At 47.2% G+C, this 71,797-nt stretch overlaps 1 protein-coding gene across 1 annotated transcript; it reads right to left on the reverse strand.

The window, feature by feature from the left end:
- Window positions 1-8,782: 8,782 nt before the first annotated feature.
- MMP17 (matrix metallopeptidase 17) lies at window positions 8,783-56,734 on the reverse strand. The gene is made up of 10 exons (XM_063416065.1): window positions 56,601-56,734; window positions 30,655-30,787; window positions 28,848-28,974; window positions 22,962-23,245; window positions 19,912-20,088; window positions 19,680-19,779; window positions 18,014-18,096; window positions 14,379-14,531; window positions 11,118-11,375; window positions 8,783-9,934 (listed from the first exon to the last, which is right to left on the reverse strand). Exons 1-10 carry the CDS (start codon window positions 56,727-56,729, stop codon window positions 9,609-9,611), a joined length of 1,770 nt encoding a protein of 589 aa, XP_063272135.1. The 5' UTR covers window positions 56,730-56,734; the 3' UTR covers window positions 8,783-9,608.
- Window positions 56,735-71,797: the final 15,063 nt, after the last annotated feature.

Here is a 71,797-nt window from a genome sequence, read left to right on the forward strand (position 1 = left end):
GATGCCACATTTTGGAACTTGGGCTGCTTTTGGAGTGCCAAATGTCTCCCACAATCTGACACCAGGAACATGGCCAGGTGAGTTTAGTTTCCCATGGAAAAGGGCCACCGTTCGTGTCCACCACCCTCATCCTGCCCTATCGGCTTTTGCCTGCAAAAATGCCGTGACATTCAAGATTTCTCCCAGATGCAAGATGCCACATTTTGGAACTCGGGCTGCTTTTGGAGTGCCAAATGTCTCCCACAATCTGACATCAGGAACATGGCCAGGTGAGTTTAGTTTCCTATGGAAAAGGGCCACCGTTCGTGTCCACCACCCTCATCCGGCCACATCGGCTTTTGCCTGCAAAAATGCCGTGACATTCAAGATTTCTCCCTCATGCAAGATGCCACATTTTGGAACTCGGGCTGCTTTTGGAGTGCCAAATATCTCCCACAATCTGACATCAGGAACATGGCCAAGTGAGTTTAGTTTCCCATGGAAAAGGGCCAATGTTCATGTCCACAACCCTCATTCCTGCCCCATCCTGCCCTATCGGCTTCGGCCAGCAAAAATGCCGTGGTATTCAAGATTTCTCCCAGATACAAGATGCCACATTTTGGAACTCGGGCTGCTTTTGGAGTGCCAAATGTCTCCCACAATCTGACATCAGGAACATGGCCAGGTGAGTTTAGTTTCCCATGGAAAAGGGCCACCGTTCGTGTCCACCACCCTCATCCGGCCACATCGTCTTCGGCCTGCAAAAATGCCGTGACATTCAAGATTTCTCCCACATGCAAGATGCCACATTTTGGAACTCGGGCTGCTTTTGGAGTGCCAAATGTCTCCCACAATCTGACACCAGGAACATGGCCAAGTGAGTTTAGTTTCCCATGGAAAAGGGCCACTGTTCATGTTCTCCAACCTCATCCTGCCCCATTCTTGCCCTATCGGCTTTTGCCTGCAAAAATGCCGTGACATTCAAGATTTCTCCCAGATGCAAGATGCCACATTTTGGAACTTGGGCTGCTTTTGGAGTGCCAAATGTCTCCCACAATCTGACACCAGGAACATGGCCAGGTGAGTTTAGTTTCCCATGGAAAAGGGCCACTGTTCGTGTCCACCACCCTCATCCGGCCACATCGGCTTCGGCCTCCAAAAATGCCGTGACATTCAAGATTTCTCCCAGATGCAAGATGCCACATTTTGGAACTCAGGCTGCTTTTAGAGTGCCAAATGTCTCCCACAATCTGACATCAGGAACATGGCCAAGTGAGTTTAGTTTCCTATGGAAAAGGGCCACAGTTCGTGTCCACCACCCTCATCCTGCCCTATCGGCTTTTGCCTGCAAAAATGCCGTGACATTCAAGATTTCTCCCAGATGCAAGATGCCACATTTTGGAACTTGGGCTGCTTTTGGAGTGCCAAATGTCTCCCACAATCTGACACCAGGAACATGGCCAGGTGAGTTTAGTTTCCCATGGAAAAGGGCCACCGTTCGTGTCCACCACCCTCATCCTGCCCTATCGGCTTTTGCCTGCAAAAATGCCGTGACATTCAAGATTTCTCCCAGATGCAAGATGCCACATTTTGGAACTCGGGCTGCTTTTGGAGTGCCAAATGTCTCCCACAATCTGACATCAGGAACATGGCCAGGTGAGTTTAGTTTCCTATGGAAAAGGGCCACCGTTCGTGTCCACCACCCTCATCCGGCCACATCGGCTTTTGCCTGCAAAAATGCCGTGACATTCAAGATTTCTCCCTCATGCAAGATGCCACATTTTGGAACTCGGGCTGCTTTTGGAGTGCCAAATATCTCCCACAATCTGACATCAGGAACATGGCCAAGTGAGTTTAGTTTCCCATGGAAAAGGGCCAATGTTCATGTCCACAACCCTCATTCCTGCCCCATCCTGCCCTATCGGCTTCGGCCAGCAAAAATGCCGTGGTATTCAAGATTTCTCCCAGATACAAGATGCCACATTTTGGAACTCGGGCTGCTTTTGGAGTGCCAAATGTCTCCCACAATCTGACATCAGGAACATGGCCAGGTGAGTTTAGTTTCCCATGGAAAAGGGCCACCGTTCGTGTCCACCACCCTCATCCGGCCACATCGTCTTCGGCCTGCAAAAATGCCGTGACATTCAAGATTTCTCCCACATGCAAGATGCCACATTTTGGAACTCGGGCTGCTTTTGGAGTGCCAAATGTCTCCCACAATCTGACACCAGGAACATGGCCAAGTGAGTTTAGTTTCCCATGGAAAAGGGCCACTGTTCATGTTCTCCAACCTCATCCTGCCCCATTCTTGCCCTATCGGCTTTTGCCTGCAAAAATGCCGTGACATTCAAGATTTCTCCCAGATGCAAGATGCCACATTTTGGAACTTGGGCTGCTTTTGGAGTGCCAAATGTCTCCCACAATCTGACACCAGGAACATGGCCAGGTGAGTTTAGTTTCCCATGGAAAAGGGCCACTGTTCGTGTCCACCACCCTCATCCGGCCACATCGGCTTCGGCCTCCAAAAATGCCGTGACATTCAAGATTTCTCCCAGATGCAAGATGCCACATTTTGGAACTCAGGCTGCTTTTAGAGTGCCAAATGTCTCCCACAATCTGACATCAGGAACATGGCCAAGTGAGTTTAGTTTCCTATGGAAAAGGGCCACAGTTCGTGTCCACCACCCTCATCCTGCCCTATCGGCTTTTGCCTGCAAAAATGCCGTGACATTCAAGATTTCTCCCAGATGCAAGATGCCACATTTTGGAACTCGGGCTGCTTTTGGAGTGCCAAATGTCTCCCACAATCTGACACCAGGAACATGGCCAGGTGAGTTTAGTTTCCCATGGAAAAGGGCCACCGTTCATGTCCACCACCCTCATCCGGCCACATCGGCTTCGGCCTGCAAAAATGCCGTGACATTCAAGATTTCTCCCAGATGCAAGATGCCACATTTTGGAACTCGGGCTGCTTTTGGAGTGCCAAATGTCTCCCACAATCTGACACCAGGAACATGGCCAGGTGAGTTTAGTTTCCCATGGAAAAGGGCCACTGTTCATGTTCACCACCCTCATCCTGCCCTATCGGCTTTTGCCTGCAAAAATGCCGTGACATTCAAGATTTCTCCCAGATGCAAGATGCCACATTTTGGAACTCGGGCTGCTTTTAGAGTGCCAAATGTCTCCCACAATCTGACACCAGGAACATGGCCAGGTGAGTTTAGTTTCCCATGGAAAAGGGCCACTGTTCATGTCCACCACCCTCATCCTGCCCCATCCTGCCCTATCGGTTTCGGCCTGCAAAAATGCCGTGGCATTCAAGATTTCTCCCAGATACAAGATGCCACATTTTGGAACTCGGGCTGCTTTTGGAGTGCCAAATGTCTCCCACAATCTGACATCAGGAACATGGCCAGGTGAGTTTAGTTTCCCATGGAAAAGGGCCACTGTTCATGTCCACCACCCTCATCCTGCCCCATCCTGCCCTATCGGCTTCGGCCTGCAAAAATGCCGTGACATTCAAGATTTCTCCCAGATGCAAGATGCCACATTTTGGAACTCGGGCTGATTTTAGAGTGCCAAATGTCTCCCACAATCTGACACCAGGAACATGGCCAGGTGAGTTTAGTTTCCCATGGAAAAGGGCCACCGTTTGTGTCCACCACCCTCATCCGGCCACCTCGGCTTCGGCCTGCAAAAATGCCGTTATATTCAAGATTTCTCCCAGATGCAAGATGCCACATTTTGGAACTCGGGCTGCTTTTGGAGTGCCAAATGTCTCCCACAATCTGACACCAGGAACATGGCCAGGTGAGTTTAGTTTCCCATGGAAAAGGGCCACCGTTCGTGTCCACCACCCTCATCCGGCCACCTCGGCTTCGGCCTCCAAAAATGCCGTGATATTCAAGATTTCTCCCAGATGCAAGATGCCACATTTTGGAACTCGGGCTGCTAACCCTAACCCTAACCCTAACGCTAACCCTAAAACCTAACCCTAACCCTAACCCTAACCTTAACCCTAACCCTAACCCTAACGCTAACTCTAACCCTAAGCCTAACCCTAACGCTAACCCTAACCGTAACCCTAACCCTAACCCTAACCCTAACCCTAACCCTAACCCTAACCCTAACCCTAACCCTAACCCTAACCCTAACCCTAACCCTAACCCTAACCACTACAACTTCTGCCCATCGTCGCCGCCATCTTGGTTGTGGTGAAGCCACATCCGGTTGAGCCGCCATCTTTTTAGTGGCGCCGCCATCTTGGTTGTGGTGAAGCCACATCCGGTTGATTCGCCATCTTTTTTGGGGCACCCCCGAAGGCCCCGGGTAACGGGTTACTCAGGCACCTCACCAAAATGGCTGCCGCAACTGCACCGCGGCGCGGCACAGCGGGCACACAGCTCCCTCGCGCCGGGAAGCGCCGCGGAAAGTTGTTCTCGGGCGGCACCGTTTTCGGGGTCGGGTGCAGGCAGTTGGGTCGACGCCCATGAGTGGTCCTTGTGTTTTTCCCGCCTTTTTTTGGCCGCCAACTTGCGAAGGTCGAAGTCAGCTCGCCGAGCCGCCATCTTGAGAGTGATGTCACGTGACTTCCGCCAGTCGTCGCCGCCATTTTGGTTGTGTTGAAGCCACATCCGGTGTAGCCGCCATCTTTTTTGGGGCACCCCCGAAGGCCCCGGGTAGCTGGTTACTCAGGCGCCTCACGAAAATGGCTGCTGCAGCCGCGCCGCGGCGCGGCACAACAGGCACACAGCTCCCTCGCGCCGGGAAGCGCCGCGGAAAGTCGTTCATGGGCGGCGCCGTTTTCAGGGTCGGGAGCAGGCAGTTGGGTAGACGCCCATGGGTGGTCCTTGGGTTTTTCCCGCCTTTTTTTTTGCCGCCATCTTGGGAAGGTCGAAGTCAGCTCGCCGAGCCGCCATCTTGAGCGGGGCATTAGGTGACTGTCCATACTTCCGGCTGCCGTCTTGTCTGTGGCTGAAACCATTTCCTGTTGGGCCGCCATCTTTGTTGTGGCACGGCCGAAGGCACCCCCGGTTTTAAAGGGGGGTGCCTGACAAAATCGAGAAAGGAGAAATTAGAAAGGAAAAAATTAAAAAGGAAAAAAATTAAAAAGAGAAAAATAAAAAATTAAAAAATTAAAAAGGAAAAAATTATAGAGGAAAAAATGACAAAGGAAAAAATTAGAAAGGAAAAAATTACAAAGGAAAAATTACAAAGGAAACATTAAAAAATACAAAACAACCGCAAACATAAAAATAAAACATAAATCTAAATAAAAATTTAAAAGTTATTGAAAATAAAATAAAAAGTGAAATCATAACTATAAAATATAAAAGTAAACCAAGAATCGAAAAATTAAAAATTTGAGGAAACATTAAAATATTTTTTAAAAGTCAAAACAAAAAAACATGAAAAACTAAAACACAATAAAATAAAATAGCATGAAAAAATACAACAACAACAACAAAGGAATTCAATAAATGCAGCTCTCCCCTACTTCCACTGCCTAACACAGCTCCAGGAGTGTTCTTGACTGTGATGCAGGGATAGGGAAAACAAACCCAGTGCCTCCCACAAATTCCGGTTTTCTAGACAACCCCCAGTTTTACTGGGAAACCAATTCTAGCCAAGCCAGCAACTCCCCTGGGATGAACATCTGCAGTACCGCGCTGTGTCCACAGGGCGGCAGCACTGGGACGGGCACGGGGCAGAGCTGCAGCACCGCGCTGTGTCCACAAGGCGGCAGCACTGGGACGGGCACGGGGCAGAGCTGCAGTACCGCGCTGTGTCCACAGGGCGGCAGCACTGGGACGGGCACGGGGCAGAGCTGCAGTACCAAGCTGTGTCCACAGGGCGGCAGCACCGCGGCCCGGGCCGAGGCTCCCCGCGCGTCGGGGACACGCAGACAGGGACCCCCGAAGAGAAGGTGCACAGAAACCCCCTAAAAGAAACGCCCCGAAAGACACCCGGCCGCCGCTTAAAAGAGAACCCCTGCCACCAAGCAAATTCAAACCAAAAAACCCCTCTGTTTTAAGCTCTATTCCATTATTTCTTTACATTTATTATTTTAATATTGATCATTAACATGTCTTTTTTCTAGTAATATCTATGGATATAATATATAGACTACTGTATATAATATAAGTAATGAGAAATATTATAGATTGTATTTACTTATGATATTATTTTTCATATTTATATTTCTGTTTCTATTATATATATTCATATTTTTGTACTTAGTTTTTAAAATTCGTGTCTATTTCTATGTGTTTTAAACTCTATTAATTCAGTAACCTAAACACGACAGCACCCCAATTAAGCAGAATTACATTAGCCTGGTTTTCTAAGGGGGAAAGTGGTTTTAAATTAAAATAATATTGGTATCATTTCTCTTTCTCTGTTCTTTTGTGGGGTTGCTGGATTTTTTATTTTTTTAATGTTGTTTGTTTTGTTTTGGATTTCTTTGTTACTAAACAATGAGAGTTACAAAATCAAGTGTACTTTGTTTTCTCGCTACCTGTGAAATACACCTCGACTTCAAGGTAATGTTCCTGATCCTGTAAATGGCTACAATGAGAATTGTTAGGGGTAAAAAGGAAAAAGAAAAAAGAAGGCCCCTTGGTCTTTAGAACTTTCTCTGTTCAGGATTTCTAATTTAGCAGAAAATACAGAGGTTTCTCTAGCTGCACTCTCAATTCTATCCAGATGTGAAGTGGACATGGATTTCATTTGTCACCTCCTCTGTTCCCACCAGCCAAACGTCCACATACTTGGGCTATAAGGGAGTAGAGAGAAGAGAAAAAAAAAATTAAATAAAATTTCAAGTAAAACACAGGAAAAAATAGAATCAGAAAGGAAAAATCAGAAAGAAAATTCAGAAAGGAAAAAATAGAAAGGAAAAATCAGAAGGGAAACATTAGAAGGGAAATATTAGAGGGGAAAAACTAAAAGTGAAAAATTAAAAGGGAAAAATTAGCCACAATCCCTGGAACAACAAAATTCCACTTGGCAAAAATCAGGACATTTATTTACAAATCCAGGGAAGAGGAGGAGGATGACACCAGGAACACACTCCAGCTGAAAGTCACTGTTTATTGGAAAAGGCAAGAAATGAAATGGACACTCTCTGGTTCTGCTCAAGCAATTCCCCGGGAGTCGGAGAGAAAAGTGGGAACCTCGGACTGGGACAGGGCCTTCCAGGGGCTTTGCCTCGCAGGGGCTCTCTCTCCTTTTTTGCCAGCTGCCTGCAAGAGGAAAAACAACGGGAGTCAAGTGTCAAACCTGGGCAGGACGTCCTCGGTTGAGGCAGATGGAACAGACCCCCCCACAGAGCGAGTCCAGGCCGGGCGCTGGGGAGCTCCGGCAATCGGGGACCGCCCATGGCACCAAAGGGCTGGAAAAGCAGCCCCGGCTGCCCGGGTTTGGTGCCAGCACACGGCAAGGTCTGGGCACAGGGGCAGCACTCGCAGCTGGGACTGCAGAAGAACGGCCCAAAGCTGGGTCCAACATCCAGCAGTGCAGGCAGCACGCCCCAGGAGCAACTCAGGGGGGAGAAGCCCCCCCGGATGCTCCCTGCACACTCCACATTCCCGGCCTTTGGCAGCTGTGCCAGGGCCTCCCTGAGAACACCGACCTCACCGTGCAGCTCCTGCTAAATAGGAGAACCTGGGGAAACCACGCAGAAATCCAGGCATTTCCAGTTCTTGAGAGCCAAAGTGGCAGCAAAATGCGTGCAAACTTCGTGCTGCTGCACGAAGGGAAAACAAACCCAGTGCCTCCCACAAATTCAGGTTTTCTAGACAGCCCCCAGTTTTACTGGGAAACCAATTCTAGCCAAACCAGCAGCTCCCCTGGGATGTGCTAATGTTTAGACTAAAGGACTAAAAGCCATGTTTTTGTGACCAAAGAGAAAGAAATGCAGTGGGAATCGACCGAAGGAATGTCATGTCTCCCCCAGCCCCAGCCCTCTACTTGGCCTGGCTGGCAGAGGTGGGATGAGGAACTACTCTGAACAAGAGGCAGCTTTATTCAGCAGAGGGAGCTGCTATGCCTGAGATTTTTTGCTTGTATGTTTTTAAAGGCTAATTGATGATTTAACGGGAGGTTTCAGTGACTCATGACCCATAAAACCATGTTGTAGCACACTGTCCTGAAAACAGCCACAACCTGTGAATGGTTGGGACTACTTAAAAATACAAACAGCAGAGGGAAACTCAAGGTGACCCCCTTTTTCTCTCAGGATGCAACTGTGCACTTTTTCTGACTTTCCTGCTGAGCCACAGAGGGCTTTGTGCTACACCTGGCACCAGGGCCACTGGAGCAGCCTTGGGTCCTGCAGTGACACTGTCAGCTACTCTGTGTCCCCAAGAAGCTGGTCCTCGCAGAGCAGCAAAACACATTTGTACAGAAGCAGGGCAGACAAGAAGAGTGTGTTCCAGTAGTCTCTGCCCATGTAGCACCCCTTGACAACAGCAGACTAGAGGACCCTGGCTTCTTTGACGTCTTATCCAAGTTCTCATTCACCATTTTCAAGGACTCTCAGATGCCCAAATCATACCACAGAAAATTGATAAACAGTGAGGACTAAACCCAAACAGAAACATCCCAGTGCAGTGCTTGACCTTGGCTTCTGCCACTCCAAGCTCCTGTCAGAGGCATCAAAAAGGGTTTGAGCTGACTGTGCAGCATTTTCCCTGCTCCAGCCCATCCTCTGCAGCACAGCCAAGAATGGCAGAGACACAAACAAATGCAATACATCTTGATTCCTCCCACAACATAAGCCAACATGACACAGGAATTCTAAGACCAGGAGTTTGTGTGCGCAGATTAGTCAGGGCAGTGGTTGTAATTGCATCTCATTTGACTGCCGTGCTCCTCATAAAGAGGCGAGGCTGCTAAGAGCCTCAGCAACCATTACCTTGCTGCAAATGATAGGCTTGATCTGGCACAGGACTGGGAGATCTCCGTGTAGGCGGCCAAAATTTATTAGAGAAATTGTTAAATTACAATGACTCATATACAAAGATAAGATGCAGTGCCTTCTGAAAGGCAAAGACCCATAGAAACTGATACAGATTACCCAGATACCAGTGACTACAGCAGGCTAGACAGTAAAATAATGATCACCTTGCAGTTAATCTTAGTGGAGTCATCATTTCTTCTAGTACATCCAATGGGATGTGTACATTGTGTCAGCACATAGCTATGACCTCCTGTCGGCTGCCTTTCTGTTGCTGTCTATCTCAGCAGCATCTCTTCTGTCCCTACTCCATCCCAGGAGCTCTTTCCTCCCTTGCTTGCTGTGTTTAAACATCCAGAGCAACACATCTCTATGGAGCATTTCTAAATTCAACATGAGGCTGCTCTCATCTCTAACTGGATGGGGGAATAAGAACTCAACTCACTCAGCTCTATTATTAGACCTTTAAACTAAAAAAAAAAACCAACAAAAACCCAAAAACCCCAAAAAACCAAAAAACCCCAAACAAAATCACTGTTCATTTCTCATGGAGAATTCAAACCCTTCACTGGCATGTTTCTAGAAATGTTTCTTTTCCTGCTTGCAACAGTTAGCAATGATGGAGTTGTAACCCGATGCACCGGTGTTGTTCTGGCGATGAGATGAGCTGTCATAGGGCTGCACAGACCAGTGCTGCTGTCCACAGAGCCAGCAGGAGGCTGGCTGTCAGTCTGGGTATGGAGTGAGGGCGCGGCGATGGGGTGCCTGAGGTGCAGGAGCAGACCTCATAGCCGTTGTTTGAGCGGTTCTCATCGTGCTGCCCTGGCCGGGAGCGTGCCCCAGTCCTGCTGCTCCCGGCTGCCTCGGGGGCGTCGGCCTGCATCTCACTGCACACCAGCCAGTCCCTGGCGATGGGCTGTGGGTACCCGGGCTGCACCTCCAGCTCACTGTCCAGCACCTTCCAGTACTCCTTGCCCTTGAAAAAGTAACTTGCACCTGCAAAGAGACCAAAAACCAAACACAAGGTGAGTGGTGGTGGGTGCTGTCCCAGAGGAAGGTCAAAGGAACACTTGGAGCAGTAGAGGAGCGTTCCCATCCCAGCTGAGCCTTGGGAAGTGGAGGCAATGAGATATCACTGCTTGTTGTCAAAATCCCCTCTCGCTGCAGGAGGGATGCTCCAGAGGGTAAGGTAATGTGCATGGCCAGCATCTCTCACATCAGCCAGGAGCCACCAGCAGCTGGAGGTGGATGGGGAGGTGTTGCCTCTTCTGTGATGAGTCCTAGAGCTGTGTCCTGTGCTGAGTACCTCCTGGTACTGTGAGTGTGTAGGGTCAAGGCCCTGTGAACCCACTGGACACACCATACACAACTCTCCTTCTTGTAATAGGGCATGGTAAATCTGGAGATTGTGCACTAATGACCTGCGATGTGTGCTGTTGACCCTCAGCTCAGAAAAATAACCTGAGCCTGACAGGACCCTAGGAGCCTTCTGGGCTCAGGTGCATGTTTTCAACTCTGAACTGGGAGGTTGTAAATTCTCTAAGCAGGCCCCATGCTCGGGGAGACTCCTACTTATGGAAATGTCACTCTCAATAGCTTTGGAAATTCAGCTTGAAGTCTCTGGAAGCTGCCTGGTTTAATGATTGCTAATACACTGTTAGGTCACCAGTAAATAAACCCTGGAAACGCCACTTTGTTGTGAGTGAATAGCCGATTGTAAGTATCTCCTGTGACTAAATTTTTATGTTCTTTTCAGGGGCAAGAAACCACTGAGAAATCTCGTCCTCAGAAAATAATTTGCAACTCTGAGAAAACATCTTTAGAAATATTTTCTGTCTGCATCCTCATATATTCAGCTAAAAATCCAGTGACAATAAAACCTGCGAGGAGCAAATTGGCCCATACAAGGATAAAAATCACTGCAAAACAGCATCAACCGTGTTCTATTAATAAAGTGCAATAATATTTTTGTTGCCTGTTTAAAATTACAAAGTCTTCTAGAGAGCAGTGTGGGGAACTCTGGCAGGAATCACACCTCTCTCTTTGGCTTCCAGTCCCATCATATCCCCTTCATATCCCATCAGGGGCTCAGCTTTTGTGTTGGCAGGCAAGGTAGAAGGGGCTCAATAGAGCACTGATTTTTTTTGCTGTGCTTTTTTAAACTGCCCTATGGACTCACCATCCGACCACCTCATGGCATCATCTAAAGGGCTGGGTATTCCTTTCCACAGGATGGCCTCCGAAGGATACCCGGGATCCATCCTCCGCTCATGATCGTCATAACGCCAGTAGAGATTGTCCTTAAAGAAATAAGTCTTGTCATTGTGAGCCCAGGAGAAAGCAGCATCGATTCCTCCCAGGGGCAGGCCAAAGTCCGAAATGGGCCGTGGGTACCCTTCCTCAACGTTGTTGTCTTTGAAGACCCAGTATCTGTCTCCTGTGGAGAGAAAACAAGCACTGAATAAAATCACATTTGCTTCACAGCCTAAACTAGTATTTCCCCACAGATGAACTGAGCTAGTGTTTTGTTATCTACTGTGGTGACAGAGCTTTGGGGCTGAGCTCTGGGCATTTAAGGATAGGAATAGGAAGGGGTCAGCCCATTAGGGAACCTCTGGCTTTGAATAGCTGCTTTTTTGTGTCAGGTTGTCCATGGACATAGCCTCACTTTGCTGCTGAAAGTATGACTGTCCCAGGATGTGAATGCACTGACAGCATCAGTACAGCTGTCACTTTTATGTATTTAATGGAGGCATTTGGTTTTCTGCCCCTTGGATTTCTGCCTGATGTTCAAAGAAACAGTTACAGGCAGCTTTTGTGTGCAAATTTGGCACTTTCTGCAGGCTGTCTGGCTCCTGAGAAGCCAAGCATAGTCCACTTTGGAAGAGAAATCACCACTTTCTAGAGCCAGGTGGGCCAAGAGACCTGTGGATTATGAGGATGTACAGGGACTGGATAAATCCCATATGAGCAGCTCACTGCTTTTCAAGGGTCTTACACGGCCACCCTTTTGGCCCAGCCTAGGGCACTAGAGAACTGTCAATACGGGATGTTTTTTTCCCAATAAAAATGAAGCATGATGGGACTGGGCCCTGGTCTGTGTGAGAACAAGCAAATGAACCCAGATGTCTCAATTTATTCATAATTCTTGGGACAGTCTTTCTTCTTATACAACATCTCTTTGGGAACCTGCAGTGTCCTTTTAGGTATTGCATAGCCTATTTTAAAGATCAGACTTTTTCATCCCTTGAATGTCTGAAGAGGTCCTTCAATGCATGCCCATGTATCAGCAGAAGGACCTTAGAGGCCAAGGTAATTTGTGTTCTTTGGTTTCTGTTCAGGGATCAATGAAAGAGAGCTGGAGGGAGAGAATGAGTTGTACTTTATAGCAAAGAAAGTTCTGAGTTTATGTTGGGAGCAAGGCAGGACTATCACACACAGAGAATGCGTGTCTTAGAACAAGATGTCAGCTGTGACACCTCTGGAGTTCCAGCCTCCTGAGAAGCTGGGAGGAGCCCCTGGACCTGAGCTCCTGGCTGGTTGCTCATCCCCAGTAGGAAGAGATGAGAGGGAGGGAAGGGAGTGAGGGCGGCTGTGGTCTGCAGACCTGACTGGGAGGGTCTAGAGCCAGACGATAAGGGGTGGCACACTCCAGTTGGCCCCATTCCCTCTGGGAAAGCAGAGCAGGGCAGGCTGCCTGAGGCAGCTGGATACACATGGCAGAGCCTTCCATAAGCTATTCCAAGGGAAGATGCAGGGCTTGTGGCTCTGCGGGGCTCAGCATGCTGGCTGTCCAAGAGGGCTTCGTCTGGACTTGAAATGGCCTTCTGGAAGCCTAGGGCTTTATGTGGGACATGAGCCATCCTTCTAGCCTGGCTGGGGGAACGGAAACCAAATTATTGCTTCCAGAAGTGTTTGGTTCAGCACTTCTGAAACCAATAATTGCACCATGTTTCAAGCAGAATGGTCGAGAGACAAAAAGCAATTTCCAAACAGGAAGAATGGAGGGCTGGGGTGTGTTTAGCACTTCAAGTGCACAACTTCGGTGAAACAAAAGTCAGTGCTTGCCAGGTCTCAGGGTTGTAGTTTCCCTGAGATTCTCCTTGGGGTTGGTGTTCCCCAAGGTAATAAGGGTTCCCCCAAGGTTGCTGTTCCCTGGGAGTTTCCCCTGGGTTGCTGTTCCCAGAGGTAATAAGGTTTTCAGTCTTCTCTTTGCCCTAAGTGTTACACACCAGAGGTAGAGACGACAAACTGAGTCCGCCGGTGCACATTTCCAAGGTTGTTTATTCTTCATTATCTCAGTCCTTTTTCAACTCTGCCAGGCACTTCCCTGGCAGGGTACCTTATCTTAGTTCTTTCTCAGCTCTGCAAGGTGTCTCCGCAGAGCAGGACACGCGGCAGACTGGGCGGATCAGAGAGCCCCGTACCTTATGTACGGTCCCCTTGACCCAACCACTGTCCGAGACGTATTTTTTATTTACAAAATTTTACCAATACCTATTACCTATACTAACATGTCAGTTCTACTCTAAACCAATCTCTAAAACCCTACTCAGCACAAGATGGGGGACGAGAACAAGAACAAGGAAGACAGGGGCCACTCCCCAATTCCTCCATCTTGTCTCTTCAGCCCCATATGCTAAGAATCCTAATTTCTATATTTATATTCTACAACAAACCATCCACTACTTATTTCAAATTCTTAGGATTTGTGATTCTTCCTGCATGTGAGTGTTCACTCCCATGGACAGGAATCAGAGTCAGTGTCCTCCTGGGACCTGTGTGGGTCTAACTGACCCCCCTACAGATCCCAGACCCCCATGTCCAGTCTCCAAACCCTCCTGGGTGGCCAGAGGGATGTTCTAGACTCCGACAGCCAGGATCTTGGGTGACATTGAGAGCATGGGTGGCATCTAACCAGCACAGGTGGATGGTCTGTGGGGGACTCTGACATTTGTATAGAAAACAAGAGCTAAACTGTTCCTCCAGCTCTTCTGAAAAAAATTGCTTGCAAGTTTTTAAATAAAAAAGAGAGAATTATACCACTTACTTAAAGAAAAAAAAACAACAACAGAAATATAATTATTAATTCATTTTTACTTTCTCTCTGACTTTCTCTTTTCTCAGCAACAAATACTAGAAGAGAAAAAGTCAAAGGAGGAGCACACCACCTGTGAGTGTGTGGTTCCAGCTTGTGTTTCATTCTTGAAAAGCTCAGATTTTAGTTACATTTGGCAGAACTTTATCTTCACTGACATTTCCCTCATTTTCTGTGGAACATGACCATTACCTTTTGCTTGCCTTCCCTGCCAGTTCATTTCTCCTGATCTTGCTCATGGACAACAGGTTTCAGACCGGCCCTCGAGATGCTTAACATGTGGCACCGGTGTCTCCTGCCTAGCACCACATTCTATACCTCCAGCATCATGTTTACTCTCACCTTTGAAGAAGACAATCTTGTGGTCGCTGGTTCTCTCGTAGACTGCGTCCAGGCTGTCCAGGTTGAGCGGCAAGCCCCGCCAGAAACGGTGAATCTGAGCCGGCTGGAGGGAGACCAAGTGCTTATTGCGAGTCAGTCTCCAGAAGTACTTGCCTGGAGGGACAGACTGGACATTACTGAACCACACTCAACCCATCTTTGCTGGGGGGGATGAGTGCTGGGTGGACGGTGGCAGAAGGAAGCAAAGTGTGTGAGATGGGAGACATGATTTAGAGCCATCCTGCTTTCCAGCAGCAGCTATGACTGCTTTCTATTTCTGGCAGTCATGAGAAGAAATACCTTTTTTTTTGGATTAAAATAATCCTCTGGACATTGCACTGGAGTTATACTCCTGGCCCAGAGTGTGAGCTGTGGCACTGAGCTGGGGCAGGAGAGAGGAGCCTTTTATCTCCTCCCTCCCTCTCTGGACCGGACCTCCTGCAACCAGGTACCAATAGCCTTAAGCAAGAGCGTCCAAAAAAACATCCCTGTTCCTCCTCTCCTGAAGCAGCCACAGCTTCCTGCACACAGATGTCCATCTGCTTTCATGTTTGGAAATGTCTAGGATGTTACATCGAAACACAGATGGGTTGTTTTGCAATGAAGACAGGGAGTGAGAAAGGGGGAGAAAAACATCTGAGTAGATCTGGAAGGGTTGAAGTCGGGAAGGAGGCACAGTTAAGGACTTTGGTACGATCTAGAGGTGAAGGATATTAAGCAGACACTGCAGTCCCGTGGAGTTTCTGGGATGAATGTACTGGTGGTGCCAGCAAACGCACTTCAATACCTGCAGCAGCACTGCCCCAGCCAGGAAAGAGTATTTTTAGGGATTTCTGAAATATTCGGGATAATGTAAAAGGAAACAGATCTATCCTTTGTAGGAAGGATGGTAAACTTTTTCCTGCGAAAAGAGCCTTATATAGGATTTCCTGAGGCATCTTAATGGTTTCAGGGACAGCTCCAAAGCCAACTCTGTGTTAGATCTGGGATTCTCAGCCTTTTTGCAGCACATTTCATGCTGTGTTTTCTCCAGAGAGCTCCATAGAGTGATGTGAGCCAGAGCAAGATTTAGGAGGCCACTCTCAACTTTGTCTTGCATTTGTTAATGCCTGTTAGAAATTACTGCACATTATTTGCATGAATTCCTGAGACGAAATAATCAATAGAAAGCAAAAATGCATCTTCAGATTTGTATTCCCCACACACTCAGCTCTTTCTCCAGAGCTGGCAGATTGTGATACCAACTTTTAAAATTTTATGGAAAATGAATTTCAGCCTAATAATGCAGGACAGAAAACTCTAACGTTTTAACATCTGCAGAGAGAGAGTTTTATTCTAATTATAAGGATTTATATCATGTTCTTGTTCTTCTGCTCCAGTTTGCATATTTGCTTTATGTTACTGAAACATAAATGAATAATATATTCCAGTATGGTAGGAAATTGCCATAATTACAGGTTCTTTTTAAGAATATAAAAAACCCCGAGGATTCAAATTTGGTGACCATTTTACATCAACAGAAACATATGTAATTAAATAAAGATGATCTCTGCATCTGTAATTATCAAGGCACTAGACAAGGTCACATTTTCACTTTTTTAGCAAGAAATACAGCTCAACTTAATTCCTTCTTTAGCAGATCAGTATCTGAACTTTGAAGTGCCCTATGCTCATCATAGACACAAAGGGAAGTACTCAGTACTTTTGACATTTCACCCCTTTGCAAGGGATGGGCTCAGCAGGTGAGCAGCTGCAGCAGGGAAACCTTAAATCTGCCCTCCAAGTCCAGAATAGCATGAGCTGTTGGTTACTTTGGTTGGATTTTTATAAGCTATCACGAAAAAGAAAGAAAATAAAACACTTAAGTAGCAAAGAAATTCTGAAAATGATGATCCCTGTCTGCCTGGGCTCATGATTTGCCATGGCCCAGCCCACTCACCAAAGTGTTGCTGTTGCATGGAGGATCATCAGCCAAAGTCAGATCCATGGGGGAACTGCTGCCATTGGCATGCAGAAATAATTTAAAAAATAAAATCCCAACCCCATATTTGATTACAAAGCTCAGTTTAAAACCTCCTCCGAGCTGGCAAACTGAAGATGATGAAAGCCAAGTGTGAGGTGCTGCTGCACCAAGATGCGGATGATGGGTTGAAGAATTGCTTTCTTTAATTCCAGGTAATTTTGATCCCACCTGTGTACCTTGCTGTTCAGAATTTGGCTGTCTTTGGCAAGACTGCTGCACCCACCATGTAGACACAAACACACAGGCTAAAGGTGTTTAAAACTCCGGGAGTCTGTGGTGAGGCACCTACATCAAAGCACTGATTCCAAAGAGCAGAGAACCCACCGTTGCCTTCAACTCAACAAGCCTGTGAGTTTTGGGGACCTCCAGTCCTGGTGCCTTCGCAGCAGTTTCTTTCCATCTAGGGAACCAGCAGGATCAGGTCAAAACAAAATGCATATCGAGAGACAAAGCTCAGCACTAGAGATCATTTAAATCCTGTCCCAGAGATGACATTCCGGTTCCTTCGTGTGCAGGACGGTTCAGGGAGCAGCAATGGGGACTGCAAGGAAAGTGCTGGGGTCTGGAGGCAGACATGCAGCTGGTGCTCATGTGACCCTGTGCTCTTTACATCTGCTTTTTGGCCCGCTATAAATATATCCAAAAATAGACACCGAGATGGATTTCTCCTTACCTTCATTTTTCCCCTCTGAGAGACACCCATTTATCCTGACACCAGTTCATGTCTCTGAGTTTCCTTTCTGTACTGGGAGTTTTTGGAGATGGCATCTGAACAAATAATGCTGTGGGACAGTCTCCATATTGTGTTTCCCTCAGGGCACAGGCAACACCAAATTCTCTGGAGCCCTTTTGCTGTTCTTGCCTGTGACCCAAGGCTCATACTGATACTCAGATGCTGGGACGCTGCTGCTCATTCCTGGGGCAAACTCTTCTGCTTCCCTGGTGGATGGCTTTGGGGTGGCCCAATGGTGGCCAGGGATGCAAAGAAATGCCCATGGGCATTTTTACACCTTAGAAAGATGAGAAAGCAAGCCCAGACAGTCCAGCCTACACAGGCTCTGCACAGCTGAGAAGGCACTGATAGGATCCTCATCAACAGCTGGGCACCCCAGGAACACGCTGGCAGCAAGTGTTTGCTGGCACAAAAACAGATGGTCCTCAATTGTGTACACGCTGTCTTTTGAGAGATACATGGCAAGCAGCATTAGGGAAGGTGAAGCATGGGAGGAAAGGAAGGCTGGAGGTACCCAGGAAGAAAGCAGTGGAGTGTTGTTGCTGCTCTGCTCATCCTTGGTTTGACCTTGATTTTGACTTTGGTAGCACAAATATCAGATTTTAGCTCTTCATCTGGGCAGTCCGGTGCGACAGATCAGAGGGAAAACTGTTGTGCTGGATTGTCACCAGTCTGTCCACTCAGGTATGTGAGATGCCTCCCAGAGTCTGTGGGAGCAGCCCACAAACCCCACAGCTCATCCTCACCACCCACCCCAACCTGTCCCACACTGCACTGCCTGTGGTGCTGCCACACCAAAGCCACTGCAGAGTGACACAGGCACAGACCCCTGGCGCTCACCTTTGAAGAAGAAAGCCTCTCCCCGGATCTGGGCCACTGCATCAAAGTGCGTGTTACACCTGTTGGGCACATCCCGCCTGAGCCTGTGGAGAGATGCCCAGGTGAGCAGGGCCCAGACAGGCAGTGAGGGAACCCCCGATGCCTCCTATCCCACGGACTGAATCACCCCTGCTCCTGAACAACACTACGGGCTGTGCCCGTCTGTCACTCATGATGCTCAAGCCCAGCCACGTCCACAGGGATTTCCAAGGCAAACCTCAGCCTGAAGCCACCTTAGGCTGACAACCTTGAGCCACCAGACACCATTGCTGAGAGTCGAGAGGGGACATGCTCTACATTCACCAGCTTGTGTGGCTAGGGAGGGCTGAGCTGGTTTTCCACTCCTACTGGCAGAGTGTGGCTTGGCGAGCTGCCCCAGGGCAGCAGGACCTGGAAAACAGCCAAGCAGCCTCTCGCTCTGGCAGCTCAGGATGCTGCTGCTCCAGGGTTGAGCTCCAAAGTGCCAATGAGAGGTGACAGAGCTGCAAAGCAGAAAGTACCTGAGACTAAAACGAGGGACCTGGAGGAGTTGTGTGATACTCAGTGAAAGATACCTGGTGAAAGCCACCTGGCAAGTGGCAACTAAGATACTGAGCTGCTTTAACAAGGTGGGTGGGGAAGGCACGGAGTAGGAAGGACAGAGCCATAAAGCCCACACAAGAAATTATGACTGATGGAGGAACAAGGAGAGGATGCCAGGAACATGCACAGAAAAGCTGCTGCGGGTGATAGGGAAGCATAAATCTACTCTGCTGATAGAAAAAATTGTGTTGAGCTGCCAGCACCAGTTTCACTGCCCTCTTTGGCCACAAAATGACAGATGTGGAGGCAAATCCCATCCACCCTCCGTGCATACAAGGCAGGAACAAGGGGATGGCATGTGCAAGTTTTCTGCTGCTCCTGCTGCTGGTGTGAGATGGCGGCCTTCCACACCTGCAGGGACAAAGACTCTCATATTTCAAGGTCCAAACATGGCCATAAGGAGCCTGGCAGATTAGTGCCTTTAGAAGCTACGCACTGAGAAACGTAACTAATGGGATTCAGCATGTTAAAACAAAAGGAGCATGAGGTGAAGGTGACCTGCTCCATCTCTGCTGCTCTCACTTGAGGCGCTCTTGGTGTCTGGCAAAAATATGTGTGACCATCACCTCCTCCCTTTTTTGTTCAGTGTCTCTTCTTCTCATAACTGCCCTGCTGCCCTGGTCAACATTTATTAATGAGCTATATCCTGCACTTCCCTCAATGAGGCCATACTTGATGACACTCAGTGTAAGCAGCCCTTTGCCAGTGCTAACCTGCATTGGAGTCAGACCATCAGTCCACTTGTTCCAATATCCACTCCCTCAGGTACATAAGGCTGTTGCTCACTGTGGAATGATTTAGGTAAGTTATGCTTGTGCAGTTCAGGATACTGCTGAGGAAGTTTGATTAAAATTCCAGCGAGGATGAATTTACGTAAGGGTGATGGTGACAGCTGTCCACTAATATGACTAAAAATATTGAGTTTTTGTGAAATATCCAGAGATCCAGAGAGAAATACCAAAGCCAGAGTGAGGAGGCAAGATACTGATGAAGCAGGGCTTCACTACTGCACATCATTTGCAGGAAAGAAAGAAATTTGACTTACGGGACAGTGGAGCGGTTCTCTGGCAGCTCTGGCAGGATTGGGTGGTCATCTGTTTTGCTTACTTTGGGCTTGGCTGTGGGGGACACAGACTCCCTGACCCCTGTGTAGAAAAGAAGCAGTAATGGGGAGCACCATCCTCCCTACCATCTCCATTCACCCCAAAAAACAGCTATTCCAGTGTGTCCTGCCATGGCAGGAACAGGCTGTAGCCATGTCAGAGACACAAACTCACCATAGAGTTGCCAGATCCGGACTTTGTCCTCGTAAGGCAGGTCGTACTTCAGAGGATCACCCACTGGACCTTGGTAGTAGGGTCTCATGATAGACTCTATGGCAGAGATGTGGGTCAGGCCAATGGCATGGCCAAACTCATGGACAGCTACAGCAAATAGGTCCATCCCATGAGTGTCTGGAGATAAGGACAACATTGAAATAAAAATCACTAAGTATTGATAGTAATTGGGGGTTGCAAGAGCTGTAAGAGAAAGTGCAGGTTTATGTTGGATAAACTGGAAAAAAGATTTTTGGAATAGGTAAAGTTTGAAAAAGACATTTTTTTCCAGTTGGAGACTGGAGTGTACCATATGAAAATGGAAAGCAAGCCAGACTTCAGCCTACACCAGTCTGGGTATCACCCCTCTTATTTCCAGATCACTGTTGGCACCTGAAAAAAGCTGGACAAAGGGCTGAGACAGCAATCACATCACAACCATCTGCTGAGTGGCACTGCAGAAGCTGGGCCAGAACAGTCACTCCCTGCACTCATGCCTGCTGCAGCTCCAGACACAGCCCAGAATACCAGGTTTCTGCAGCCATCAGCCAGGAGCTTGTCACATCCTGTGACAATGAGCCAAGCCATGTGCCAAGGAGCCGGGGAGTGTCAGCAGTGCCCGCCTGCCCACAGCGCTCTGTGGGGCTTTCCTTGACTGATCTGACACGCTGCTGCCCTGGCCAAATCCATCTCTCAACCTTCCTGTATGCACACAAACACTGGAATGTTCATTATTGGCCACCAACCTCCTCTCACTGTTGCCCTGACACAACAGTGGTGGGTGACCATGTCCAGTTTGTTTTCAGAGGATTTACCGTCTTCTCCTGTTACACAGCTTGTGCTGACAGGGCTGCAGCTCTTGTGTCTGCTGCCTTTGGCACTTTGATCCTCACACATCACAATGGGCATTAGGGAGACATTGTTGAACATCAATACCTCCTTTGGTGATTTTTTTCCTTCAGTCTGGGCTATCTCTACTATATTCACTTTCTCCAAATTTCCTTATTTGCAATCCAACTCCCAGTGCCTCACACCACACCCATATACAAACCAATCCTATCCTCTCCAGGGCCTGAGACACTCATGTAAGGAATTATTGCTCATTTCCAAACATACGTCACTGCTACCAAAGCAAAGGAGAAGCTGCTCCCAGGAGCCGTACGGGACTGAATCTGCTTGGTGCATTTCCACCACCCAGCTCCAGACAGGCTGGTTCACATGTCTGTGCAATTTCTGCCCCTCTCTGCACAGCAATGTCCTGCAGAGCAGTACCAGCGAGCAGCAGTGATTTTAAGTGTGGTTCTTAAAAAGATCGTGATGTTGAGTATTGCAATGAAGAACCAATGAGATTGGAAAGATCCCTGTGGAGCTCTGGGGCATGTCACATTCCCTTAGAATGACTGGAGAGGAAGGAGTTGGCTTCTTTGCCATCTGAGATGGCTACTTTTTTGCACAAAAGTAGCCAGGGCTGATCCTGCCCAGTCCTTAGTGCTCCTTGCCAGGTGTGGGGTGTTGGAGCAGGGGGATATCCTTTGCTGAATTTTGCCTTTTCCTTCATGATTATTATTTACAGTGTCTGTAACCAGGCGAGATTTTTACAACCTGTGCTGTTTTCCCTGGCACTAAGAGAGAACAAGACATATGCTGTCTGACATTTTAATGCCAGACTGACAACCTTGGGGATATTTTTATATCACCTACCAAGTGGTTGTTTTTGAATCAGTAGAGAGAACAAAATAAATAAAAGATGAAGCTCAGACAGCTCCAAGATCATCAAAACAGAGGGCAGGCTGGCAGGCTCAGCCCCTCATCCCTCGGTGGTGCTTGGAGGGGCACTCCCTGCAGGATCGCTGGCTCTGAGCTTGGTCCTTCCCTGGAGTTTGTTTCACAATGCACTCTCAACCACTAGCTGCAAAACTGACTCCAGTACTAACACATTCACTGTGGCAAGCTACTGACTGCAGCACTTGCTTCTGCCCTGTATGTCTGCAGATCAAAACTGCTGCTTTTTTGTTCCTTCCTGATAAGAACCACAGTTGGGGCTGCACACTAGCATGAAACAAGGAGCTGGTGTAATTCTGAAGGATCAGCCTGTCCAGACCTTTAATCTTCCCCTCAAGACCTCCTCCAGCACCCCTGGTGAACACTCCTGCACTCCTGCCCACGAACACTCGAGGGGATAGATAGAAGTCAACTGGTGGGCAGGAGGAAGGTATTAGCTTGTTTCAGAGAAGACAGTTAGGTTTCAACAAAGTCATTGAGCTGAGGCAGCAGGATCCCACTAGGAGGCTGGTGGACGAGGTGGCATGACAAGAAAATTAGCAGCTGGTGGCTGCAGAGAAGACTTTCTGTCAAAACACGCCTGAGATGAAGGCTGGGGATGTGATCCCCACAGATGGTTTGGAACTGAGGAACACTTGCTTCTGATACTCCCTCCGCTTATTAAAACTCTACTTTAGCCAGGTGAGATGAAGAAAAAAAATAACAGAACTGCAGCTTGTAACCATCCTGGTGTCAGGTAATAGACAGGAGATGGCAAGAAAAAATAGGCCTTTTTCCCAGCACAACACAGAGCCCTTTATAGGTAGGTCAGCTAATAGTATACTTTAAGAATAGAAAACTAGGACATGTGGCAGTGAAGGCACCCAAAAGATGTCAAAGTCAGAGAATGCAGTCTCCATCCAAGAACTCCAGCAGCCGCATACCCAACCTGCAACCTTCCAGGTGACAGAAGAGATGGAGACTGCGGTTGGGAGATGGGGAGCTCTGCAATTGCTGGCAGGATAAGGAGAAATATGGAGATGCCACTGAGGCTTCCAGGAACATAAGAGCATCGTCAACACTGCCTGGGTTGATTTCGCTAGCAAGGCTGAGAAAGGAATCAGAAGACTTCAGGGATCCTGAAGCCTGGGGTAAAGGTGTGGCAGAAGCTAAACCACTCCAGCCACCAGAGCAGAAGAGAGAAATTGTGAGGCCTTGTGCTTGGCTGCAACTCTCCCACTCTGACCTACCTGATGATCGGAAGGTCCAATATTCATCATCATCAAAATGAGTGTCCCCTGCTGTGTGATGGTCTCCAGGGAAAAAAGCATGTGCCACTGTCCCACCAGGCCCGTCAAAGGGATAGCCATCATTGTGATCTGCCTTGGAGAAGTCTATCTGGATGTCAGCATTGTTTCCTGCCACTTCATGGAAATTCAGTGGGGTGATGTCACTCCAGACCTTCAGGGCATAGTACATCAGGGCTCGGACAGTGTCATGGCCCAGGTGGGACTCTTTTGGAAAGGTGCGAACTCTGAAATAAAGAGGGCAAAAAGAGGATGCATCAGTAGCACGCAAGATCTCCAAGAATCACCAGTACTGGCTCTGCAGGTGCCTGGTGCATAAGAGCTGCAGTGAGGCCTTCAGAGCTTTTTGCATTTTTGGCTGAGCTGGAGTGGAAGAAAAGTCACTGTCTCCTGTATAACCCAACTTTGAAAAAGAATTCCAAATATTGTTGATTTAATAGAGGAGATGAAAAGACAAAGATGCAACAAGGCACCTTGGCTTCCAAAGGAGTATATTTAGATAATCTTTTGTTGACAATTTTGACAAAAATATACACGCTTTCCAAGCAAATGTACTGTTAACTGAGTAATTATTGACAAAAGCCTACTCTGATGGATAACTTCTGGCCAGCTCTACACCAGTAATAACAGATACTTTATTTTTTGTGCACTAGCACACCAGCCAAAGTGTTTTCGTAGTTTGACAGATTTTTAAAGGCTGAAGCAACAATTATGATCACATCACTTACCCTCCTGCATTCATACGGTTGTGGCAGCATTATTTGGTACCACACCACTTCCCGTCGCCAATGGGCGGTGATGACCTGACTAAACTTCAAGAGGTAATTGCAGCCATCAGAAGGGGTTGTCACACCACTCAAGCTCTTCACAAGTAGCAATTTGAGTGCTGGGAGATACCATGGGTGTGAAAAGGGGAGTAGGAATAACGTGCTTGCTGAGGTTGGGAACACATCCCACACCCTCAAGAGACAGGCAGCCCAAAGTATGCATCACCTTTGGGCCAGGGCAAAACTAGTCAGCGTTAAATCTTGGATAGAGCAAAAAAGGACTCACGAGAATAAGAAGAAATCTCACTAACAGTTCCTCTGAAGCACTTGGGAAGCTCATCCTAGAGATGGTGGGAATGAGGGGTGAATCAGGCAAAACACATCACAGCTAAATGAGCAAAAATCATTCATATCTTTGCCTTTGCTATCCCTTGACTGTTTGGGGAAAGAAAAACCTTATTGACTAATCTAAATGACTTACATGTATGCGACACCAGATGATTGTAGGACTTCAAAGAAAACACATTTGTAAAGGAGACAGCACAGAGGTACAAAAGTATGAGTAGGGGATTAGAAAACACAATTTTCAGGCGATTTCTCATTTATAGAAGTGACTGTGTCTGGATCTAATCCTCTACAGTACAGAGAAAAAGGCCACATGGATTCCACATACTCATTAACTAGCTGTCCTCATCTTTCATAACCCTCCTCGGGACTTAGGTAAACCCTTTGCTGTTTTAATTTCTACTGAATAAGTCATTATACATGTAACACACACCATATTTAGCTCAGGAATTATGACCCTTCTCCAGGATCATGGTGCCTAAGGCACAGAATCACATTTGGAGACCCTATCTGCTCTTTCCTCCTCAAGCTCTGCTCACCATGTGAGCTCTTTTCCTTTCCTTTTCTTTCCAGCTGTAGAATGAGGATAATAAATCAGATCTCCTTTGCACAAGGATGGTGGATAAAAAGCCCTGTCTAAAGAAACAAATATTATTAATATTCATCTCCAGACTCTAGAAGCATTAGATTAAGGCAGAAACAGTATCAATACCTATTCTACTTCTTACAAAAAGTCCTACACCTCTGAGCTGACCTACGTTTTATTAATATGCTGCAGGTGTAAGTGAAAAGCCCCTTATCCTTTATTCATTATCACTGTCATTTTCAAGAGAATACTATCAGGGTTTTTCAATTCACCATCTGATTTGATTGCTGGAGCTCTGCTAATTGTTTTCAACAAGATTAGGAAAAGACTATTATGCTGATAGGATGTTTGTTGGCCTTGCATCACCCAAGTCTACTGAAAAGGAGGCACATTTCTAACAGCATTCAGATAAATAAGCTTCCTCCTACCGTAATTTATTAGTATTAGTATTAGTATTAGTATTCTTAGTAGTAATAAATGGCATTTAGATTTCCAGTGGAGAGAAACACTCCTTCTTCTTGGATGTAAATCTCTTCTCTTACACAACTCGGATCTTATGTTCCTGATAGAAGTAATTGGAGAGAAAATTCTTTGCTCCAGACAGCCTCTGCCAGCCAGAGGGAGGGTGATAAGGACTAGGCGGCTCAGTCCTTCCAGCCAGCCGACCAACACTGTCCTTAGCTGCAGGGTCAGTCATATCCCTCTGCAAATCACACTCTGGGACACCCTGAGGAGTGTCCATCCCTGTGGCGGATGGGGCTGCAGGAGGGAGCGTCAGCCACAGCACTGGAACTTGCAGCTGCCAAGCAGGATGTGGTGTTGAGGGGCACAACTGGATGCCAAGGAGAAAATCTCCCCTCTGCATTTAGAGCTGTCAGGTAGCAGCATTGCTATGCAGACGAATGCTGACTCTCACAAAGTCCTGCCAGTCCTTCATGTGTCCTGGGTCACCTCCTTTGCCTGACCCATCCCAAACAGATTTTGTGTCTAGGATGGTTAAGCAGAGATTAGAGAGGACTGATCTGCCTCTGTTTGCCATTGAGAGGCACCCACACCTATTTTGATTTCTGGGTTCCTTATTGGTTTTTGTCCTCCAAAAGACAAAAATGGGAGAGTATCAGTGATGGATGAGAAATCAATAGCTTGTTAATGAAAGTGTTCTTTCACTTTCCCAGCCCTGAAACCACAGACAAAAAAAACAAATGCAGAGAAGTACCAAACACAGCAGGCTAAGGACTGCTTGATAAACCTAGCCTGATTTTTCTTGGAAGGGGAATGAAGAGGGAATGGTTGAAAGGGTAGACGCTGATTTGGCAAAGGTGCTTTTGCAGCTGTCCAGAGCCATCCATGGCACAGCAGCCTTGATCCAGTGGTACCCTGGTAGTGCTGCAACACTGCCCTTTTCTGCAGGAGGAAAGCATTGGGTGCTTGAACCCTCCGTCACCCCCTTTAGCACTTAGACTATCACCCAGAATTGCTCATTATTTTTGTTTTCCTGCCCTTTATCACACAGAACGCCAGTCACCCCTGAGCCAGTGTGCCTCCACACACCTGCCTGCTCTCTGCTTCAGCTCCTCGGGGATTTTCCTAGGAGGGTCCCAGTTGCCTGTGACAGGAGCATTACAATAACCTAAGGCAGCTTGACACTGAGAGGTTACAGTCTGTCCCCCTTGGGCACCTGTCTCCCCCAGACATGAGGGACAAAGCAGTCTGGCCTTTGGATGGGAAGTCCCCATGGCAGGATGCCACTGATTAAAGGAGGAAAGCAGGAGGGTCAGGACCGTGGTGGGGATGGGAGCTCAGAACTGGGGCCTGCACACCCTTGCTCTTGACTGCCACCCCTCCATGCCCGAGTAAATCCACACCTGAGCTCAGGCAGTGGCACCTCCCCTTGGGGGATGGCTCAGGACACTCAAAGCAATGGTGGGCAGTGACTGACTGGTGCCACTGGCTCCTCTGCCAGTAGGGTCTGCTCCCGTTCCAGCAGCCCGTGGCCTGAGCATCAGTGTCAAAGGCTGCAGCTCTGATGAGATGACACAAAGGAGTAGTCCTTAACTACCGACAGATGAAACCCAGTTCAGTTCAGCACTGAAAGAAAAAAACTGGGAAATTTTAAAAGCTGAGCTTCCACGGCTCCCCCTGCCCCAGGGAGCTCAAAGTGTGCAGAGATGGGGCATGGCCCTGCTGCTGCACTTCCCAGAACTGCTGGGAGACAGTGAGCTCTGGGAAGAAATGGATATGCCAGCTATGAACTCCCCTTCAGTGGGATGTTAGCAGAAGCAATAAAGCAAAATCATCAAGTGAAAAATAAGGCTGCAAACATGAGGAGGAAGTGGCTGCGGGCAGCTCTGGTGCGATGCCGGCAGAGGGCATCCACAGTATGCCACTCTCTCAGCAGCTGCCTTGGCACCTGGGGAGAGCGCAGGGAAAATAAAATAATAAAAATGCAATTCTGTGGAAAGAAAATGCATATGCTGCAATATCCTGAAAACTCTACATGGAGATGAGGCACAGAAAGGCATCTATTTCTGATGCTGTAATGGGATGCTACAAGGCTGTACCAGGATGCTATGAGGCTGAACTGTGAGCTGAGCAGGATGCAGCCTGTATTGTTTTGCTCTCTGAGCTCTCCAGGTTGGTTGTACTCAAAGGTAAAAGGAAGAAACCTGAATGAACAATTGCAAGGCTGAAATAAACAAGCAAGCAATTGTTCATGTTTTTCTTCAACTTTTAATCCAAGTCAGAGTAGCATCTAGTTTTGTTTTCATCTTTAAAAATCTTCAAGCAATGTGTAAAATGTAAGCCAGTAAAACTTTTGTGTTCTATTGGCTGATTTTCATGGCAGTTTCCAAAAAGCCAGTTTAATCTCAAGTGCTGGATGTAAATACCGCATTGGAGTTTCTGTAATGCTATAGCGTTCTGCTGGCTACAAACTACAGTTGTAAAATACAGCTCTTTCTTGGACAAAAGCCAAGATTTTGGAAAGGATCAAAGAATAAAAAGCAGGAATTACTTTGTCAGGAGATGGATTTTTTTTTGTGCCTTACATATAATATTGTCTCAGACCTAAACCCCTTTTTATGGCAATTCTTGCTGCAGCATCACAGTTTCCAAGAGAATGGGAAAGAAGTTTATTACCCTTTCCCCATCAAGTCGGTGTTGGGCATCAGGGAGACAGGCTGAGTTTTTATAACATGGGTCACTTCATGACATGAAGCCCTCTATGAACCAAAATTGTTTCTAACTGAAGCTGAATTATGTTTATCTTTTCTCAAAATAAAAGTCTCAAATGAATCTGCTGGAATATAGACCAAATCTCTGCTAAGGCCATAGTTTCAACATGTGTCAACAGCAATAGCCAAGCTGAGATTTTTTACTGCAGTGGGAATAGGACTGTCTCTAGGGACTATGCCAGGATCAATGAGAAACTTATTATTAATAAGGAGAACTCTCCATCAGATCTACATGTGTTTTCAGGACAGTACAAGCACCTCATGCTGCACACTATTCTTAGAAGAAAAATCACTGCAGCACATGTTATTTGAGGGAGGAAAAATGAGTCCCAAAGAGCACAAAACTTGGTGTGACAGGGATCAGTTTGCTTGCCAACCCTGATCTGCAGCATATTTCTGAAAGCGGCACCTGAACTTCTGTGTCACAGGTGCAGAGGGACCCACACATTTCGCTTCCTGACATTGAGGGAAAAATACACGCCTGTGGCAAGATTAGGAGAAAAAAGGTGACTTCATTACCCAGAAAATGCTCCTACCCTCGGACTTGGGTGTGGCAAGAGAAGAAGCTCCAGGCTTGGCAGCTGCCTGAGAAAGCACAGAGTCCTAACGAACTCAAGAAAAAAGATGCTCTAACAACCACTGCAACCCAGCAAAAATCTCCCAGCTAATTTGCCAGCCAAATCTGCACCATTCCCAGGGAGTACCAAGTGGGTCCAAGAAGTCACTGATGAGACTGTCAGGAGAACAGTTAAAATAAATAGTCCATGGGGTCCTGGGAGCCCAGAGGGACATGTTTTAACCATCACCCTAAAACTCATCTCAAAGCCATACTTACCAAAGGTGACTGCAGAACTGGTCTTTTACTGCAAGATTTCAGCAGAAATAGACGAATTCTTACCTCCAGGACAAGTTCCTTTTACTCCACTTGGTGACAGCCTGGGCAAATCGCTTCCTCCGGGTCTCTTCAATGGTGAGGTCAGGCAGAGAGCAGCGAGGGGTCTTCATCAGCTCCAGGGTGGCTTCATCTAGGGTTAGAGAAAAAACAAGAAATCACGGGAATGGTGGGTTAAGAGATCCCAGGGGGACAAAGAGATGGGAAATGAAATGTTAAGAATGAACCAGAAGAGCAAAAGTGGATACTTAGGAGCCCACTGGGGCCTGGCACCAGCCCCAATATGTTGTGATGACACCCACTGAACACTCAGCCTCCTACGTCCCACTGCTGCTCCCACCACTGGACAGCAATTCCTGCTGGAAGCCCACCCGTAGCCAGCTTTGATTATGTTTTAAACCACATTTTTTTAAATATTCTGTTCTGTTCTCTCTTGATGAATTTCCCAGTATTCCTCTGTCAAGGAGAACATTCACATGTAAATAAACTCCATCTCTGTTCAGCTAGGAGCTCATTTGAAGAATGTCCCTATTCCTTCTTATTAATTTTTTAAATGAATGGAAGCTTCAAGTGTCTCTTCTCATCAGCTGAAATGCAGAAAAGTTCTTTCATTCACTCATTTCCCTGCTGACTTTACCTCTTAAACTCTGTTTTCATGAGCAAACCCACAACCATGACCTGCCCAGGGCAACCATCCCTCTCACCCCAGCCCATTTTGAACAGCCCCTCTGACAATGCAATTTGAATGGCCCCTCCTGTTCTGGGGTCTCCTGCAGCTTGTGATGCAGTGGAAGAGAAACTATTGCACACGCTCAGTTAAGACCAGAGAAAGGAAGTCCCAGGTTTGGGACGCAGCCGCAGCTTCAGGGGACCAACAGAGGGATGCTGGGGTGTTGGGATGGATAGAGACCCCGCCTGCTAATTAGCTGCTTCTCCTTAATTGTGTCCTGAGCAGCAGAAGCACGCTGGACCCAAGGTGGGAGGGTCACAGAGGGAAGGAGAGCAGAGATTCTGCAGGCTGGGATAATGCTGGCTTTCTCCTTCCCTCAGTGAAGGCATTGAGAGGAATGACCCTGACCACGCTGGTGAACTCTGCTGCTTCAGCCTGCCCTTGGACTGCTCCCTCCCAGGCAGATGTGCCTGCCACACAGATGGCACTGCTGGCCAACGGAGCTGCTGGAGCAGATGATGGGCTCCTGGCTGGCTGGGCATGACTGGGGAGTACCTAGAGCTGCTGTGGCTCGGTGAGATCCCAGGAAAGCCCCAAGGAGCCTCCTGGCTCTTATGTGCTGTGGGCAAGAGCAAACAGAGTTGGGGTGATGCAATACCATCTTTCTCCCTTCCCTGGGTGTGCTCCAGCAGCAAAGAACCCAAAATATCAATGTATACAAACTGGGAGGCTTAATCAGGATTTTTGTTCAATTCAGTTTGAGGCTACAAGTAAGGCTTTGAACATGACAACTTTCTCCCTTTTTTCCCCTTGTCTTTTTAAATTCTTTTTGTTGGTTTACTTTTTTTTGAACACACCAAGAACTATTTTAAGCACACTGAGAACCCCGAGGGTCTGTGGGTCTGTTGAAATAATTGCTTGCCTCAGATTCTTGAAAACACAAGGCAACAGAGCACCTGAGCCATGTAATTACTCTTACAGCTGCAAACTGGGCCATATGCTCCACCCAGGTGATCTTTTTGTGGAGCTTTTCCTGATGCTGCTCCAGAACACAATACCATGTCCCTTCTCCCCCATGGACCTACAAGAAGCCATCCCTGCCTTGCTCTGCACCAAGGAGAGGAGGGGTCATGAGCCACTGACCTAGGACTCCTGTGGCCTCAAGCCCCCCGAACCTCTGCATGGCAGTGATGGCCTTGGTGAGCTCCTCCCGTGTCTGCAGCTGCCCCGTGACAGGGTCCGGAGGAGGCAGATACCCAAATTTTGTCAGCCAGTCCTGTGAAACAAGGCGAAGGGGAAATGAGAAAAGAAAAGGAAGGAAATATAGACACAGGGGAAGACACTCTGAAGGTCCTGTCCCTTCGATGCACCCTAATGGTTTGAGGGCATTAGCTTAATAGTTGGACTTGATGATCTCAAGGATTTTTTCCAACTAAAATGATTCTGTAGGGGTGGCTTGTTTTACCTTGACCTTCACAACACCAGGATTTTGTTTGGAAATAAGCTCAGCGATGAAGTCTCTGAGCCACTTGTGCCACACAGTCATCCAAGACCTGAGGCAGATGACCTCAGCACTGACACAAAACAGAGCCCTCCTCTCCAGCATTTCCACACTCCCTGGTTTAATCATCTTCCTGCCAGCTGCCCCAAATTATTTACAACCAGGTGTGCGTCTCTCTACCACCAGAAAGCAGCAGGGACCTGTGGAACGCCTAGACATCCCTTTTTCCCAAAGCCTAGGCAAGCACAGCCACATGCCATTGATCTCCTTGCCACAGGCATCTCATTAAACCCAAACCCACTGTTCAATCGGAATTTGTCTCTCAAAGGACAATATTACTTTATGAAGATTTTTCTCTTTCTCTCTTCAGGCTAAAACTGATGGGAAAGAAATGCTACAAATCTCCTTCTTACAACTGCTTTTTAAATGTCTCATGAATTACCTTTCTAAATTCTTTCTTACCTTCCTCCTCTCTCCCTCCCTTCCCTCAGCAGAAGGATGAGTAAGGAATAATAATACCATATGCAGGGGATGCTATAAATGCCTGCCCTCTATTTTCTTTATCTGTATCAAACATTGATCTGTTGAGCCTCTTGAAGACTGATATTGATCCAGACTTCCACTGCAGTCAATACACCACAAATTTATAGTAGCAAGATTAGTGCCAGTAGCCAGTAGCTGCTTATCACTGCATTCTGAATTTCTCATAGTTTGGTGTCACCTGCAGCTGCCACACTGAATGCCACAGAACTCCCAGCCCCTCTCTTCAAAGTCCAATTAAACAGATTCACACTTACAGAGCTTTATGACAGATTTCCCCAGGTTCGGTGTCACTCTCCATTGGGGAGTATGGCCTGCTGTGCTGGGTTTCTCACCAGAAATTCACTTCCCTCCCCCCTCTCCTTCACAGTTGCCTCATTTCAGTGGGATGGTGTGCTCGGGAACCAGATTGTCTGGCTATTTCTTGTTGCTTAATGAAACTCCATTAGCCACCACCTCGCTGGGAATGTGTGAGCATTGTCACAGCCCTTCCTTGCCATCAGGCTGATGGCCAGGCTCAGAGCCATCCCCTCTTATCCCCGGCTACTATTTGTCTCTTCTCATAGCCAAGCCATTTGTGACAGAAGATAAAATTCATCTTTGATTCTTCATGAGAAATTGGCTGTGACATGGAGGTCAGTAGCTGGCCCATCAATTGCTGAGGATGGTGGAGTTCAATGTGGTTTCTTCCCTGGCCATGGAGACAATGTCATTTATCCTCTAATGACGGTGGAGATACTGTCACACCGGAGACAGACACAACTCGGCTGTCTTTGGGGGCTCCTGGGGATAAAGGCAGCAGAAAAAGGTTGGGGAAAGCAACAGCAGCGGGATATCCAACAAAAGTTGTGCAGATCTTCTTTCCTTTCTAACTCCAAGGGACAGAGAAAGCACAAAAACAAATGGACACCCCAAAGCCAATCGGGGGCTCTCTATATAAAAGATGGAATGAGTGGTCAGAGATCACAAATCCTTCACCTGATCTACCTTGCAAGCATCAATTTCCCTTTGTGTGATTCTTCATCTAGACCATCAAGTTTATTCTGCTTTACTCAGATCCTCCTTAGTTTTATAGACTTTTTTGATACTGCTCTCATTCAGCTCTTTTCCATGTAACGGTTCTGGCTAGTTGCCTCTCTCCTTGTAAGCAAAGCTGATTCGTAACATTGAACTTTAACATTCCACCTTCGCTGTGGCAGAAAATTTCATGAGAGACTGAAGCTGGCTTGGAGAGAGAACAGCAGAAATTGTATGGCTAACTATCTGTGTGTCCCATGAAAACTTCTCAGATATTTTCTTGTCCTTAATAATGACAAAGGCTAAACTTACATACTTCCATAAATAAGAATATGAAAACATTTTCCATTGACATAACTTCAACACATCCCCTTCTTATTTCCACTGTAATAAAAAGCACCTTTTTTGCCAACTCTCATTACCTACAAATGTTTAAATGAAATAGTGATTTCAGATGAATGCTAAAATTCTATGCATATTTCTTGCCTGAGCTGGCACAATAAAAACTATGCCTTATAAGTGTACTGTGCTAAATGAATTGACCTAATCCCATGAGATGATTCAGCTTCAATAACTATTTCAAAATTTAAAAAAAATTGCTTCATCATGAAAATCAGATTAAGCCAATGTCTAACCACCTTCTGGTTCCAAGAAGAGCTGGGAACAAGTGAGGCTGCACTACATGACTCATGCCATGCCCCACGGTAGGTACCTTGGTCTGGGGCTCACATGATCCTGGCTAGATTTTTGTGGGAATCACCACCAGCAAAGATGGGTCTGAGAACCAAGTCCAAAATGGATCTTCTGATCCAGCTCCACCACTGAGCAATACAGAATGAAAGGCTCTGCACTGGCTCAGGTCCAGGGGAAAAAAATAAAAAAAGCAAAAAGGAAGAACTGTATGCCTGGCAGAAAGGTCCAAAACCACCCACTCATCTGCCCCTCCTCTCTGCCAGCTAAACACAGCTTCCAGAAAGAGACCTGGTGCTGTTCAGTGCAGAGCAGCAGCACACACATTGCCTACAAACCACAGCTGGGATGTTTATGGACAAAACAGTGTCCCTTCTGGGGGCTGGAGGGTCCCCTTGCCCCACTGCAGATAGTGGGAGTTGCACTGTGCCCTCAGCAGTGGGAAAAAGTCATCGCAAGTCTCTCAGGCCAGTGGCACTAGGAAAAGTGAAAAAAAAAAAAAAAAAAGAAAAAATTAATTTTTTTCCATTTCCCCTGTCTCTACAATTTTCAAACAGTTTTATTTTACCATCCAGGGGCATTACGCAATAAAAGATTTACAAAGTCTTAAACCAGCTGCTCCAAAGCAGAGTTTGCCTTTGCAAAGGGAGCCTGTTAGCAATGCCAGTGTCATTCCTTCATGGAGCAGCTCCACATGAGTTTTTGGAGAAAGATTACTCACTTGGCTGGCTAAAAATAAACTGTAATTTTTTTTCTCATCTGGGTTCCCATCCATAATGGGGGAAAGCCTGCTTCTTGCCTTTAAAAAAGCCTAACAAAATAAAAAACTACTGATGTTTTTCACTTTTATTTTTTCTATTTGGAGACGCACAAAGTTAAGAGAAATGGTAATACAGTCCTCCCCTCTGCAAACAAGTTCTGCTTCAATTTTGGACTTTTTTTTTCTCCTAAAGCCACTTGAATGGAATACCAGGGAGCAGCCAGGGACTGGAGCTTTCCAGGGTCAAGTGATCACCCAGAGCAAAGCACTGGCTCCTGCAGTAGTGAAGCCTCTAGTATTACTTATGCAGTGACAATTTTCAGATTAAAATGGCAATTTAATTTCTCTCATCTCTCCACTTCCTTCGTATCAATATCCTTTTGTCCTAGAACTTACTTACCTGCTTCATTTTAAAATAGACGTAGTTATTGCCCCTCTTTTATGGAAGATTTATGAGCTCTGTAGGCTTGCTTTTACAAATATTAATATTATATAAGATGATGGGCTTACTCAAATGCCACAGGCAAAGGAAGGACTCAGTCAGCAAGTTTTCTTCCTGATGATTTCTTTTTAGGGGTGGTAGGTTGGTGTTTACAAGAAGACAATCTAGTTCAGGGTAACAAGGAGAGGATAAACAGGATAAACAGCAAAACAGAAATCAGGATTATCAGGAAAATTGTACTCAAGCTAGCTCCACTATTCTGCCTGCTCTTGTAGTATTAAAATGACCATCTATCTAAAGTTTAGGCCCAAACAATCAGGATATTTTTCTCTCTTGGAGAAAAACAGCCTTAACCCTGTAGAGGTCGTAACTTTCCTTTTGCTCAGGGATGGAAATTGTTATCCTCAATGCAGCCAGCCTATTGCCAAGCTGAGAGAAGAGCAGAGCTTTATCACAGTCCCCGGCTCCTTGGCAGATTTATGGATTGGACCCTGAGCTTTGCACCACTAACCCAGACTGTCTCCATATCCATCCCATCAAAGCTGAATGAAGAAACTGGGGTTAAATTGAGGACTCTGCTGGCAGGGGCACAAGCAGCGCCCCCACTGCTCTGCCTGAGGGTGTTGGTGGTGATACCCATGGGCTCTTCTCCCTGGTCCATGTCATGGCCACCAACATTTCTCCAGGCACTTCCTTGCAGCCAGTGACTGACACACCTCCAGAGACAATCTGGATGTGCAATATACATTGCAAGGATCCCAGGATGTCCCAATTTCCAGATATTTGGGGCAGTCCAAGGCTTGAGCAGAAGCCATTTTTCCATTGAAAAGATTCCTTTCATTAATAGTCTTTGAAATGCTTTACCAAACTGCATCTTTTCTCATTAATCAAGTGACAAGTTGGTTTTATTAATTTAAAAAGGGTGCTGTCGTGGCTGGGAGGTTAAACCCTTACCCTGACCTGAAACTGGCCTTTGGCTTTCTGGCAGGGGCACCCTGGTCCCTACCCACCGTGCCCCATGCCCCGGGCTCCAGCAGGAGCACAAACCACCCCACCTCTATTCTCCACGGCTCATATCCTGCCTTCCATGCTGGATAACCACACAGAAACAGGCTTTGTTTTGGTGGACCCACCCAGGGGTGAGAGGATTTTGAAAGCTCCCTTTTCTGCCAGAAGTCTCATTATATACCCTGCAGTCATGCTTCACACACGCAAGTGAAGAAAATCCAAACATACTGTTCAACAAAATTAATGACCCAGATTAGTAAAATAAAGCTACAACTCAAACATCTGGAACTAATTTCCAAATTACACTTTGCTTTATCTCTGCAGCTACCATTAAATAGGGTGGAAGCTTTTAAAATAATACTAATAATAATAAAATTCCCCAACACCAGAAGCTAGATTAAAGGAAATTGCTTTGAGCTGTTTGAGGTTTTATTCCAAAACCGAATGTTTACAGTATCCAATATTGAAGGTTTACAGTATTACAATTTTTACAGTCATTTTCCTGAGATCAAAAGACCCCAGGAACAACACCCGTTAATTAGAGCAACACATACGGTGCAGCAATACTCAGAGGAGCGTGTTCCTGCACTGGAACGGCCTCCGGGCCCCACAGAGCCAGCACTTCCTTTCCAAAGGTTGCCATGCACCCCTCTAATGAGCTATCTCACACATGCAATCAACTGATTAACTCATTAGGAGAAAAAACCTGCAGTTTGGATTAGAACCAGGATTTTGGCTGATGCCAGGGCTGAACTGCGGGACTAGTTTCATTAGCTGCCGTCAGAGGAGTTGCTTGAATCCAAACAGCTCTTTAAATTGAGCAAATGTTCTGCACAGAATCCAGGATGGAAGTTAATACAGCTGCTAATGACTTCCTCTCCCTAACCCTTGCTTTAAATGTTCCACCGGTGGAACAGCCAGCAACTGGATGCTAACTTGGCTGCCTGTGAGTGCTGTCAGACATGGTCAGGTCTAGAATGTAACTTTATGCTCATTTGAACAGTTCTGCTCACGTTTCCACTGTCCTGGGGGTTGGGGGAGGACGTCCTTTGCCCGGCAAGGTGGACACAGAAGAGGGCTGTGGTGATTTGGAGACAAGCTTCATCCACCATGCAAGAGATGTTACACAAGATGTAAGCATCTCTTTGGCTGGATGGATACTCAGAGCCTTCCCAGAAACACAGACTCAGTCAAGAGATGTTGTAGAAGCAAAAGGAAATTCTCTGCAGACCGCAGAAACAGACTTATCAACCCCTTTGAACTGAAGATCAAAGAACCAATTCCCATCCATAGAAGGCAGCAGAGCAGTGCAGCATAGCACAGTGTTTACTACAGATGGCTTAGATTTCTTTTCAGAGTGCCAAAGAGTGACAAAACATAAACAAGATACAGCTTATTCTGCATTTTAAACATAAATGTGTATTTTTCTTGTTGGAGATTTAATACACCAGGGCTTTAGGGAATCCTTCAATCACTGGATGTTTTCCAGCACATCCTAAAAATTTCCACTTGAAGTCAATGAATAGTGCAAAAAAAAAAATCTGTGTGTAACTGAAATTCCACACAAACATCAAAAAGCAGTTTCAACAGTAACACTTTTCTGTTTCTACATCAGTTCTAGTTTTGCATGATGCTGCCTGTCATGGTGAAGCATCCTTTGTCAACACTGAATTATCTAGGAAGGAAAAGAAGAAATACTTGGTTTATAATAATCTCTTGAACTCTGACTGTAAGTTAGGTAAATGACCAAATTAGCATCCCTTTATCTTGCTACAGAAACAGCTCTAAACCACGCAACTCATGGCCGGGTTTACGAAAATAGCCCCGCTACACTGTGCAGGTGCAGTTGGAGGCTGCTTGTGGCAAGCATGGGAGGCTCTCACCTGTCAGCGCCATGTCTCAGTGACAAATGCCTGTGGTCAGATCCTGTGCTGAACAGCAACCTTTGGGCCTTGGCTCTCCCTGAGTACCCTCAGCACCACTCACTACGAAGGAAAATGCCAGAACTTGCATGGAAAATAAAACCACAATGAGTTCCAGTCCTCTGGTGGGCACAGAGGCCAGTAACATCACTGGAGGGGAGCTAAACAACCTCTGTGCTCTATTCCATTGAGAAGCACAATAAGTAACTACCATTGTAACATATGGCTCATAAATACTGGCATCAGTTTGGATGTGCTTTCAAACCCACTTTAGAGCATGTGTGCTGCTGGTACCGAGGTTGTGCCTGGCTTTGAATCCTTCAGTGGGCTAGGTGTTTGATTAATTCAAAGGCTTGCTCCAGCACCATTTACACAGGATGAACCATGAGTATGCTATTGATTGACAAATCCAGGTAGGATGGACAGTGGCTAAGTAGACGAAAACTTAACTCCAGTGTTAAGAGAGAGCAACAGCAATCTACAAGACCTGTTAGTCACCACTCTTGAAACAGCCACAGATGATGATCTGTGATGTTCACAACTCACACAAAACCCCAGGACAGGCAGTTCTGGATGCTGGCTCCTTCTGTGCTGGAGACCAGCAGCCAGCATGTGCTCAGACCCCTGGCATATGCCTTCTCTACCAGCATCACCCTCTGTTGTGCTCTGAGCAGGTATGACAGGATCAAATCTAATCTGCCGTGACAGGGCTAAATTAAATGTTACCAGATCCACTTCTGACAGCATTTGCAAGCCCAGAACTTCTCTCCCCGTGTGCCCAGCTGCAATCCACCTGCAGCCAGGGAAGAGGTTTCCCTGCCTGACACGGCACAATAAATCACAGTGAGTGATCCATGAGATCACATCCTCTCTGTATGAGAAAAGAGAAAGCCAAGACTTTGTAAATTCGGGGTTTTCTGGGCACAGGACCGGACTACCCGTGTTTTCCTGGAGAATTTTGTACAAGGGTCATCAGAGTCCAAAGCTGCCTGGGGGCTGCTGTGAGCAGAGCCAGCTGGACAGTGCTCCTCAGGAAACATCTGCTGGAGATGGAACGAGGGAACAGAATGTGCCTTGACCTTCCTGTCTCCATGGTCCTCCACCCTGTCCCATCCATACAGCAGGGAGAGCAGCTGCTGTGGCCCATGTCCAAGGGAATTCCAGCATCAGAAGGCTCCTTGAGCCCTCTCAATCACTGGAGTGAGGACCCCTGCCCTGCACACAGTGGGGAGGCTTTGTCAGCACACAGATGTTTGGATCCTTACTTAAAATCTCCAAGCCTCCCAAGTATCCATGAGTCTCCAAGACAGCTCAGGGCAAATCAAAGCAGCATTGTCAGGCATTGCCCTTCCCTGTGCCCTTGTTTTGTTAAGAGGGACTGAGCAGGTCCAGTGTGGCCAGACACTCCCTGGGGGTCTGTACCCAAGGAAGGCACCTGTGGGGCCATGATCCCTCCCTCACCACTCGCAGAAAACCTGCCCCACAGGAGCAGGACATTGCATTTTCCATTACAGGTACAGGATGCTCCAGAGCAGTGAGTAAGGAGGTTTTTGGTCTAGCTTCTTTCAACAGCCACTGCCCATCAACTATATGCCTGCAGGGAGAGCTGCCTATCCTAAGAAAATTACTCCCACGCTAGCCTCCTGCAGTTCAGTGTCTGAGCTCTACATCATGCCAAGAAATAGACAAGGAGAAAAGATTTACTGCTTCTCATAAGGGGATGTCTGAACTGTTTAGTGCACCCTCAGAAGGCTCTGAGCACCTTGACACCTGAAACAGGAACACACTAAAGAAGGGATATGATAAAAACAGCTTATTAAGCAAATTTAGGACTGTCTTTCTGCCTTGTCATATGAGGTCCCACTCCAAGACCAGAAATTGGGGAAAAGGAGGAAGATGGGACCACTGTCCCCAAGGCACCAGCCAGGGCCCTACTCAGGGCAGATCAGCAGCATCTTTAGCACCAGCAGGAGCCAAACTCAGACAGGGGGAGGATTCAGGGGCTGATTACTCAGCCTAATAAGTTAGTTGAGATGCTGAAGCAGCTACATAAAGAAGATACAGTTATGTATCATTTTAATTATGCATATAATGGCTTTATCTTTTTGTTACCTTACTTCATTATTGAAAACCTTTTCTCTCGTATACATTTTAATTCTCAAATCCAGTCACCAACGGAACATTTTATAAATAATTTAATGCACAACAAGACACCAATTCTTCTAAAAGCAGCAGTCTTGGAATGAGGCCACTGAAAACTCTCTCAGCATCTGATACTTTAATGTCATACCACCAGTATTGTACCCAGAGGGTAACAATATACAGCTCCTCCAAGCTATACAGGCTCATTTAGAAAGCTGCAGCTGAGAAGCCTGTGCAAGAAAAACATCTCTTGGTGATCATCAAAATACAAGAGAAGCCCTTGGCATGCACCAAGGCAAGGAGAGCCTGCCACTGAGTTTGTAACACCAGCTTGTGAGCTGCACAGAGAGAAAGGAAAGAAACCTCCAGCTGCAGAGTCCTCTCTGCCCTGGAGACCCACAACCAGCTACACAGATTGGGCTGGGCAGGAACATTCCCCTATCAGAGTTCTCTGGCACCACAGCACCGTACTTAGGATGGAGAAGTTGTTAAAGCACATCAAACGACAGCAACCAAAGAAGTTCTTGAGCACTTGAGAGCAGCTGCTGAGTACCAGCATCCCTGCAAAATAAACCCAGGAGAGCTGAAGTGGGACCCTAACCTCCCAGCTCTTCTGGAGGTAACACAGCTAGTTATCCTCACCCACAATCAGTGTTTGCTTAACAGACAAATTTTTCTAATTATGTTTGTCAGCTTTGCTAATTACACAAGATATGAAGCACAACACCTTAATTTTTCATGTATCTGCCTCGGTTTTTTCCTTCCAATAGAATGAGATTAAAAACAAATTCATCCATACAGCCTCTACTCCAGTGGAAGTCAGACCTTCACCACAGGTATCCATGCAGCCCAGCTTTTACATTTCACTTTTTCATTGCATTTATTCCCCCCAGTGAATCTGTATTAAAAATGTAATGGTTAAAACAACAGATACCTGGAGATGGAAGTCTGTGCTGTGTTTTGTTGGGTTATTTTCTTCTCTCTTGGTCCTGCTACAGTGAGCATTTGTGTCTAAAGCTCGGTGAGGTCAATGGGAATAAGCAGGTGGTTAAGTTTTATGCGTGTGAATATATTAGCTGTTATCAAAGAGAGTACGTACTTTACTGATTGCTGAATCAGAGCTTTCAAGCTACCAAATTGGATCAGCCCAATTGCCATCACAAAGAACCTTTTTACTTCTCCATCACTGAGCCAAGACCTCCCTAAACTGATAATTTTTGCATTACTCAGTGGAAGGTGAGGGATGTGGAGGGCTTCTCTGAGCCCCTGCTTCCACCAATCCTTCCACTAGGCCCCTGTGCTCTGCCTTGGGTTCAGGTAAGGGGCAGATGTAAAAGGAACTCCTGAGACAGCTCTGTAGCACTGCAAAGGGGAGGTAAGTGCATCCACCTGCTGTGGGATTGCTCTGGATTTGCTGCTTTTCCATGTGTGTGATCCAAGGAGCATGGCAAGCCTTCTGCTCTACAGTAAGGTGGGAAATTAGGACATATTCCAAAGCACCATTGGGTTTTGCCAGTAATCCTAATGAAACCACAGCTGGCATTAAACAGTGCAGAAAACAGTCTAAACTGTTGGTGACAAAACATTTGCAGCTAGTGGTGTCAAATAAACTACAGGCAAAACTTCATCTGATGACCACCTGGATGATGAGTTTCCTCCAAATCTCTCCCACAGACAATCCCAGAGCATTTGCTAATGCCAGTAAGGGGGGAATGCTCTGGGATCACCCTGGCACTGCCTGTGCCAGCCTGCTCCATGATGGCCCCATTCTGCACCCTGCAGGCAGGATCCTGCTCTAGGTGCTGTGGGCAGGCTCTGCCCCTACCTGCTGAAAACTTCCCAGTGGCAAAAAACAAAGGGCTGGCTGGTTTTGCCAAGGATATCCCAAATCACAGCCCCCATCTTTCCAGCCCCATCTATACACAACTAGCAGGTGTTGCTGCAGGTTGGGCTAACTCCTGGCTTTGGAATCCTCAGGACTTTCAGGCAAAAGTCCCATGGCCGTGGCAGGCATCACTCTCTGCTCCTCGCCCTGCTTTTATCTGGTGTGGGAGCAACCAGCCTCTGCAAAGGGGCTTTATCTTTGCTGGCAGGAAACCGTGAAGGTTAGAAGGCAGCGAGGGAAATTTGTGCTGTCAAAATGAAAGGCACAATAATTAAACAGGCGTTTCTTCTGTCCCAGAGAGGTGGTTGGCAGAGCAGTAGTTGTGAGCAGGGACACTAGGGACTGTACACGTATAGCAGGAAATCTCATCCCACTCCACAGCACGCCAGGGCTGTGGCTGGTGCCAGGAGCAGGCTGCTGAGCCCTGTCCCCACTCCTACGTACCAGCGCAGTCTGAGAACCCTCACCCTGCTGTTCCAAGTTCATCTTCACCCTGCAACTCACAACTCACCCTTTTCTTTCTTCAAACCTAAAAAAAAATTCCCAGAAGGAAGAAGTGGGGGAAGAAAAGGAGCAGCTTGTAGAGCACTTCTCAATCTGATGTGCAAAAGCCAATTACCCAAACAGAGGTGAATCAATGGAAAAGGCCCTTGGGTGTGGGGGAGGTGGCAGCTGGCCTTTCCCACAGCATGGATCGACGCTGCTCTGCACTGGCATCTGCTCGACAGTTTTCTATGTGTTCCAGTGATAGGTTGCCAAGGTGTTAAAGTCAAATCATTCAAATTGCTCGCAGAGTGAAAGATACTCAAGATTCAAAATTACACCTTGACCCAGTTGGGTCATCTTGCAGCAATTATCACCAATTTCTGCAGTGGAAGACTGTAAGAGTTCAGAGGAGGAGAAAAAAATGTCTTGTCCTTTCTCCACCTTGCATACAAATGAAAAACAAAAGTGATCTTGCTGTTGACATAACCATGCTTTAAAGAGCTTCACAAACATCCATTTTCTCATTTGAGCTCACACAGAAGGCATATTGTCTCTTTTATATATGACTTCTCCTTGGCAGTGCACAACCTGTTCTCTGTCTGTAACACTTTCAGAAGCCAACAAGTGGTTATTTGCAAAACTGATGGTAGGAGATGGATATAGTCTATTTTAAACCTCAGCAAAATTGGCTAATTTCATGATGTTTGTACATATGGATGAATTAATCAAGTCACACAGATTATGAAATGTAAATATAGCCCCCTGAGCTCTCTACCCACATGAGAATGATTTGGAAAATGCCCAACCATATCAAGGAACAGCAAGAAGAGATAATAACAACAACAACAACAGCAAAGTTAATAGTTTCCAACACACAGTTGTTTCCCAAGCAGTGATGCTTTCCCTATCAGAGCTTCTCTGTCTCTGAGTTCCACCTCAGCTTGGCTTTCTGTCATTGCTATGCTCTGCTCTTCCAGTAATGAAGCCCAGGGAAATTGGGAGTGATGTCTTCAGGCTCTGGACCCACTCACATCTGCCTCTTTTGCAGTTTTTTTTTGAGCTGGATCCAACCCCTTCTTCCCAGATGCTCTGGCTACCTTCTGCCTTTCCCTGCTGCCTTCTGCATAGATACTTGCACCACAGCTTCCGCTTTCCAGGAAAGCAGTCCCTATGCTGTTTGGAAATAACTTCACCCTTTACAGAGGAAATAAATCCAGGAAAAGGCATTTACTTCAACATCAAAATTACATATTCCTCTGACTTACTACATCTTGTTTGTGAGATCTTGCTATTCAGTACTTTGGAAACTTAATTGCTTCATTTTTCCCTTTCTTTTTAAATGGTTGAAATATTTTTTAACACACAATGAGGAAAAATTATCCATTCCCAGCCAAAACTGCCTGGAGCTGGCTGTGGCTTCCATCTTCTGCTAAAGATAGGGCATCACATATTGAATGCTCCTTCCAGTGTAGATCACTAGGTTGGGTCAGGGACACCAGCAGAGCAAGCCCATGTTGTCTTGGTGTTATTGAGGGAGCTGCTCACTGGATCTGGACGCCTTGTTTTTGAGGGTGCAGACAGCAACCTCACTCCTACGGACACCTTCTCTCAGGTGTCTGCACTCAAAGGGGATTTTCAACAGTGACAAATACAGCACACATGGAGCTGGACTGAGCGTAGGGGCTATAGCCCAGCAGGGTGTTAGAGCCCCCATGCGGCAGCCAAGCGCTCTCGTGAGAGGCTTTTGCCCTGCAATTGCCTTAGAATAAGGGGAAAGGAATTCAAGTAAGTGCACTCACTACCTGTCAATGGAATGTTACCATCAAGGGCCTTTTTGGGGCAGTCAGTCAGACCTCCTCTCCTCTCCTCTCATAGGAAAAATGGCACAAATATGTGAATCAAAAAGGGTGGAGTGAGAATGAAGGAGGCTAATCCAAACCTGAGTGTCACCAAGGAATGCTCAGACAAAAAATGAACAAATGGACTCATGCACTGGGCCACCCCACCACGGTGAGCTTTAAATTTAGCATGACTGAATCAAGATGTGTTCAAGATAAGATAATTTTCTGCATTCTTTCTTAATCATGAAGAGCAGGTGGTACCACCAAGAAGGGCAACCATGCCCAGTGGAGGTGAACTAGAGGTGTGCAGCAGCATCAGACCACTGCTGAACCTCCTCCTTCAGTGGGATCACCAGGATACCCTATGAGAGTGGAAAGTGTTCTCCAGCCATCACTCCACAAACTGCAGCCATTTTTGGTCCTCCCGTCCACTCAGAGCTGTCCCTGCAGACAAGGACAGTGCCGGGGAAGCCCTAGGAGAGCCTCTCAGCCAGGGCATGTCCATGCATGCCATGCCAGGCACCGTCCTTCCCCCTCCCCTTCTCCCTCCCCAGCACAGGGTTGGCATGCTACCAGAGAAATTATGGAGGCCATTTCTAAAGCTGAGAGAAAAGCAGCCATCTGGGCCCTAACAGCTAGGTCACTTAATGACCAAAAGGAATTTTTTAGTGAAGCTGGAGAAATGCAATACTGAATAAAAGAAACAGTAACTGCTCCAATGCATGCAAAGATTGCTGTAAGAGAGAAACTTTTAGGGAGCTCTGAATACTGGGTAATGCCCAATCCTGTCTAATTAAAAGATGAAGCAGGAGATAGCTGGAGCAGTGGGAAGCAAGAAGGAGCAGGGTGGGCTGGGGCTGAATTTCAAGGTTTTCTGTGCCACAAAGAGCCAGGACAGCTGCCCATGATGGTAGGAGCAGCTGCCCCTGCAGCCCCTCTGTGCAGGCACCTACTGCTGCATCTCTGGGGATGGCATTTACATCACCAAGTCTCCCAGGAGACTTTATATCTTAATATCTAATTGTAGGCATATTCCCCTACACAAAATGATCACTGCTCATACGACAAAGTGAGAGCACAGATGGCTTCCCCAAGTCACAGCTCCAAAGTTCAGAATGCAAACCTGGCACCCTTGCCCTCACCCTTTCACATCCACCAGCAGCAGTACATACCACCCCTCCTTTCTGCTCTTTCTCACAGGAAAACCATTATCACTCATAATTCAATTTGTGAGTACTTTCACACTGTATGGCTTCATGCTCTACCACATTTCATAACCTCCTTTGCATGTTTGCAGGCAGCACTCCCCCTTTTCCTGGGGCTGGTGAGCTAGTTTCTTCTGAAGCTCTTCCAGGTTATTGAACTATTTTGTTAATGCAGCTTGCTTCCCATCAGTTGAGGGCAGAGTGCCAGGGACAGAATTTATTTTCCATGTTTATTTATGTCAAGAATGTCCTTAAAGGATTTGTTTGCTGCTGCCTCAGTTGCTGCTCGTGCTGAGGTTACTGCCTGCCCTGCTGCATTGCCAGCAAGTCAGGCTTGGGGAGATTGGAGTCCAGCTTCCCTCTGCTGTTTTGATGTTATGGAAACAACTAATTTCTCTTATGTTTCCTAATTAGGAGCAGAATCACCCTTTTCGCTGGCCAATAGGCCCTTATGCCCCATGAAAATAAGGTAAATTGAGAACCAGCAGTGGTTCCTCAGTTGAGCAGCTCTGCTTCTGCACATTCACCAAAGACAGGCCAGTTCTGGTCACCACCTTTTAGGATGGTTTGAGCATGTCCTGTCTGGACTGTGACAATACAGTGACAGCAGAAAGTGCTGTTGCTCCCACAGCAGAGTGCCCCAGGAATGAGTGCCTTCTCTAGAACAATGTTGATAGAGATCTAAAGCCCTTGAAAAATTGCGGTATTTGGATTTTCTCAACAGAGCAATTGCCCCTGCCCTCATCCTCATAGGGGAACCAGCTGGGTCACATTTTACTCCAGCTGCCACTGACTTTATTTCTACAATTTCTCCAGGCTCAGTCATGGCTGCAGCAGTCACTTTTTTTTTTTTTTTTTTTTGGCAATAAACTATCTGTGGTCAATTTGCAAACTGAGATGTCCTCCTCTGCACCAGCCCATGCTCAGGACTGCCCACCAGCCCAGCTTCATCATCCACACATGGCAGTGAGACCCTGAACCCTTCCCCAGGTTGGCCAAGCCAATACATCACCTCACTCCCAGCCACTAACCAGCGACTTCCAGTTCTTTGGAACATCCCAAAGTGATACTGGGGACCTGGATGCCAATTAGTTTAGAGTTCAAGGCTATCCTGAGGAGGGGGAGCATGCCATATTGATTTTCTCTGGCTGCTGCTCCTGCAACCACCACAGGTAATGAAACATTTGTTATTCTGTAACAGATCCCTGTGGAGGCTGTTCAAGCATCCTACCTGCTGCACAGCAGAACTGGCAATTTTGCCAGAAACTCTGCTTTGAAGGGGTTTGCAATATTAATTAAATTTCTGCAGTTGTATCTCTTGGCTCTGAATAAGATCCAAGCCTCTCTGGACATGTGAGCTCAGCTCCTTGTCCCCATTCAAGCCTGGCTCTGAACAAGTCTGGCTCCCAACACTGAATTCCCTCAACACAACATCAGAATTATATTACTGTTCCTCCACAAAAGGAAATGAATTCAATACTGTAAGGGTTCAGACACAGTATTAGTCTACATAACTTACAGGCTGAGAGACGATTGCAGAGCAACAACAACAAAAAAAAGCAGATGTCCTTGCCCAAAGAACTGATTCCTCTAAACACATAAGCAAAAATGAGTATCTGTGATCACACAGATAGACAGGATGCAGGAGGGACAGCAAGTCACCACAAAGAGTCTGGATGAGTTCCACACAATTCCACACTCTGGCTCCCTTTCACTTCTGATGACAGCCCCTTCCTGGGCTGGCACTTGTAACACACCCCACACAGATGGGCTTTTATAGACACTGCTTTCCAGGAAAGCATGGAAGGGAGAGGAGCTTCCAAGTCTGAAAAATACAGGGAACAAGTTTGTTTTTAACAGATAAAATTCTTTAGACATTTAAAAGAGGCAGCTTTTACAGGATATTAATAAATTAAATAGAAGAGAAATGCAGAGAAGATCAGGAGAACTTGAACTCAGGGGAGCTGTGGGAATGGGGGTCCTGGGCAGCAGAGCCAGATCTGCTGCAGGGCTGTTCTGCAGTGGCGATAGGAGACGGTACATAGCTCACCACAGGGCTTGGAAATCCAGAAAGAGAATGGAAAACAGACTGATGGTGCTGGGCTGGTGTTTCCTATCAAGCACAGCACCATTTCTGCCAGCTCTTACAAAGAGGCTTGGGAGTGAGGTGGGTGGCAGAGTCAGAAGCCACTTGGCATCTGCAGGTTTGCTCCAGAGCTGCTGTTCATCACTACCCTCTGCAGCCAGAGCTTCTGCATATGACTCAGGGCTGGGGTCTGTGAAGGCAAGAGCCAGCACGTTGGCCCTGTGTTCCCCTGGGCACATTCATCCACCAACATTTTCAGAAGATGACCAAAGCAGTGCGATGTCTTCTCAAGAAAAGCAGCAGAACTGCTGCAGTTGGGGTCTGGGCCTGCCCTGCAGCTACAGGGGACACCTGGCAGGCTCAGCGCTTGTTCAAGATGAAAGTTCGTACTGCTGTTGATAAAGACGTTTGCTATGAGGGAAATAGGAATTACTGCAGAACAACAGCAAAGAGATGCAGAGGCACTTGGGGAACTTTACCCATTTGAAGTACAGACAGCTGTCACCATACAGGGATTCAGCCACCAAAGATGTGCACAAAGTGCAGGATTTGAGACCTGGGATCCCCTGCCTCCAGGTTCAGTTAACAGCATCTCCCACAGGGTCAATACCATTGACAGCAGTGACAAAGGCTCTCGGGCTGCAGCTGGAGGGGGCATGGTGCAGCCCCAGGGGAGCGCCCAGCACTTCTCCCTGCTCCCACGGGTGAGCTTCTAACCACCTCTCCATGCCCAGCCCAGGCGTATTTTCTCGGATATTTTCCCAGTTTCCACAAGGGGGCACCGGCACGACACCGACGAGACGCTCCCTTATCCCCCGAGCGGCGCCGCCCGGGCCAGTCCCCGCGGCGGCGGGAGCCGGGCCCGGGGTCTCGCCCAGGGCTTTGTCTGCAGATGAAAGCAGCCGATGCACATCTCCCAGGAGACCTCGACTCTGGAGCCGTGAGTCACCACGACGTTCGCTGTTGCAGAAATAAACTTCTTTTGCTCAAAAAAGCTATTTTCTGGAATACTCTGCCAATACCAAGGGGCTGCAGGGAGCGAGCAGGCGTTCCTCGGGGTTTGCAGAAGCTCCCACTGGCACCTGTTTTATTCAGCCTCCACAGCCCCGTGCACAGACCAGGCAGGGAGCATGAACTCTCGGGAGCTATTCCTCTGGTGAAAGCGCTTTGTCTGAAGGGTGTGCTGGGCTCCCGGCAAACCCTGATGCCTGCAAAGACTTCGCTGGGAAGAGATAAGCAGTGAAAGCAACCCCCTGTTCCCGCCCCCAGTAACAAAAATGTGAATGAGAAACACACAAAAGCCATCCAACTCCGGTCTGGACTGGATACCCTTCACAAGGGAAGCTTTTGACTCTGAGACCTAAAGCTCAGAGCTCAAGTCACCTTCCAGGGAGTGATGAAGCTGCTTGATCAGGAACTACACCTCATGCCACAGAACCTGGCAGATCAGGAATGATTGATGCTGTGGACTTTAGGCAGAGAAAGAAAATTTCAGTATCTTCTTGGGTGAGTTTTTAACCCAGGTGAGCATGTAGAAGGCTGCTCAGATCAGTGTTGGCCTCTTTGCTGCCTATACAGGATCCTGGAGCATGTCAGTTGATTTCCTCTAGATTATCTTGATCTTTCTGGATGGACACTGAGTGTGTACCAAAGCACGAGGTATATCAGAAATGCCAAAACAGAAACAGATTGTCTGACAGGCCTGTCATTTTGTCACGAAATGTGACATGCACCCCTCCTGGGAGGAAGGACTGGATTGCTGTACACTTCAGTGCCGGCTGAGGCCAGGCAAGATTCCTCATTTCAGAGTCTCGATGATCAGACCTGAAGGATACAGTGATGCAGCATAAAAAAAAAAATGTGGCAAAAGTCCCAAACCACCTACCTCTCTTTAGCTGTGCTTTCATATAAAACATGTTGCCATTTCACAGGTGTGTCTGTGAGGAACTTCCCTTTTGTGAATCCAATTTCCTCTAACTTTTGAACAAAAATGCATCTCTGATGTGAAAGATGCAAAGGTAGAGACAGCATGGCTTGGTACAAAGCAATAGGGAATTTGCCAAGCAGCATCAAAATGGAGAACAAACAAGAAAAATAAAAGCCAGTTTGATGCAGAGAGTTTATCAAAGGAGAAAAATGCTTTTTGAGCACCATCACTGATTGTCCTGCTGTGGCAGATATGCAGAGAGACACTGGAGCATGACGGAGGGACAGAAACGACAAAGTAAACACGAGTAACAAGGTAGGAACAAGCCTAAGGGCTGGTGGGAGCTCCCATGCTCCCCACCACAAGCCTTGTCAAAGACAACCTTGACCAAGCACCAGCCAGGACATGACTAATGTGGAATGGATGTGGTATCTCCAGAGGAGATAGCATGTGGTGGACTCAGGAAAAACACAAGAGACTGCTGTTTTTTCTTGCTCGGTGATAAATGAGACCTGACACCCTTGCCAAAAGACTAAATACATCAACTCCAGTGCTGTGGGTAATTAGATCTGGAGTCATGGTGGGATTGTCTCTAGCAGTCACGGTATCATTTTGCTCCTTATGCTTTTGTTGGAATCCTGTAACTAAACTTCCCATTAGCTACAGAAAGACCAAAGGAGCATTATCTTGTGTTACACCTTTAATCCCAGCAGTCATCCAAGTTTTTGGTAATTATAGCTGTGGAGGAGCCCAGCAGAATCACCCAGCAGCTCAGAGAAGTCATGGCTTCTGTTTTGAGGAAAACAGGAGAATCTGTCCCCTGAGATGTACTTCAGCCACACTATCAGCAGAAGCACTTCTGCATGACAGCATCTCGCTGAGGAATGCAAATCTTCATGAAGATTTGACTGATATGTAGACATATTATATGTAGACTGTAGACAGTCAAGAACAAGCAATATAGCCTAGAACTTGAATATTTTGGGAAGTCTACAGCTGCCAATCAAGTGGATGCTTCCTCAGAAGAGTATTTCCAGGTTTTCCTCTCAAAAGAGATCCCATGAGAACCCTTTCCTCATACACTGTTTTTTTTTCATCTTTTTACCCCATTTGGGTCCCCTCCAGGGTTCAGCTGCTCCCTTGTTTCTAACACCATCCTCTGATCTGTTTCCTCAGCCCTCGGACAGTGAAATCCCTCAGGTCTGCAAACAGCCCCTGAAGTTTCTTGTTGATCCCTTGGTAGTCTGCCATCTCAAGCCAGAGGCATTTTGTGGAAAGCGAAAAAAATCCAGAGCCAGGTGGTTTTGGATGTGAGCCCAGGGGAAGATGCATGGCGGTTAAATGCCCTCACTACGGTGCATGACAGGCAACCTCCACAAAAGAAGACAAACCTATGAGGAAAGCAGTCCACTCATCTCCGACTTCTGTTTTGGATGAGGAAGACTATTGCCCTATATCCTTAAAGAAGGATGTGTGTAGCAGGCTGTGCAGAACACACTTGGATTTCAGAGCAAACCCAGGTTATAACAGCAGCACTGGGCTGTTGGATGGTCTTCAGCAGCTGGGAGCTGAACTACGGAGATGCAGCTGGGGTTTGTTAAATGACAAGACAATATAATCTAAAGATGTACACCACCTTTGAGCAACCGCCCTGTGACACAAGTAAAATTGCTTCTGTTCACTCGAAAGATCAATATTGTCAGGACAAAATAGTATGTAAGCCGGTGTGAAGAATTCTGACTGATCGCTGACCATCAGAAACAGGCAGAAACTCCCTCTTGTAAATACAATATTAAAAAATCCTGAATATACTGCCACTTCCCAAGTCACTGTATTTGGACTGTTGTCACCAGGGGCTATAGGTCATCGCTAGATTTCTTGGAAGAACAATTTTCTGAGCTCACAGTGTATTCTGATGCAGGAAGCTCCTCAGATTTAATTGGCTTCCTTTCTATTAAATCATCATGACTAATTAAAAAGCTGGAATCCTGTCTGAAGACCACACTCCTCAGTGAATGTCGGCATTTTCTCCATGTCAGGTCTTCCCTCAGAACAAACCTGTTGTCAAAGGCAGTTTTTCATTCCAATCTAAAACTCTCTGGTCCTTCAGCAGCTCCTTCCCCTCATCCCTGCATGTCTGCTTTGTTTTGCACTGGATTTAACTTTGCATTATGTGGTTTGGTGTGGGTTTTTTTAATATAACATCAAATCTCCTAATTCTCTGACCCAGAAAACAGAGACAATCCTCGTAAAAATCTGGGACAAAGAAGATGCAGCTGGCACATGTGCAGCAGCAAGAGATTCTGAAACTCCCAAATCTACCCATTTTAAGTGATTTTGATTAAAAAAAGAATCTTGAGAACTGCTGCTGTCAGATTTCAGGTTATTTTGAAAGCAAATCCTAAGCTTTCAAGTGGTGCCCTAGTCTGAGCAAGACCCTTTAAAAGTGACAATGCGGTGGCCCGTGCTCATCACCAGCCGAGATGTGACGGGTTTTCCCGTTCACATTGTCACCTCCACAGGGCCAGCCAGGACATGAGACCCACACAGGGTACGCAGCTGCTCCCACAGCGTCCAGAAATAAAGGTTCTCTCAACCACAGCATGACCTTTCCCGGAGCCAGAGAGCCCCATTCCTGCAGCACTTTTACCAATGAGTAAATAATGAGAAATTAGTGCATGGCCCTGCTGATGAGTCACAGTGAGTGGCTGCTGGCAGTTATGAACCTGCCTGGACAAACAGGCTGTCACAGACAGCCAAGTTCTCCAGTCTCACGACTACCTCACCTATGTCACACCCATGTCACCCCTTGTTCTCTGCAGAGCCAACACACACGGTCCCACTGGTGAGTCACACCCAACACCAAACCAGGAGAGCCCTGGACCACGCTGGGCAGGGATGGGAATGCATTGCATTTAGTGTTGCCTCTTTGCACATCTAATTTAATGAGGAAGAATAATGAAATATCCAGGCTGAGTCACGAAGGCAGCAATCTCCCTTTGCCCCAGGAGATTTTAGCAGCAAAAGGAAAGGATGGAGGTACAGCCCCACTACAAGCTGCCCCCAGGGAAGGGGGGGGCTGCTAGCCAGGAACTTTTACCCCCAACATAGCACCAAGGATGAAGAGTGAGGCCAGTGCAGGAGCTCACTGCTCCATCCCCAGCACCAACTGTGGGGAAGTCCCTGGTGACAGCAGGGTTTCACCCACTGGCTCTGAACACTTCCCAAAGACAGAATTTCATTAAAGCGAGTAATTTAGCTTGACTACCCTGGCTAGTTCCCATGGCTGGGAGCACAATAGCAGCCAAGCCCAGGAAGAAATTGCATTACCGTATGTGAAGGTCTCAAATCTGAAAGGGAAGGAGCGGTTCACACCAACCAGGGCTTTAATACCAGATTAAGTGCTTTTACAGCAGCCCGGTTGTTTGAAAGCTTCCAGACAGCCTTTTGTCAACTCAGTTTGCATTGTACTCTGGTTTCAAGAAGTACTTTAAAATGTAAGCAACTTTATTTTATTATTTTTTTAATATGGTAGCTTAGCTTTCTTGAAGGGAATTCATGGACCCAGGATGGGCACTGCTCCATATGGGAAGGCATGAAGTGCTTTAATGGCAGAGGGGCCAAGCAAAGCTCCTCTCTCCAAGGCTGTTCAGGCAATCCATTAAGCATTCTATCCTTAAAGACTCGCAATTTTAGAAGGCTGAATGAAGCTCCAACTGGAATTATCAATTTTTAATTTCCCCATTAGCAGAAACAAAAGAAGTAGGGTACTTTCTCCTGATACAGGGAACAGCCTACATTTGTACGAGGATTTTACTTTAAGAGGCTGATTACCCCAAGCCTTGAACCAGGACCTAAGCTATGTCTCAGGGACATGCCCCACTGGGTACTTAAATGCAGAAGTTTAGGGGAGTTCTTGGCTGACTCTGGGCAGATGGGAGCAGGAGGGCAGCTGGACCAGAATGTGGCATGTGGACAGCCGGCAGTGACGGCAGCAGCATGGTCCTACCCTGCCTAGGGCTGGGAAAGCACCGCAGAAACAGCAAGGATGAGTCTTGGGCTGGCATGTACACTGAAATTTGGCACTTGGGAGATGCAGGGCACACACCCATAGGAAACTGCTGCTCCTCCTGTCCCTCTGCTCTCTGACGTGGGGACACAGAGGAACCTCTGTCTCTCCCCTGGCCCACCACAGCCAGCCGGGAGGAAGGACGGGGGATGGGGAGGAGACACAGCCTCGAAAGGCTCCGTGCCACCTCCCTTTGCCCACAAATGCATCCTTGTCATTCAAATGAGAAGCGTCCACAATGGCGGGGGGGCCCTGCCCTAAACAAAGAGCCACTTGGGATAACGGCAGAGAGGGACGAGGGTCCCTGGTCTCCACCGATGAATGCAAATGCCTCCAACCCCTGGGAGCAACTTCTCTGAGAACAACACAGACCGGGCTTTGTGAGCAGGAGGCTGTGCATACGCAAGCTCCCAGGAATGCCCAGCGATCCCCAGCTGGAGAAACGCCCTGGGGGCACACTTCCCTCTCACCCCTGGCCACAAAGTCAAGAAAAAGTCGCTCACAGTCTTCTTTTTTTCCACCCATGCTCTTGTAACTAACTAAAACTTTCCTGGCACTCCTACATCCCTCAGCCGCTGATGCCAGAGCCCATGTCCGCACAGGATGATCTCAGTGACGCCACTACCACCAGCCCTCTGTCAACCCCTGTCCGGCAACCTCTGTGCCAGGCAAAGCATCTCCCCTGGGGCTAAGCCTGCCCAGCCTCAGGCACCAGTCCATCTCCAAGCCGCAGGTTTTGCCCTTCATAGTCATGTCCCCACAACAGCAGCAATGCCGCCCTTTGGGCAGGAGCTGCCTGCAGGGACAGCTGGCTCCCTTACAAACCAGCCAGTCTCCAGGTCAACACCTTTGGTGTTCAGACTCCACATGCCAGCTGTTCTGAGTAGCTTGAAGGTAGACCTCCCCCCAGACCTGGTACAAAGCCCAGTGAAGTGAGAGCTCTCACTACCAAGTCGCTACTAGCATATAAGAAGTTTTTGCTGCCTGCACCCCTGAGATGTCCAAGCTCAACAGCCATAAAAAGATGCAATTTGTCAATTCTGTGGTGAGGAGGGGTTCAGTAAAGGCAGTAGTGCAAAAATGCAAAGTCATAAATCTCAAAAGCAGCGTACTAAAATTCAATGGAGTCACTCAAGTAAAGCTCTGTTCCATCTGCTATTTTATGTTCTCTTTGTCAGGGCAGGTAATGGAGAACAAGAAAAACATTAATAATCAAGTTAAATTTATAAACTGGGCAGGATGTTCCACTAGTAATGAAATCTGGAGAATCACTCCATGTTATATCGCTTTGGGCAGCACGCTAACAAGCACTGCCTTTGAATTACACACCTCTTCCATTTTGCTGAACTTTAATTTGGCCCAGCGTCACTGTTTCATTTAAAACAAGCTTCAGGCAGGAGTCGGGCAGAGGACAGAGCTCAGGGGCACAGTCCAGCTCAGCACTGAAAATCTCTAGGTTGCAAGGGGTGAGCATTTGGGATATAAAAGCTCTGTTGACATTGTACTCTGTTTACTGCAGAGAATTGCTGGATATAGTTTTCCAAGGTTAGCAGAGCTTTCTATTGCCATGGTGTCATGCTTCCTAGATTTCAAATATTTGATTGAAAAGCCTCACAGATCTTTAATTTCGTAGTTGCTTTGTAAAGTGGATGTCAATTCTTGAGCACTCACTTCCCAGAGAGTGGTAGTTTTCTAACAAAACCTCTGAAAATATCTGGCTTCTCTGCTCCCTGCTGCACAGTAGAGGGCATAAGCATAAACCAGATTTACATTCAACCCCTTTGGAAACCCACCAATGCTGTCTCAAGCTGGAGAGATTCTTTGCCCCAGCAAGCACATCCACAGGAGGGAGACAGCACCTGACACCAATCATACATCCTTAATGTCAGATTCCCAGCCTAAATAAGTCTTGGTTTAATGTAACTCCCCTCTCCTGCAGTTCACTTCTGTTCTATTACTGTCAGCCCCAGCACCTTCCGCTTTGCCAGACAGCCCCAGCTCTTCAGTAGGGTTGGAAGAGAGTGCTCAAATCTACTCCACAACTAAAAAAGTACCTTAATGCCTGAAAGTTGTCATCAGCAACTAATAAGCCCCTCAAGTATTAACATTTACCCAGTAAAAGCTGAGCGCAGCATATTCGGTAGCGAGGGTAAAAGCAGGTCAAAGAGAAAGTTTGAGTTAAATTGATTGGGGCAGAATACATCAATTCATGTGCTGTTTGCATGAAATATTAATTCCAGCTTTAACATCTGGTTACAGAGGAAAGTGAATGCACCATAATAATGCAGGTATACTTTATATTCACCACATTTTCTATTCTCCTAGGAACAGATGGGGAACGATAGGCTTTGTCTTCCCTGGCAGGTGTCTGAGCCGGAGCCTGTGAGCTGAAGCACACGCTTGGAGCCAGAGCCTGGGCGGCAGAGGCAGCGTCCTGGCGCACTGCTCTGAGCCAGCCCTGCTCATTAGATAACCCTGCCGTGCTGCAAACCCTTCCTCCCTCCCACCTTCACAGCAGTGCACTGGCAGCATTTTGAAATTCACTGAATTTCAGGGTATTTCTCCAAACCGGTGGGTCCAACCCCAGGACTGCCCATTCACACCCAGCCACAGCAGGCTTTATGACACTCAGGTTTGTTATAGTCATGGGGCGTCTCTTAGCTACAACTGGTATAAGCTACAACGAACTTTTCTTCTCCAGAAAAAAAAAATCCCTTAATTTCTTCCCTCTCAGAGGGGTGAAGCTGTATAGACCTACTGGCACTGTGACCTGGCAGAGACATGACCTAAGCTCTCCATGCCTGCAAAAACCTGTTACATCCCTGCAGACTAAGCAGACTAACCTGTGAGGGGAGAAGCAGGACTACAGGGATGCCTGCGCTGTGCAGAACCCCTGCCATGGAGCCAACACCTGCTGCAGGCACAGAGCAGCCCTTAGCACACCCCCGAGGCACGTCTCAGTCCTAAGGGACCGCTCTGACTCCAAACGTGCCGTTTTACCCTGATTGCTGTTGGAGTTTGTGTGGCTCCACGGCAGGCAGGGAGCCCTCGAGACAGGCCAGCCCTTTCCTAGCGGCTGAGAAATCAGCATCCATGTGTGAAAACTGGTGAGGCCATTGCCCCCCGATGCTGGGCTGGGGGAAAGTTGGGTCACCAGGCTGGGGTGCAGGAGAGGCACCATGCACCGGGTGCGGCGGGATGCACTAGATGGTAGGGAGGGGGGGACTCTGGCTTCCAAGGGGCTCGGTGCAGAGGGTATGGTGTGAGGGGCGCTGGGTGCCGAGGGGATAAACAGACCCTTCCATCTGCGCGGGGGGCACCAGCTGCAAAGTGCGGCACCACGCAGATAATGCCGGCGGGGTCGCCGGGTGTAGAAGGGCCTGATGGAGGGCACTGGCGGCAAAGGGGGTACCGCGGGGGCAGCGGGGCTCGCCAGGGAGCGTTTCCGGCCGCCGAAGCTCGCCTAGCGCCGCGTGGGCCGGCGACACCCGACGGTGGGGGAGTACCCGGCGAGGCGGGTGGCGGGGGAAGAGGGAGCGGAGAGGAGCCGGGGCCCCGGGTAACTCACAACTCCCCGGGTGATGTCCTCCGCCGCGGGGGTCGGCGCCGCGGGCGCTTCTTGCCACACCAGCCACAGAGCGAGCACGAGGAGCATCTCTCGACGGCGGGCGCGGTGCCGGGCGGCGGGGCTCAGCATCCCCCCGCTCTTCGCGGCGCCCGGCCCCAGCCCCGGCCCCGCGATGGGCTCCGCAGGGCTCCGCGCCGCATCCGCGCGCCCGCCCCGGGCTGCGGCCGCCGCCGGGGAGGGAAGGAGGCGGGGAAGGAGGAGGAGAGGCGGGGGGCTCCACTCCGTTCCGCGCTGCTCCGCCGAGGATGGAGGAGGAGGGGGCTCCGCTCCGCGCCACCGGGAAGGGAGGCTAGGGGGACCCCGCTCCGCGCTGCTTCGCTGCCGGGGAGGCTCCGCCGCCGGGTGCGCCGTCACATCGCCCCGCTTCTACAGCCCGCGGAGCGGCAAAGTTGCTGCGGGCGCTGGCGCGGAGCAGAGCGCGGCTCGGCAGCGGCAGCAGCTGCTGCTGCCGGGAGCCGCCGCGGCTCCGGCGCCGCTGCCGTGCACCCCTGCGCGGCCGGCCGGCGGAGGAGGAGGAGGAGGAAGGGATGCTAATGAGGAAGGCGGAGTCAGGGCTCCGCCGGCGTCGGGGGGCTCGCAAGCGCGGTGTGGTCGCGGCGCGGCGCCGGTAGCAATCCCCGCCAGCTGCCGCTGCGCCGCGCGGGAAGGAGCGGGCCCCGTCCCCTCCCGTTTTGATATCTGTGTCTGGCTGAAATCCCTCAGGATTCCGACACGGGTATTTTTTTTTGTAAACATCAACATTTCTGTAAGTATCAGCTCCATCTCTGTGTTTTTAAGGGACTATGGAAAAGACCGCGTGGTCGTAGCATCGCCGACTGACATCCCGTCTCAGACAAATGTCTGGCTTCTCCCCATGAACAGCATAATGGGATCCTATGGCCTCTGCACCGTGTCCTCCCTCGAGAGCTGTGAATCTACCACATGCTCCGACAGGCCAGATGGCAGGGGACACCCTGACAGCTCTAGCTCCTGCTAGGTCAGGATGAACATGTACTTCCTACTCAGCATCTGCCTTCCCAGTTCCTATTGGCATGTTAATACACTCAACAGCTTTGCAAGTGATTTTTCAGTTTGGGGGTTTTTAAAATAAAATTGGAGTTTCTGTTTTAAGATTAAATAATAAGTGAAGATAATAAAGAATGGAGAGAGATGAAAAATTGCTTCTAGGTGCTGCTCAGGCAAAATTGTAATGGTCACTGATATGAATTCTTCTGCACAAACAGATTAATCCAGCCATGAACTGTAGCTGCTTCTGGAGATATTTAATATCAGACAGGACCAGAGAAAATGAGTGGATAAGGGAAGAAGAAATCTTTGTCCAAAAGAAATTGGTTAAAGAGAATTGGCAGAGAAACCTCACTTCCTGTGGGTGAGTTTGCCCTACCCGGTATCCCTGTAAGTTGGACCGAAGTTACTGATCCAGCACCAGAGAAATCAGGGGGGAAACACTTGAGTTACATGGTTCAGAGCCTCACCAACACCGTCCTGTTGTAGCTCAAGAGCTGTTATCTCGAGAGCTTTGCTCCATATTAAAAAAAAAGTTCAGCATTCCTTAACAGGCCAGCGAAGCCCAGCCTCGGGTTCCACGGGCACAGAGAGAGGGTTTCCAAACTGTGGGGCTGACAGCTCCCACTCACCATGTCACCAAAACTGTGGGAAAAACAAAAGCTCTCCAACAACATTTTTTGTGTTAGAGAATTAAGGTATTACTTTAGTCTGGCCAGGATGTGCAACAGAAATAATTTCATCCATACATTGCCCGGGTTGTGAAGAGAAAATCATTCCATTACTAGGTTTTTCACATAATTATACAGTCAAAACCCAGAGAAATTAGTCGGTTCAGTGTTCATTGGTCCCAAGTTACACAGTTCTTAGTATTTGGTTTCCGACTGGTTATTGATCCCTTTGCCTTCGATGATAATTAGGTTCTCCTTTTTTGTTCTCTCTTTTTTCCCAGAACAGGTGTCTTTGCCCATGCCAGGGATGATGTTTGGAGCTGATGTTTGTTAATGGTTGTTATCGTTTTGTGCTATTCCCAGTCTTGTTAAAATGTTAAGGTCATCAGACCTTGACTGGTGAAACAGTCCTTTGAAAAGAAACTTCAATTCCTTTCCCCCTGGGCAAAGGCGAACAAAACCCCTGACTAAAGTTATATAAAAAATGTTAAACTTGGAATCATTTCCAACAGCTATTTAAATTCACCGTTCATGGCCACCTTGCCATAAAGCCTATGTCTCATGTGAATGGTTCTCCATCTCTGTACATCCCCCTCCAGTCTGCAGGACTCACTCCAACCTATGCATTGCCTGCTGCCTCCTCCCCTCCACCCCGCAGCTGCCGCTGCTCTCGAGGGAGAGCTCTTTCTCACTTTCAATAACCATCACACTAGCCTCAACAGGACAAGAACTATTATTTGCTCTATTCCTGACTCCTCTGCTCTGAGCAGAAAGCAGCAGCCACTGACCACCCCTCACCTTTTTCCAGGTTTTCCAACAGAGAAGCATTTTTCCAGGCAGTCAAGCCAGTCCAAGATTGCTTAGCAACATCACACGTAGTAATTTCCTGCTAAGCAGCTCTGGAATCTCTTCTTATTAGGAATCATTTCTTTCCACAGTTGACATGACTGTGGGCAGATCAGAGCCATCCTCGGGAGGAAGGCAGAGGGAGCACAGCTGGACAGGGCTGGGAGGAGTGCACAGCAGTGTGTCAGACCCTCCAAGTTTGGGACAAACCTGCAGCCCTCCCCGGATGAGCAGTTTCTGTGCTGGCAGTCTTGGCAGGGTGAAATCTGACAGCACAAATTCTCTGACATGTCATGGGCTGGAGGTTATCACTGACAAAGGCTTCAGCAGCACCTTAAAATGCTTTCCAGGGATTTTGGGTCCTCTGGAAACTGCTCAGCACAGACCCAGCATGCTCTGCCTCTCTGCAGGGCACAGTGTGTCTGGCAGACAGACCCTTGTGCTGGGCAGCCTGGAGCTCCAGGGCTTGGCCCTATCCCACATCCACAGTGCCCCCTTCTCCTGTGCTGGCTACATCAGGCTGTAGCAGGAAGGTTACCTCAGCTGCCTTCCTTGCAGTTCTGAAACATGCTGCATGATCCACACTGACCTTTCATCCCATCTTTCAAAAGTGGGCAATGAAAAATAAACGTTCATTTTGGGCAGCCACTGAGCTGATGGACCAAAGATAAAGGCTTGAGCTCATTCCAGCTGGAAGAATTTTGCTCTTAACTTCAAGAGGTCAAGATTTTAGGGCACATGCTACCATTTTATATTCCCCTCCTAGGTCATCCTCCTCCAGCAGCACATCAGGGACAAAAGTCTTCACAGTTTCTACCAGAGCAGGTGTTTTAAGCAAATTGACAGCAGGAAAAATGGAAGATACTGGTCCATGTCAAATTTGCTTTAATTTTTTTAGATTTCTTCCTGTGGCATTAAATGCAAGAGCATACCCATTTTCACCAAATGTCGAATGTGCTAAACTTGCATATTGCCAGAGAACATTTTTTCCACAGTTGTTTCTCACCCCACAAAAGCCTCAGAGTTTTTAGGGGACCAAATGTCACTGAATTTCCCAATCTCTGACCTCTGTAGATCTCAATGCCGTTTCCCTGTCTGCTCAGGTGTTAGTTATTAGCACCTGTGCTGTGTCAGCACCTCAATCTGTCTTGCACCACAAGAACCTGCAATGTGAATGATTACACTGGATGAGTAGTTGATTTGTCCATACTCTGTTGAAAGTAATTGTCAACATGTTTATAAACATTTTTAGCAAGCACTTACAAGATGGCAGATTTCTGCCATAAATTATAAGACCAAAAGTGTCCACAGCCATGCCAAGTGCAAAAAGCCAGGAGAGAATCTTTAGTAGTTTAATCTTACTGCATGAGTTTTCCTCCTTTAATAAAACACTGCTTGACCATCAAGGCCCAAAGAAATATCAGAGAGGCTCTAAACCCTGTATTTGAATATACATAGTATATATATTAAATTTAAGCATTAAATTTAATCACACTAACTTCACTTTACCATAACGAATGTAATAGAAGAGCAGCTCTCCTTGGGAATGTGGAAGCTGTGCCCAAAATAATGAGGTAGATTGTGTGGATGCCATCAGCTCTTTACAGCTACAGAAACCAGAGCTGGGCAATAAAAAGGAGCTGGTTATAACAAACTGAACTGTGACTATTTTTCCTCTATTTCTTTTTCCATAAACAAAAAAACTCACCTGAATTGCACAGATTTAGCTCTGTGCTGATGTCATAAGAACTGTATGAGGGTAAGTGGAGTTTTCATGCCATTCATTAGTGAGTGAGTTGCTGAATAGAGTTTATTTAAGGAAGGAACAGTGTAATGATTTTAATTTTGTTAAGCATAGTTTCCAAAATGTATTCTTTATACTTCTTTTATTGCAAATTAATGACTCAGTTAAAACAGCATTTCAACATGTTTTAGCCAAAATATTTGCTTTGCATAGCAATAAAATAGAGATAAATGCAAGAAGCTGTAAATAAGAGCAAGCAAATAAACACCCAGAGCAGAGAGCTATTTGTGGTGATGCCTATGGTATGTTTTAGCCCAAAACTTTTGTGCTAAACAAGAAATGCTAGTAAAGCTGATTTGCAAGTTCATATTTCCTTGATCTGCCCAAGTATGACAAGTATGAATCTAAAATGTCTTTATCTTCTAGCTATACATTTCATGTAGAAGATGATTTTTTTTCTCAGTGTTTTTAGCATAATTACCATGTATGACAACATCCAGACAATTTAATTTCCTAATTACACAGCTATATGGAAAGTATCTTTTGCATTAAATATACAGGAGATCTTATCAGGAGATACTATACAACTTTTTCTGCCGTTACATCACTGCAGATGCTGATATTTTGGCAGGTTGAGAAATTAGAATTTTCTGCCCTATCAACCAGGGAGACAGAAACTGCTGTGCAGAGGAGGGGCCAGGCTGCTGCCATTGTTCCTCTCTGTGAGCTGCTGCTCCAACAGTACACATGGAATTCCCAAGGGGCAGCAAGGACTTCCTCCAAGTGGTGAATCTCACAGCCTGGAAAGTCTGAGAATGAGGACATTTGGGATATTATCCTGCTGTTCCCTGGAAGCTTTGGTAGCCATGGGATAAAACAGTTGCTGGAGTATAATTTGCTTTCTTGTAATTAATATAATCCAGAAACTATTCATTTGTGTTCCTACTTTCAAGACTGATGGGTGACCAATAAAATTGGAAAAGCTAGCAATTATTTTTCCAAGACCAGTGGTAGACACCTAGTTGCACATATGTTAAGTATTACTCATGGGAAGTTTACAAATTTTTCTTTTCCCTGAGTAAAGCCAAAGTGGATCAGGGCATTTACAGATGGCTTAGGAGTACACACTGTTTTTGCTTCCTTGTCCTCTAACTGAAAAATCAACCTGACATTTTTTCATAGCTTATACTAAAGGAGGGAAATCAAAGTTAGAAGGGGCGTGGAAACCAGTATTTTCCTGCAGGCCAGGAAATCTCTCCAGAGTGACCCTGCAGAGATGCTCACTGTGCTCTTAGCGACAGGACTTTCATTCTCTGTGTAGTGACACACTGGCACAAAGAACCTCCAGCACCTCATGCACATCCATCTGCCAGCTCCAGCTTCACAGGCTGAGACAGCACTGACCATTATTCCACCAGTGCCCACTATCAGTACAGCTCAGTCCTCTCTAACTCACTCTCATGGCTAAATCTTGCACATTTCTCTCACGTAACACCTGAAAAAGGCAGCCTTCCTGGCTTCCCCTGCAGCTCTTCCTAGCCTGCTTCTCCTCTGCTGGAAAACCCTTTTATCCCCCTGCCAGCCACATTCCTGCAGGTACCCATAGCAAATCCTGTTTCAGAGATCTTTTTCCAAGTCTAACACTCTGATCTGTCAGCACTACTCTCAAGCAGCTCTCTGTGGAATTCTTTATATCAGATAAATTAACTGCTCCTCTTTATTTCAAATATTTTCACAGATAATCCTGTTTGGTCTTTTATTACTCATTTAGAACCAAGAAATCAGCTCCTTTGTCCACCTGGCTATGAAATCCACCTCTTCCTTCCTTTGCTCAAACACCCACGCTAACATTCTTCCATGCTGCCCCTTCTGCATGGGCATATTTCCTTCTAAGCAAGCCCAAGGCAGCCATGCTATCCTCCCTTTGCCTCTTAGAAATATACTGTAACACCAGCACATCACCACCCAATCTCACTATATTTTCTCCAGTACAACCTTACTCCGAGAATTTGAACTTTTTTGTAATTTCCTTTATCTCCCTTGCTTGCAGACATGTCTCGTTTTCCATCTTCTTCTCTTTATTCTAGGTTTATGATGCACCCAACACGAGGTCATCTCAGTCTGCTGCAGGAATCCCTTGGCATTTCAGGAACATTGGTAGCAATCCAACAACACCCACAGACTCGGCTCAAGACCACGTTGCTACTGAGCAGACATCAGCACAGACCATCTGGAACAGCACTGGCCACTTCTGCCTCCCTTCTGCATGGTGTTCTTCTCACAGAACAGTGTTTAAGGCATTGACACCCATGAATTACAAAACAATGCAAAAGAAGCTCATGTTCTGCAGGCTTAGCTTTGCTGCAGTGTCCCCCACACAGAAAAGCCTCCATCAAGGTCTTGTAATAATGAGCCAGGCAGAAGGATGGGTCAGAACTGCCATATTAATGCAAACCAAAGTGTAATTTTCTCTTCACTAGCGCCTTTCCTATCCTTGTTCCCATTGCTTTTCAATACCAGTCCATGAAAGGATGTTGATGTCTTGTTAAGAAATGATGAGTTCAAAGGTTAAATAATGAGAAGTAGAACACAGTCACTTTACCGAGAAAAAGTCCAAGAAAAAAAAACAAACAACAATTTTTAAAGCTATCAGGTGTCATTAGATTACCATTTCCAGTGGAAAATAGTACTAATTTTAACACTATTTAGACACTACAGACTGTCCTTTGGCCAGGGAGAACCACAAGTCCTCTGACCTGTTTTTTATAATGCTTTAATATATGTTTGTGCTTTCTGTCAGTCAGGAAGACACCAAATTATGTGGCCTACATCAAAGCCAGCAATCTGTTATATGGGCACATCCTCTGTGCCCTACAGAGGCAGATACCCACTTTAGCAATGTCAGAACCGCGCGTTAGTTAAATCTGGCCATATATCATCTTCAGCTTGTGACATGTTGATTGACAACCTGTCCAGAGGCCTGGCTCAGACAACTGGGGGATTTTGCTAGCAAGGTCAGGAAAGCTTCTCCTGCAATGCAATTTCCATCACGGAGCCCTCAGGGACATGTTAACAGACCTCACCTGTGCTCTCTGCTGTGGGACCCTCATGCAAACAGCACACCCCTGGCCTTGGCTCCTTGCTCTGCTGTTCCTGCTTGACCTCCAAAATCTTCCTCTGCCCAGCCCTTCTTATATATATCCTACCAGTTCTGTGAAGTCCCTCTTAAATGGTTTTTGACCATACCCTGCTCCCCACTGAGTTCAGATTTTTTGGACGGTAACAACACTTTAGGGTGTTGAGAGCCCTGGGTTTGAACTATGGCTAAATTCTGGTGTCCTTCACCTTCCCAGTTCTGTGAATCTCTCTGAGCCAAGGATCACTTGGTGTTAACAGAAAGCAACAAAAAGCATTCAGACACTTTATGGGAAAGAACTTCAGGCTGACCATACCCAGCTTTCTTAGGGAAGACAGTACCAGAAAAGGGGCATAAATCATTCATGAAGATGGGAAGCAGAAAGGAGATTAAAACAGAAGATATGAGATAAATGTTATGGAAAGCTGTAAAACTAGTAAAGTATTTAACCAAATTGCCTGGAAGGGCTGTGGGATCCCCATCACCAGATCAAGAGACTCAGGACCAGCTCAGGGAAATCTGGTGCAGGAGGATGGAGAAGAGTCTCCCAATGGCCTTCCTAATCTTGTTTTACATTTAATTTCTTCTGTTCTTCATCTGACCTAGATCTTCTTGCCTTTAATATCTTCATGAAGAAATTCAAAAGCTGAGGAAAATCAGCCATTAGCCTAAAGCCATTGCTGCACTCATACAAATACAGACCAAGCTGCTCCCCCCATATAATGGGATTTTGGAGCCCAAGTTTACAAATTCAACTTTTTCTTCAGTAAGCAAACAACCTTTAGGGTATGTTTGAACCACAGGTCTGGATTCAGACTTACCAAATTACATGTTCAGGTGTTTTTCCCAGACCAGTTGCTTACAAAGCCCAGTTGGCAACTATGGAACCTGTTTTGAAACATCAGCAAAAACCAGGGCCATTTTGGAGCTAGTGTTGAAAATTCAGGGCTTTTTCTTGCTGTAAACAATTCATGTATTGGAAATACAGTGCCCACAAAGTTAATGTGGCCCTTGGAAGAGCTAAGCACTGTCTAAGGACAGCTGCCGGTGCTGCTCAGCTTCCCTGCTAATGCCCTAATGGGAAAACCCTGCATTTCTCAAGCAAAGATATTTTAATGCATCAAATCCAAACAAATCATTACCTGCAAGACTTCTTGCTCCACAACATTTTCTAGAACTTCTCAGCAAAGCTACAACCAAAGGAAAGTTTCACACCCTTGATCAGTCCTCTCTGCTTGAATCCTGAAGGAAGATTATTAGTCAAATAGAGCTGAAAACTATTCTTGGTGGCAAAACTCATTTTGCCTTTGCAGTTATTCTCACCCATGGCAGTTTCCACTAAGCTTGAAAGTTAAGTGGACTCTCTTGGAAGAGGAAGGATTCACTACTGGAAATTTGAGACCAAGTCCCGGGAGGAACATCATTCCCTTACTTTGCTCTCCTGTGGACTCATGAATGTGAGGAACAAAAGCTCCATTTGGACTGGAAGGATTATGCTTCTGTATGTCAAAGTCATGTGAAATAAACAGCATAATTTGTGGAGCAACCATGGGAACTTAATTATGACTCCTCTCTACTCCGTGGATCTTAAGCAGCTACTAGTGTCGTGTTGCATTAGAAGCTGAAGCTGCAGCAGGCAGAATGGCAGCACGACAAGAGAAAAAAATAAACCTCTGAATGGTTTTCCCAAGGACATGCAGTAGCACAGTGCTTTGGAAGTACATTGCTCATGAACCTTCTGGCTTGAAGCTACCAGTAGATATCCCTGTTTGCAATGATGGCCAGTTATATACAGCACAAAATCTCACTGCTGTATTAAAAGTCTTACCGAAAAGTTTCTCTGTTTTACAGAAAAGCTGTTATTTGCCCCTTGTGTCCTAAGAATAACAGATTACCACAGCTCCTGTCACTCACAGCACAGCTCAGCTCTGTGTCTACACCACAGTCTAAAGTGCATCATATACATTCAAAGCTGTTACATAAACCGAACTTTTATTACGGTGGTGGACATAATAAAACCACCCTCTGCCCCAGAGCAGCTGAATTCCATCATGATCTCTGAACTTCCAGCCCCAGCTGCACAGATAGGGCCAGAGCATACAAACTCTGAGATGCTGAGCACATATATATTTAATTTTTTTTTTTTTTTAAAATAAGAGTTGAACTATCACTTTCCTTTTAAAGTTTGGCTTTCAAAATTATTTCATTTGGGAAAGAATCACCTCCCAAGCAGGGGAAGGCTGGAGAGGTCAGCACCTGGGGCAGCAGCCGTGATGGGATCTCATCCATCAGGTGCAGGGCAGCCAGAGGGAGAAGCAGCTGGGAAAAAAGTTGAATATCTCAAATGCAAAGACCAATTCAAGAATCACATCATGCCCAGCACTGCTGAAAGATAGGAAATGCCTCCAAGGACATCTCAGCCCTGGTGTTCCAGTTGGTGCAGGGCTGTGCCAGCTCTTTCCTGGGGTAATGGCTCCCAGTGAGAGTCCCAAGCTGGGCTGAACCTACTAGGTCTGATCCTGACAATGAAGGTTGAATTAAATGTTGTGTTTTGAGCTGAAATGCATAAAAGGAGCTGAAAATGAACTCTGGGAGTAAGTGATAAGGTGAGAAATCTGCTCAGCAAAACCAACTGCCTTGGGGCCTCCTGTACATGAAAGGACTTGGATGGTGCCATAGTGATGGAGAAACTGTGGAGTTCCAGGAGAAATCCCAGAGAAACCTTGTTTAAACCTGGACTACTTAAAAAAGCAATGGGAAGAGAGAGCTTTGTGCTCTGGGCCTGCTGCTGTTCTTGCATGTCCCTGTCCCCTCCCAGCGTCCTGCTGCTCCCATGGGAGTTGCGTGTAAATGTGCACAGCCTGTGCTGGGACTGGGCTGCTGTGGTCTCTAAAAATGCTCAGGAACTGCCTGAAAGCTCCTGGAAAGCTCCTGCCTCCATTCTGCCTGCAGTTGTGTGGTGGGTGCCTGTCACTGCTGTGTCACAAAAAAGGTTAAATGCACCTGTGGAAACTTGTGCCGAGTGTGTGCCAGTTTTCATGCAGTTCTGTTAGAGGAGATAGGTAGGCCTGTTCTTCCCACTGCTGTCTGCAGTTTCCCCAGGCTGGTGGCAAGGCTGGGACCTGGGACTGTGGGAAGCTGCCAGTCCAGTGGCTGTGGGAAGGGGCCACCCTGGCTGGGCTGTCCCAGTTCCCCTGCCTGCTGAGCGTGGCCTATGCATTTCTTTCCCACGTGCAAAGTCAGTGATGCCAATGCATCCAGCTGCTCTTTGGGTTTCCTACAGGATGCATGCTGAGTGCTCAGCACGGTGTTCACAGCCAGGGGTGGCACAATAATCTGAGCAAGAGGTGTTCAGGGCTCTTGGAAATGTCAGCCTTGTACAGCTCAGTCATGCTGGGACTGCATTTTCCTGTCTGCAGAGCAGGCAGGGAGTTAAATGTCAGTACTTGTAAGTGTCCCTTGGCAAGCATCCAGACCTTTCAGTGCATGGATACCCACCTGTTCATCCCCAAATCTGGACACTTCAATCCCCATGCTTAGGAAGGAGGAGGCGACCTGAAGTTTCCAGGATGCTGGAGGTGCCTGGACAGTCACTCTAGGCTTCTTGGCTCTGTAAGCAGCTCAAATCTAGCTGGATGTGCCTGAGTGTTTAGTAAAGGTTTGTCCCGCAGGGGGTGTGCCTTGGGCTTTGAGGAGCAAACCCCTGCCATGGGAAAGGCTGTTCCAAGGAAGTGAAGGATGGCAGGTACATCATGCTGGTACTTGCCTCCTCACCTCCCACACAGCATGCTGCTATGTCCCATTGAAAACAGTCCCCAGCTGCCCTGACCATCACTGTAAGTCTGCCAGAGGTTCATGAGGATGGGAATAACCCTTCATGGAGCATGGATGCCAGAGCCTGGACGGTGGCACAGCAAATGTCCCAACCCCCAGTTGAAGCAGCACTGCCTCCCCAGGCAGGGGCTGTGCACAGCTTAGCATGTTCTAAGAAGCCTCAACTTTGTGTCAAACACCGGGCTAGAGGTCTGAGGATCAGTCTTCAGATAGCTCATCCTCCTGCAGGCTGGAGAGTGAGGTGAACACAAGGAAAGGCTCCTGATCCCCATTATAATGCTAATCTCCTCCAACTCCCAGTAGGAGGTGAGTAGCATCCTGTTAATGAAATTATAACCATGGCTCACATGGTGCATTTCTGCTGAACACATCTGAAATCTCTTTCCCTCAGAGGCTACATAACCAACGCCTGGGAGTTATCTTCCTGCTGTTATAGAAGCAACATGATTAGAGTGCTGAAGCTAATTTAAATCCTGTTGAATGCTATTATAATGCAGTGAGTAAAGCTGGTATGTGACATATCACTGAGACATCCTTAGAGTGGGTACATCAGGCTGATCCCCAAAAGTTTAAGGGCTACATTCAGAGACTTCAACATAAATTCCAAATCCTTCGTGAGCAGGTTTTTTTTAATGAGACTTTCAGGTGCTTAAGGTACAAGTCTCATTTTATTGTGTGATGACTCCAGGACTCTTAGCTGGCCCCATACTGAAGTACCTTCTATCCTCAGTTATCCTGACCATCTTCCAGGTACTGCAACATCCAATGTGAGCAATGGGTGTGGAGCTGTGGGAACCAACTGCTGAACTTGAGCACTGGCAGTGATGCAAAAATGGAGCTTAACTGTACAGGTCAGTTGTGTTGGGGGTTCTTCTAGTCTTGCTTTATGGGCTTAATAGGGATTTGGGGTGACTGTGTTTCAAAGAGCTCAGTCTTGTACTTCTGAAAAAAATTTCTCTGCCTCTGCCTGACTTTACTGCTCCTCAGACAGTCACAGAGAATTTTGTCCCAGACCAAGTCAGCCCCATCTCTGGCTCTCAGCCATGCCTGACATGGATTTCACACCCACTCCATTCTCTCCCCTCACCTGACGCTGTCAGGATGTTCTCACAAGGCCAGGAGGCAGCAGTGCACTGGTTTCAGCTCCTTTGTGGGAGCTTTGTCCTGATGTCACTGCCCTGGTCCGGCCATGTCATGATTTTCTTCTCCATAATTTAGCATCCTACCCCACAAAAATATAAGTGTGGGGAGGGGATGAGGAAAGAGAAATGTCTACAAGGAGCAGTAAGGAAGGGATCCTAAACTCTGTGAGATCATCTGTCACCTGTGTTTATGGCAGTAGAAGAACAAGCTAAATCTTTACCAGGGTAAAACAGCTCAGCTCTTTGCCCCACCACAGGTGTCCTGTAGCCTTTGCAGCCCCAGACTTGTCTTGGCTGCCCACACAGCAAGGTCAGCTCTGGGAGTCTCTGTGTTCCCCTCAGCCAGATGTTCCCTGCTGGGGACCATTGCCTACACAACACAAGACTCCTCTAAACTGATGTCAGCCTAGGGTTTTGTGGCATGGCAGAGCTGGAAACGGAGTTGTCCTGATCTTTAGAACCTCTCCATTGCTCTTTGTCTTGGCTATCAACATCACCCTGCTCTCCGAGGCTTGCTGGGGCCAAATGTACCTGCTGTGACTAAAAACAGATAGTGAAGTGTTTTAGTAGGGCAGGTAACATTTCCAAAATGAACTCATCCTTTCAGTTCATGTGCTAGCAGCACAGGCTGTCACAGATTTATTTTTAAATGGCCTTTCCCTTTATCACCAGGATGCTAAATTATGGAGAAGAAAAATTTCTTCCTATTGACCTGAACAGCACTAGCAAAGTCAAGTGGAATATATATATTCTTTCCTACCCACTGACCACAGTCATTGTTAATCTGAGCATGTTAAAACCAAAAGGGACAAGATGTGGAAGGTGTTTAACACTAACTTGATGGAAGCAAAGGGGAAGGGGTGAAGGTAGAATTAGATGTTTAAAATGGAAGTGAAGTGAGTACCTGTCTTAGACATGTGGTACCTGCCTCCATCTCCCAGAACACAACTGCGTCACGAAGACTCTTGACTGAGAATACATGGACAGCCACTGGTCTGGTGGAGATAGCAGCAGCCTGAGAAACATGGCAGCATGTTCACATGGGTAAAACTGGGAGATTCAGAGTAAAAAATCAGCAAAAGCAGCTTGTACAGTACTGTCAGGTCACCGAGAAAACTCCTTGTAGCCACTTTGAAAACCATGAGCCAAGACAATAGTCACTCAGGGACTCTTAGCATCCTTTAAAGTTAGACTTTGAGGATAAATTAAAGGCCAGGGGAAGGCAATGCAGTTTCAATAAGCAATGACTTATTTTGGTCAGGTTAGAATCAATAAACAGCCATTAGCTATGCAAAGGAGGATTTGCATAAGCAGCATTTGAGGGTCCGGTTATGACTGGACTGTCACAAGTGAAGATGAAGGGAGGGTCAGCCCTGAATGCAGAAGTCCTCAGCCTGGTGCTGATGCCAAGGTGCTTGAGACAAACAAATTCACCTGAAGCTCCTGCTCTGAAGTGTGCTGGAAATGATCCTACAGTGTCCTACATGCGGGAAACAATTCTATAAACTTTAGTAGCTCTCCTTTTCCAAGGAGAGGGGGAAGAAAAGCCCAGAGGAAGAGTTGGAGCATGCAGCAAACAGAGACAAGAGTGTTTGGGTAGCTGAGAGAGGACAAGCACACTGTTCTTTCCATCCTGAGCAGGTGCCTTATTAGCCATTTAATTAGCTTCATGGCAAGGCACTGAAATGAGAGGAAATAAAAAATCAACAAGGCAGCTGCAAACTAGCTTCATGTTCTCTCTCAAATTTAATAGAGATTCATGAGACTTTACACTAATGTGCTGAGAGGAAAGGATTACGGGCTTCATACACCTCGCTTGGGTCTAAGGGAGGCAAATATCAGCAATTGGCACGTAGATGATAAATGTCTGGCAGAAGTTATTTCAAGACCCAACTGTGTTAATATCAAATAAGGCACTTCAGTTCATGTGGTGTGTCCAGTCCAGGCCAAGCTGTCTCAAAACTATGAGCCCAGAGGTAAAGGAACAGATCCATACCAGAGGACAGCGATATCTGCTCTCTTAAGACTGTGCAGGATCCAGGTTGGTTCTTGTTCCACCATGAGGCTTTCAGCCCTTAGGCACTGGTGTCCCTTATGCTCTGAAGCCACTGTGCTGGCAGGCTGTGCCCGTCCCACTGCCTCCCTGTCCCCTACACATCAGCACAGGGCCCAGGGCAGTGTCCCCAGGGGTGTGATCAGACCCATGTTTCTCGCCCTTCCCTTTCCCCAGCACCCAGCTGATGGCTCCAGTCATGCTCAAAAACCACTGACACAGCTGATTTCACTGGGCCAGTACCACTCACTCACAGTCACCGCTCGGTTCCCTTCACTCCCATCTCTTGGGTATTTCATGCAAGACAAAAAGCAGCTGAGCATTAATCGTGTGGCTGCTGGACTGTGATACTGAGCCCTCCACCTTTCATGTGTTCTCCTCTTCTCCTCCTCTCTCAAAATGTGTTTTTCCATGGGGGCCCCAGGCTCCCATCTAGGCCCTGCCAGCAGCATTGCTGCCTGGCAGGAGCAGCTCGGGGTGTGCTGGGCACATTAACAGGGTCTGGCTGCTGACCTGCAGGTCTGAGTCAGTGTGCTGTCAGCCCTGGCAGTGACACAGCAGCCAGGGAGGGTCCCCTCATGCTACAAAGCACACCCTCTCTGGGAGGTGAAGCCTCTGGAACACGGACCCCAGGTAAGTGCCCAAAGCACCAAGCCTGAGTTCAAGAAGCATTTGGATAACGCTCTCAGGCACATTGTGGGATTTT

The sequence above is a fragment of the Prinia subflava genome, chromosome 19 (assembly GCF_021018805.1).
Source record: "Prinia subflava isolate CZ2003 ecotype Zambia chromosome 19, Cam_Psub_1.2, whole genome shotgun sequence".
NCBI classification, from domain to species: Eukaryota; Metazoa; Chordata; class Aves; order Passeriformes; family Cisticolidae; genus Prinia; species Prinia subflava.

Coding starts and splice junctions, on each gene's coding strand:
- MMP17 (XM_063416065.1), bottom strand. CDS start 56,729: ATGCTGAGCCCCGCCGCCCGGCACCGCGCCCGCCGTCGAGAGATGCTC. Junction 28,975..30,654: donor TGAGGCCACAGGAGTCCTAG/GTCAGTGGCTCA, acceptor CTCTAACCCTAG/ATGAAGCCACCCTGGAGCTG. Junction 23,246..28,847: donor AAAAGGAACTTGTCCTGGAG/GTAAGAATTCGT, acceptor TCTTTATTTCAG/AGTTCGCACCTTTCCAAAAG.